Below are 72,089 nucleotides of genomic sequence, written 5' to 3'. Positions count from 1 at the left end.
AGCGAAGAAGGTAACAATAATGGTGATAAACCACCATCTTCTCCACAATCTTCATGCTTTTCTACAACTATTATGCAAGATGCTAGTGTAGAAATTCCTTCAGAGAAGGCAGATGGACAAGTCTGTACCTTTTGTCGACATGATGTGGAAAATGAAGTTCAATCAACACCCAAGTTCGAGGAGCTGAAAGAAGAGAGCCGAAGAGTCTAAGATGACACATCTCAAATTAAAAGGGAATTCAAAAGCATCTTCGTATGCCAATCAAATGATGCAGCAAATGGTAAGAATTTACATGCTTCTTCCTTATGTGAAAGTGTCGATGTAAATTCCTTTGCAGCCTTTGAAAAACACAATAAAGGCATTGGATCCAAACTCTTGTCCAAGATGGGTTACAAGGGAGGAGGCCTTGGAGTAAATCAACAAGGCATTAAAAATCCAATTGCAGCCAAAGAGAGGCATAGATATGAATGCTTAGGTTATGTCTCCAAAGAAGAATGGTCTTCTAGCGATGGTTCATGGGTCACGTGTTCCTATTGCTGTAAGGGAGGACACGAGGAGGCAAGATGTTGGAGCCTGCACCCAGAACTGGTTCCTGCATGGTTCCTCAAGCATAAGGATAATTCGAAGGGGAAAACGTCTCCAAAGAGAGATGACAATGTCGAAGAAGAGGGGTAGCACAATTCTTCCAGCCATGAGAGTTGCTCACGCAGGCATCGTAAACCAAATAACAACAAATAGGGGTATAACAATTTTATTCATTCGAATGCTGATAATTCGAATACCGTTAATTCGAATGCTGTCAAATCAAATGATTTTCATGGTGGAAAACAAAACTCGGATTTGAATAATGTGTTAAGGAAAATGTTTCCATGCACCTTTTGCCTTTCATCTAACCATTGTGTAGATAATTGTGGTAAGAGGAAAGAAATCATCAAGAATATGTCTATGTCTATTGAAATTGAGTTTGAAAGCAGAAAATCTCATCCAAAGATAAAGGCAAGTGACCCGAGAGGAGCTCAAAAGAATTTCTATATTCATTGTAATATTAGTGGGCATTGGGTCGAGAAGTGTTGGAAATTGTTTGCACATCTTCATCATAGTAAGGCCAAGCAGATCATGCAAGCACTAGAAGAGGAAGAGACAACAGAAAAAAGTGGCACAAGATGCGACCATCCCTGAAGCAGCTTCAAAAGAAGAGGAAGTTCAAATAAAGGGTTCATTCAGCTGGTTGGGTAAGAAATGGGCAGACTATTTGTCCAATTGAAGTCTGTAAGTTTCTGTTTTGTACTAGTCTCATATCCCCATGGTTGGGTAATTTGTAAAAGTATTGTTCATAAATAAATCACTTATATGCAACAATGTTTTTCTTTAAGCATTGCAATGCTAGTTTGGCTGTTGATAGTCAATTTGAATGGAGAAATTTGGGATTCAAGTTCATTCCATTTTGTAAAATGCTTTCTTGAACACATTTTGTAAAAATCATTTTAAGATTGTTGTATGAGTAGTTGCAACACATTTAGTATGTTCCAAATATGTGTAACACTCAAGTTATACGAGTATTCACTATGTGAAGCTTGTTTTGGGTTCATTTGACAAAGTCTTTTAGGATCTTATCCTTGATAAGGATTTTACAGATAATCTTATTGGAATTCTTCTTGGAAAGGATGTCGCTGTGGATGGCCATAGTGACATGGACAAGTCGAGAAGAACATAAGATTGAATCTTTTGTCGCATAACAAAACATGTAATTTGCAAGATATTGTACTACAGGTTTGCAGGGGATGCATGTATCAGCTCATTGCTTATGGCTCCGAAGAACAAAGGTGAAGGAGAAGGAAGAATGACATGTAGGATACTTGCGGTGCAGACAAAGTACACACAAAGTACCCATAATAAAGATCATACTTGTCGATGTTCAAATCCCAACAGGAATCCATCATCAGGACACTCACTGAATGATGATAGAAGAAGATCTTAGTGAGAATATAAATAGTATTAAGATAATTCGATTTCCAGGGAGAAGAGGTCGGCTTTTTAATTTTCTTATGTTTTATATTTTTTTTATTTATTCATTTTATCTTTTTCTATAATAATTATTAACCTAGTTTAAAGTTTTATTATAATTTTTATAAATTGTATTTAAATATATTTATTCTTGTAATTAAAATATTAGTTTTTATTTTTATATATAATGTTACTACAATGTACCAAATTTTGTAATGTTTAATTAAATTAATTAGTTAAATAGAATATTTTTAGGATTTTTAATTTATTATTATATCTAAATTCTTACTTAATAAGTTAATTAATTGATTCATAACTGTTATAATAATCAAATTTATATTTAATAATGATAAATATTTTTTATATTATTATAATTAATAAAAGATAAATAATATAACTAATCTTACTAGATTTAATTAATTAATTGGTTACTAGATATTATAATTACTATTGTTAATTATTTTATTTTATTTTTAGTATAGGATGACTGACTAATTTTTAATTCTAAAAGAATTGATTAGTAAGCTAAATTATATTATAATAATTTATTTGTTATTATAAATATTTAATGATACTAATACTAATAATTATTATTATAAATTAATTATTTCCAATCTTTAAATAATTATTATTATTATAAATTAATTATTCCTATTATTCTTATAACCAATCCTTAAATAATAATAATAATTATTACTTAATATATATTAACTAATTAGTTGATTAAATCCAATAAAATTAGTTCTGTTGTTATAACTTAATACATAAACTTATTCTTATAAATGAATTATTCATATTATTATTATAACTAATCTTTATTGTAATTATTATTATAAATACTTAATAATAATTATTAAGAATTTGTTTTTTCTCGGCAAAGACTAAAATCTATTAACTGAAAAGTAAAATAATATTACAAGGAGTTGAGGCCTCAGATAACAGTACCCGAGAGCACTCAACGCAACAAAACTGCCCCAGTATAGAAGGAACCTGGGAAGACCAGTTACAAAAAGCTAGAAGACATATATAGAACCCAGAGATAGACCAGTAGAACATAAGAAGAAACATGAAAGCAAGATAGCCAATTTCCTTGGCAAACCAGACGGTAATTAAACTGCCACTGCCCTGGAGGGAAACAAAATCATCAGGTTGAAGATGCTGAACCATGACTGTAAACAGAATGGCCTGGAAGTAGTCATCTGAGCGTCAGCAAAACCAAAAAGAGAGAAAAAACAGACCCAGGTGGCCTTAAACTTCCACGTCCTCACCAGGAGGCTTCTCCGCTACCGGACACGCGCTGCCAATCCACAAATCTTCACTGCCAGCCTTCTCGTCTACTGGGTTCGCCAAGGGATGATTAGTGGCTCCAAAAATCCCTTCCCCGACCACTGGGATATTGTCTTCAAGAGGCGGAATGACTCTGGGAACTTCATCCTGGCCAAGCTTATCACCCATACGTTTCTCCTGGCTTCCCCCATCCGTTAATTGCTCACTGCTTTGAGAAGGCTCAGGAGCCATGCACGACAGAGGATAAAGCTGGTTTTCTTCTTCCGAGAGGATAATAGTGATATGAGCAGTGATCAAAGGCCTGTTAAGATTGCTTTGGAACTTGAAGTGAGTGGTTTGGAACGCACTATTCGGAGTTGGCTTGCAAACAGGGCTCGGAGGTGGCACATTCACCTGAGAGGAGGGGAGATTGACAGGAGACTATTCAGGATCCACAGAACAGCTAGCCATCGAACGTTTGCCGCTACCACGTCGCCCCCCGGAACGATTCCTCCCACTCTGGCGAACCATATTGAGGAGCGTAGGGGAAGGCACTGAATAACCAGAAACAATGACAGGAGGGCAAAAGGACTGAACCAGAGACCGATACAAGCACACAGAGTAGGCCTGAGAAGGAGATGAGAATCGCCCAATTCTAAATTCTAGAGCATTAGAAAGCTTACCCCTTAATGCAGCATTTATCCTGCCGTAGGGACCCTTAGCATAGTAATACCACCTCCAGGATAACAGAGAACAGGCATGGAGCTTGCCTCTGTTAGCAGAGACCTGCTCGCCACCAAAAACCGCAGCAAACCAAGGCCTGGAGCAAGAGGACTGAACGCTAATTGTGAAGGGAATAAACAAGATCGCCATGATTATAACTACCACAACTTTGCTTCGAACAGAGCAAACCATAAATGCTGAAATCCTACCATATCCGCCCTTATTAAGACTATCCTTCTTGCGCGAAGTGAGATCCTGGGAAGCCACGATGCCCTGCAGCTGGCAATACCTACTCTTACGATCTGTCATGAATAACATTAAATTCATTTGTGTCACCCGCATCTGGGGAATAATAATTATTAAGAATTATAATAGTAACTCCTTCTTTTCTTTTTTTTTTGTTAAATTTCTATTCTTATTCTTATTTTATCTCTAATATGAGATCATAAACTTTTAATAGGAGAGAAGCAGTTACCTGAATACCTAAGATGTACTATTGTTCATAATCCCTTTGATTAAAGGAAGCCAACTTCCACTAATCTCAATACTGTTGTCTCTGTTGAGATTCTGTGGATGTTTTATAATTTCAAGAGCCTCCCTCATCTTCCGTTTGTGATATTGCTCTTCTCTTGCGATAATTGAGGCGCTCTCCAAACACACCTGGTGTTTTATTTTTGAGGAATGCTCTGCAAGGGCTGACGTACGAGACCTTCCATTCTTAATATCCATTCCATGTTCCTTTAGTCTTTTTTGAAATGTCGACAAGTATGACCTTTACTGTGGGTACTCTGATTCAATCAAAAGAAATGAACCACAGATGCCTGAAATCCAAAATTATATCCCTGTACCGAGGGGATACATGGAATGAGACTATTTCACTCGAAAATTTTAGAATAAAGATAGCAAGAAGAGCTGCAGATCTTCAATTTCTTAAAAGTTGCAGAGATAATAACCTAATTCCCTCTTTTGCACAAATTAGTCATAGATTACATAATAAATATAATGACAAAGCATTTTTTAAACTAAGTAAATCTCTAGTGCGTGCATAAATTAAAAAAGTTAGGGCTTCTCTGGATAGTCTTCGATGGTTAGCAATTTCTTCACATCTTAAACTAGCCAGCAGCATTAACAGAGATCTCTGGTCCGTGGTTGATGCCAAAGCAAATCTGAAAGCTTAGAATGAAGGCCACATTGCTCAAACAATACAAGGAGGTTAAGTTTTTAGCTTCCATCCAGATGTGTAGAGGCCTGAGATTTTGGTTGTGGATTCTTGGTCTGGCGCCCATGATTCTATCTGTCCAGATATTGACCTCCTGGCCACTTCCAGGCACTTTGGAAATGTTCTCTCTGAACTGAGGAAGGACTTTTTTAATTAGCTTCCAAACAGGGGTGCAAGATATTTCATCTATTGTTTCGAAAAGAAGATTAAAATTTGGTCCATTCAGATATTTCCTCTTCAATACTTCCACCCACCAAGAGCCTTTGCCGGTGAGGATTCTCCAAATTAGTTTAAAGCCCATAGCCCGGTTGGAGAAGCTCGGAATTTTGATGGCGAGCCCACCTTTTTCATAGGGAAGGATTACTTGTTCCCATTTGACAAGGCTAAATTTCTTGGATTCTTGCTTTCCCCCCTGCCAGAGAAAACTTCTCATTAGTAATTCCATGTGCTTATGTGTGCTGGCGGGAGCCAAAGTGACCGCATATTGGTAGATGGGGAGAGCAGAGAGAACAACCTTTATAAGGGTCGATCTACCAGCCAGGTTTAGCCAAGAAACTCCCCAACTTTGAAGGAGACCTCTCATCTTTTCTATGTGTTTGGCCCATATCTCAGCCTTAACTGTTTCTTTGGCTAAAGGCAGACCAAGATAAGAGAAATAACTCCAGTTCCTCTGCATTGGAATGTCCAGAATCAGAGAGATTCTTTGCCTTATTTGTTCAGGGACATTCCAGGTATAGATCTTGCATTTTTTGTTATTCAGCATCCCTCCAGAGGCAGCTAGGAAGGCGTCCAAGACTTTCTTGAATCTTTTTGCCATTAGGCTTGAGGCTCCCCCAATGAGAAGGGTATCATCCACGAAGAGCGAATGATTAATCTCTTTAGTCCCTCTTTCTATACTCAGAGTTTCCGCCATTATGATGTATAAGAGAGGGGAGAGAGGGCAGCCTTGCCTCAATCCCCTGGTGCTTCTAAAATACCTGCTTGGGTGACCATTAATCAGAGGGGCAGTCTAAGGGTTGGAGATACAACCAGAGATGGTGCTTATGAAGTTGTTTGAAATCCCAAACTTTTTGAGGACTGCAGTTAGGAAGTGGTGGTCGACTCTATCAAAAGCGTTTGCCATATCAAGTTTGATTATCATTCCTCGTTCCTTCCTGCTGATGCTGCTATGAATTGCCTCTTGAATAAGTATGACATTATTTGTGATTTGCCTGTGGGGAACAAATCCCCCTTGATTCTTTGAGATTAAATAGGGAAGGAGCTTTTTGAGCCTATTGGATAGAATTTTGGTTACTATCTTGTAGGAAACATTACAAAGGGAAATTGGCAAGAAGCGGTCGAAAGAACGAGGGTTAACGTCCTTAGGGATGAGAGCTAGATGTGAGGATTTTGTGTTGTCTCCCATCTTGTGATTTTTAAAAACGTTTTTGACCATCCGCACAAAGTCTTTTTTGATTGTGTCCCAATGGTTTCGGTAAAAGGCCACCGTAAAACCATCAGGGCCCAGAGCCTTGTCCTGTTGCATACTGAATGCTGCCTCCCTAATTTCCTCTTCTGTGACCTCCTGATCCAGATCTCTGTTTTGAGGGTCTGAGATTTTGTTTTCTATTGCGCTAAGGAAGTCAGAGCTGTCCGACTGCTGGGGGGCTGCTGCTAGAAGAGATTTAAAGTGGTTGAAAGCTGCCTCCTTAATTTCATCTTAGTCGTTGTACTCATGCCCTTCTGCCTCAATTTTATCTATCTGATTCCCAGCGTGCCTGAGCTTTATGTTGTTGTGGAAGAAGGAGGTATTTTTGTCACCCGCCCTCAGCCATAGGCACCTCGATTTCTACCTTTGTTCCTCTTCCTCAGCTCGATTTTGTATATATAGCTCCCTGTACATTTCTTTTTCATGGATTATATCTTCGTTTGTGGGTTGGCTGTTCTCCTTTTCTTTATTCCACTGCTCCATTTGCGCATGCAGATCCATTTTTTTCCTCTTCTCCATTGCAACGTATTCCTTGGCCCATTGTTTAATGACTACTCTTAGGGATTTTAATTTGGTTTCCTAGACGTAGTAAGGCGATCCCCACACTTCCTTTGCCCACTGATTTTAAATGAGGGAGCGAAAGTCTTCTTTATAATCCCATATTTTGTTGTATTTGAAGGGGAGGGGCCCCAGATTTCTCCCTTTTTCCATGTTCATCACTACAGGTTTGTGATCAGAGGCCGAAGCTTGAATGATTTTGCTCTTGATGGTAGAGAAGCTTGCTGCTATTCTTTCCTGCACGAGAAATCTCTCTAACCTCTCTTTAATATTGTGGCAGCCTGTTCTTTTGTTACTCCATGTATATTTCCCATTGAAGGGAGGTATGTCAATGAGATTATGAGACTGAATTATAGCCTCCAACGCCTCTCTTGAGGGGTCCAAATGAAAGTTTCCTCCTAACTTTTCATCCACATTTCTTATGAGATTCAGATCTCCTCCCAGAATTATGTTACTGTCATGGGAGGACTGTAATTCTAAGGATAGAGAGTCCCAACACATTGATTTGTCCCTGTAATGGTTTGGGGCGTAGATGTTGTATATGCTATAGACTTCTTGAGAGGCTTTGTTTCTGAGTTCTGTTCTTATCCACCAATTGCAAGATTGGAGGTTGATGTGAATCCATTTATTCTTGTTCCAGAGTGTTCCTATACCTCCTGATGCTCCTTCTGATCCTATTGAGTGACCTTCAAAATTTTTGAATCGTTTAACTTGTTTTTGAAAATCTTGGTCTGAGATTTTGGTCTCCTGGATGAGGACAATGTCTGGCTGCTCCTGATTTATTAAGTCACGAACTGCATTTATTTTTAAGGAGGAGCCCATCCCCCTACAGTTCCAAGAGACCAGATTCATCATTTACCAGTTTTTGGGTGAGTCCCGCTTCTCTCCTTGGTTTTTTCCCCACTTCCTTTTTGCCTGTCTAGATAGGAGTCCATTGGTTGCTGTGCTCCAGTAGCCATTTCTTTTGCTGCTGCCTCATCTCTAAGTTCCTTGTTTGACTTTCTACCTGCCTTTCTTGGGGGATCTAAGGGGAGACTGGTTTCTTTCAGTTTATTTCTGGTGAGTATTCTCTCTATTGTTGGAGGAGGGGAGGGTAGAGGGATCGAAGGAGAGGAGATGACAACTAATGAGTTGTTGTGAGGGGAAGGGGGAGGAGAAGAGGGATCTTCAACTTCCAAGGATTCAAAAGGGTTGGAGGTGGAGGGAAAAGAGGGAGCTGAGCTGGGTGGGGGAGGGGAGGGAGGGGGGGGGGGGGTTTTCCAGGGAGGGCTTAGAACTGGGCCCTTGAGAGGAAGAAGATTTTTTCTTTTTTACTTGTTCCCATTGGACATCCAGAGATTCTTCATTTTCAATAGATTCATTTGATTTTGATTTGCTACATCTATTTGCAAAGTGTCCGTATTCGTGACATACCTTGCATTTGAAGGGCAGTTGCTCGTAGTCCAGCTGTTGGATGTGCGTCCATTGGTCGACCTTGATCTTGATGGCTTCCAGCAGGCCTTTCCCAAGATCTACTTCTACACAAATCCTGGCGCATGCATGCATGTTCTCCCTTGGCTCGGATCTGTCGATATATTTGCCGACTGCATTCCCTATTCCCTTTACTGATTCGTCTCCCCAACAGTGGAGCGGTAGGTGTGGGAGGCGGACCCAGACCGGAACTGCGTTTGGGATGTCCATTTCCGGATCAAAGTCTGGAGTCCATATGTTCAGATAGAAGCCTCTTGAGTCCATGAAGTAGGGGCCGTTTCTGAATATGAGATTCCTGTCCTCTTTTGTTTCGAAGATGAATGTATAATATCCCCTTCCACAAAATCTGATGGCTATTTTCCCTTGTGTCATTGCGATCCAGTTGCGCTCCACCCATTTTTGGACTGATCTTGGAGAAGGCCAGAGGCCGGTGAACTGACCTACGAGACCTCTTTCAGCGAGGCTGATTGCAGATTTCCTTGGCAGAGATGGAGGGAGAGATACCTCGGGGATTTCATCTAGTTTCTTAATAAACTTAGAGACAGAGGGAGGAGTTTTTGCAGAGGCAATATCAGGGATCAGGGAAGCGAAGAGCTCTGCATGGTTCTCTGGATCAAGGGGGGGGGGGGCGTTCCCAACCATTCAAGACTGAGAAGCCAGCACAAAAGGCGAGATCAGGGAAAGGGCCCCAGCGTAGGGCCGGGCAGGAGGGCCGAGGAAGAAAGCGCAGCGCGCAGGAGGGAGGAAGGCAGCGACTGGCGGCAGCCTACTAGGCAGAGCCTGGGGAGCAGAACCAGTCAAGCGCGGGAAGTTTGAATCGCCTCCAGCAGCCTCCGTCTCGGTCTCAACTCTCCAGCATATTAAGCATATTAAGCATGCATGGAAACTACCTTGACTATAAGTTAACATGTGTATGGAGTGAGAATTTTTGTAGGAAGTTGTTTCTTTGAAGGAGAAACTAGCCATTCCATTTCAATAGCTTATGTACTCTTCTTTTCTTGATATTGAGCATAATGAGAAGGGGTCATGCGTTTAGAGTTGATCTAAGGAGATGTAGCCTAGGAGGGGTGAACTCCTTTATCAATGGCTGGTGTATTATTATTTGATGCATGCTTCCATTAAGTGTTTTGGTTTCATGTTTTAAGTTTTCTTCATGAAACTCACTTAAGTAAACACACATAAAATTCATGTTTTTACTTGCTATTTTGGAGTCAAACCTCAAGCACATTTTTATATTCTGATGAGGGGAATTAACAAAACATTACTAATTTTCCCCAATTCAAATCAAGTTGGTATCAAAGCTATGGTTTTTTCTTTGTGCAAGGAGGAATTGAATGTTGTTTTCAAGTAAATGTGTTTTGAAGCTCATTGAGGAGAAGGTTTTGGACAAGAGAGCAAGTTTGTTTCAATCTCTACCACCAAGCTCTACCTCAAATTGCAGTGGAAACTCCAACGGTGTACCAAGGATGAGAGCCTGCAAGAATGTCAGAGGATATGAAGGCTTTTAGAAAGGCTTTCTTACACATGGAAGAAATGGTGAAAGTCCTCTATGAAGAGAGGAACACCAATTTGCAAGGTGAAGGATCTAGACCTCCAAGAGGAGAATGTTCTCTAAGCGAAGAAGGTAACAATAATGGTGATAAACCACCATCTTCTCCACAATCTTCATGCTTTTCTACAACTATTATGCAAGATGCTAGTGTAGAAATTCCTTCAGAGAAGGCAGATGGACAAGTCTGTACCTTTTGTCGACATGATGTGGAAAATGAAGTTCAATCAACACCCAAGTTCGAGGAGCTGAAAGAAGAGAGCCGAAGAGTCTAAGATGACACATCTCAAATTAAAAGGGAATTCAAAAGCATCTTCGTATGCCAATCAAATGATGCAGCAAATGGTAAGAATTTACATGCTTCTTCCTTATGTGAAAGTGTCGATGTAAATTCCTTTGCAGCCTTTGAAAAACACAATAAAGGCATTGGATCCAAACTCTTGTCCAAGATGGGTTACAAGGGAGGAGGCCTTGGAGTAAATCAACAAGGCATTAAAAATCCAATTGCAGCCAAAGAGAGGCATAGATATGAATGCTTAGGTTATGTCTCCAAAGAAGAATGGTCTTCTAGCGATGGTTCATGGGTCACGTGTTCCTATTGCTGTAAGGGAGGACACGAGGAGGCAAGATGTTGGAGCCTGCACCCAGAACTGGTTCCTGCATGGTTCCTCAAGCATAAGGATAATTCGAAGGGGAAAACGTCTCCAAAGAGAGATGACAATGTCGAAGAAGAGGGGTAGCACAATTCTTCCAGCCATGAGAGTTGCTCACGCAGGCATCGTAAACCAAATAACAACAAATAGGGGTATAACAATTTTATTCATTCGAATGCTGATAATTCGAATACCGTTAATTCGAATGCTGTCAAATCAAATGATTTTCATGGTGGAAAACAAAACTCGGATTTGAATAATGTGTTAAGGAAAATGTTTCCATGCACCTTTTGCCTTTCATCTAACCATTGTGTAGATAATTGTGGTAAGAGGAAAGAAATCATCAAGAATATGTCTATGTCTATTGAAATTGAGTTTGAAAGCAGAAAATCTCATCCAAAGATAAAGGCAAGTGACCCGAGAGGAGCTCAAAAGAATTTCTATATTCATTGTAATATTAGTGGGCATTGGGTCGAGAAGTGTTGGAAATTGTTTGCACATCTTCATCATAGTAAGGCCAAGCAGATCATGCAAGCACTAGAAGAGGAAGAGACAACAGAAAAAAGTGGCACAAGATGCGACCATCCCTGAAGCAGCTTCAGAAGAAGAGGAAGTTCAAATAAAGGGTTCATTCAGCTGGTTGGGTAAGAAATGGGCAGACTATTTGTCCAATTGAAGTCTGTAAGTTTCTGTTTTGTACTAGTCTCATATCCCCATGGTTGGGTAATTTGTAAAAGTATTGTTCATAAATAAATCACTTATATGCAACAATGTTTTTCTTTAAGCATTACAATGCTAGTTTGGCTGTTGATAGTCAATTTGAATGGAGAAATTTGGGAGTCAAGTTCATTCCATTTTGTAAAATGCTTTCTTGAACACATTTTGTAAAAATCATTTTAAGATTGTTGTATGAGTAGTTGCAACACATTTAGTATGTTCCAAATGTGTGTAACACTCAAGTTATACGAGTATTCACTATGTGAAGCTTGTTTTGGGTTCATTTGACAAAGTCTTTTAGGATCTTATCCTTGATAAGGATTTTACAGATAATCTTATTGGAATTCTTCTTGGAAAGGATGTCGCTGTGGATGGCCATAGTGACATGGACAAGTCGAGAAGAACATAAGATTGAATCTTTTGTCGCATAACGAAACATGTAATTTGCAAGATATTGTACTACAGGTTTGCAGGGGATGCATGTATCAGCTCATTGCTTATGGCTCCGAAGAACAAAGGTGAAGGAGAAGGAAGAATGACATGTAGGATACTTGCGGTGCAGACAAAGTACACACAAAGTACCCATAATAAAGATCATACTTGTCGATGTTTCAAATCCCAACAGGAATCCATCATCAGGACACTTACTGAATGATGATAGAAGAAGAGCTTAGTGAGAATATAAATAGTATTAAGATAATTCGATTTCCAGGGAGAAGAGGTCGGCTTTTTAATTTTCTTATGTTTTATATTTTTTTTATTTATTCATTTTATCTTTTTCTATAATAATTATTAACCTAGTTTAAAGTTTTATTATAATTTTTATAAATTGTATTTAAATATATTTATTCTTGTAATTAAAATATTAGTTTTTATTTTTATATATAATGTTACTACAATGTACCAAATTTTGTAATGTTTAATTAAATTAATTAGTTAAATAGAATATTTTTAGGATTTTTAATTTATTATTATATCTAAATTCTTACTTAATAAGTTAATTAATTGATTCATAACTGTTATAATAATCAAATTTATATTTAATAATGATAAATATTTTTTATATTATTATAATTAATAAAAGATAAATAATATAACTAATCTTACTAGATTTAATTAATTAATTGGTTACTAGATATTATAATTACTATTGTTAATTATTTTATTTTATTTTTAGTATAGGATGACTGACTAATTTTTAATTCTAAAAGAATTGATTAGTAAGCTAAATTATATTATAATAATTTATTTGTTATTATAAATATTTAATGATACTAATACTAATAATTATTATTATAAATTAATTATTTCCAATCTTTAAATAATTATTATTATTATAAATTAATTATTCCTATTATTCTTATAACCAATCCTTAAATAATAATAATAATTATTACTTAATATATATTAACTAATTAGTTGATTAAATCCAATAAAATTAGTTCTGTTGTTATAACTTAATACATAAACTTATTCTTATAAATGAATTATTCATATTATTATTATAACTAATCTTTATTGTAATTATTATTATAAATACTTAATAATAATTATTAAGAATTTGTTTTTTCTCGGCAAAGACTAAAGTCTATTAAGTGAAAAGTAAAATAATATTACAAGGAGTTGAGGCCTCAGATAACAGTACCCAAGAGCACTCAACGCAACAAAACTGCCCTAGTATAGAAGGAACCTGGGAAGACCAGTTACAAAAAGCTAGAAGACATATATAGAACCCAGAGATAGACCAGTAGAACATAAGAAGAAACAAGAAAGCAAGATAACCAATTTCCTTGGCAAACCAGACGGTAATTAAACTGCCACTGCCCTGGAGGGAAACAAAATCATTAGGTTGAAGATGCTGCACCATGACTGTAAACAGAATGGCCTGGAAGTAGTCATCTGAGCGTCAGCATAACCAAAAAGAGAGAAAAAACAGACCCAGGTGGCCTTAAACTTCCACGTCCTCACCAGGAGTCTTCTCCGCTACCGGACACGCGCTTCCAATCCACAAATCTTCACTATGAGCCTTCTCGTCTGTTGGGTTCGCCAAGGGATGATTAGTGGCGCCAAAAATCCCTTCCCCGGCCACTGGGATATTGTCTTCAAGAGGCGGAATAACTCTGGGAACTTCATCCTGGCCAAGCTTATCACCCATACGTTTCTCCTGGCTTCCCCCATCCGTTAATTGCTCACTGCTTTGAGAAGGCTCAGGAGCCATGCACGACAGAGGATAAAGCTGGTTTTCTTCTTCCGAGAGGATAATAGTGATATGAGCAGTGATCAAAGGCCTGTTAAGATTGCTTTGGAACTTGAAGTGAGTGGTTTGGAATGCACTATTCGGAGTTGGCTTGCAAACAGGGCTCGGAGGTGGCACATTCACTTGAGAGGAGGGGAGATTGACAGGAGACTGTTCAGGGTCCACAGAACAGCTAGCCATCGAACGTTTGCCGCTACCACGTCGCCCCCCGGAACGATTCCTCCCACTCTGGCGAACCATATTGAGGAGCGTAGGGGAAGGCACTGAATAACCAGAAACAATGACAGGAGGGCAAAAGGACTGAACCAGAGACCGATACAAGCACACAGAGTAGGCCTGAGAAGGAGATGAGAATCGCCCAATTCTAAATTCTAGAGCATTAGAAAGCTTACCCCTTAATGCAGCGTTTATCTTGCCGTAGGGACCCTTAGCATAGTAATACCACCTCCAGGATAACAGAGAGCAGGCATGGAGCTTGCCTCTGTTAGCAGAGACCTGCTCGCCACCAAAAACCGCAACAAACCAGGGCCCGGAGCAAGAGGACTGAACGTTAATTGTGAAGGGAATAAACAAGATCGCCATGATTATAACTACCACAACTTTGCTTCGAACAGAGAAAACCATAAATGCTGAAATCCTACCCTATCCACCCTTATTAAGACTATCCATCTTGCGCGAAGTGAGATCCTGGGAAGCCACGATGCCCTGCAGCTGGCAATACCTACTCTTACGATCTGTCATGAATAACATTAAATTCATTTGTGTCACCCGCATCTGGGGAATAATAATTATTAAGAATTATAATAGTAACTCCTTCTTTTCTTTTTTTTTTGTTAAATTTCTATTCTTATTCTTATTTTATCTCTAATATGAGATCATAAACTTTTAATAGGAGAGGAGCAGTTACCTGAATACCTAAGATGTACTATTGGTCCTAATCCCTTTGATTAAAGGAAGCCAACTTCCACTAATCTCAATACCGTTGTCTCTGTTGAGATTCTGTGGATGTTTTATAATTTCAAGAGCCTCCCTCATCTTCCGTTTGTGATATTGCTCTTCTCTTGCGATAATTGAGGCGCTCTCCAAACACACCTGGTGTTTTGTTTTTGAGGAATGCTCTGCAAGGGCTGACGTACGAGACCTTCCATTCTTAATATCCACTCCATGTTCCTTTAGTCTTTTTTGAAATGTCGACAAGTATGACCTTTACTGTGGGTACTCTGATTCAATCAAAAGAAATGAACCACAGATGCCTGAAATCCAAAATTATATCCCTGTACCGAGGGGATACATGGAATGAGACTATTTCACTCGAAAATTTTAGAATAAAGATAGCAAGAAGAGCTGCAGATCTTCAATTTCTTAAAAGTTGCAGAGATAATAACCTAATTCCCTCTTTTGCGCAAATTAGTCATAGATTACATAATAAATATAATGACAAAGCATTTTTTAAACTAAGTAAATCTCTAGTGCGTGCATAAATTAAAAAAGTTAGGGCTTCTCTGGATAGTCTTCGATGGTTAGCAATTTCTTCACATCTTAAACTAGCCAGCAGCATTAACAGAGATCTCTGGTCCGTGGTTGATGCCAAAGCAAATCTGAAAGCTTAGAATGAAGGCCACATTGCTCAAACAATACAAGGAGGTTAAGTTTTTAGCTTCCATCCAGATGTGTAGAGGCCTGAGATTTTGGTTGTGGATTCTTGGTCTGGCGCCCATGATTCTATCTGTCCAGATATTGACCTCCTGGCCACTTCCAGGCACTTTGGAAATGTTCTCTCTGAACTGAGGAAGGACTTTTTTAATTAGCTTCCAAACAGGGGTGCAAGATATTTCATCTATTGTTTCGAAAAGAAGATTAAAATTTGGTCCATTCAGATATTTCCTCTTCAATACTTCCACCCACCAAGAGCCTTTGCCGATGAGGATTCTCCAAATTAGTTTAAAGCCCATAGCCCGGTTGGAGAAGCTCGGAATTTTGATGGCGAGCCCACCTTTTTCATAGGGAAGGATTACTTGTTCCCATTTGACAAGGCTAAATTTCTTGGATTCTTGCTTTCCCCCCTGCCAGAGAAAACTTCTCATTAGTAATTCCATGTGCTTATGTGTGCTAGCGGGAGCCAAACTGACCGCATATTGGTAGATGGGGAGAGCAGAGAGAACAACCTTTATAAGGGTCGATCTACCAGCCAGGTTTAGCCAAGAGACTCCCCAACTTTGGAGGAGACCTCTCATCTTTTCTATGTGTTTGGCCCATATCTCAGCCTTAACTGTTTCTTTGGCTAAAGGCAGACCAAGATAAGAGAAATAACTCCAGTTCCTCTGCATTGGAATGTCCAGAATCAGAGAGATTCTTTGCCTTATTTGTTCAGGGACATTCCAGGTATAGATCTTGCATTTTTTGTTATTCAGCATCCCTCCAGAGGCAGCTAGGAAGGCGTCCAAGACTTTCTTGAATCTTTTTGCCATTAGGCTTGAGGCTCCCCCAATGAGAAGGGTATCATCCGCGAAGAGCGAATGATTAATCTCTTTAGTCCCTCTTTCTATACTCAGAGTTTCCGCCATTATGATGTATAAGAGAGGGGAGAGAGGGCAACCTTGCCTCAATCCCCTGGTGCTTCTAAAATACCTGCTTGGGTGACCATTAATCAGAGGGGCAGTCCAAGGGTTGGAGATACAACCAGAGATGGTGCTTATGAAGTTGTTTGAAATCCCAAACTTTTTGAGGACTGTAGTTAGGAAGTGGTGGTCGACTCTATCAAAAGCGTTTGCCATATCAAGTTTGATTATCATTCCTCGTTCCTTCTTGCTGATGCTGCTATGAATTGCCTCTTGAATAAGTATGACATTATCTGTGATTTGCCTGTGGGGAACAAATCCCCCTTGATTCTCTGAGATTAAATAGGGAAGGAGCTTTTTGAGCCTATTGGCTAGAATTTTGGTTACTATCTTGTAGGAAACATTACAAAGGGAAATTGGCCAGAAGCGGTCGAAAGAACGAGGGTTAACGTCCTTAGGGATGAGAGCTAGATGTGAGGATTTTGTGTTGTCTCCCATCTTGTGATTTTTAAAAACGTTTTTGACCATCCGCACAAAGTCTTTTTTGATTGTGTCCCAATGGTTTCGGTAAAAGGCCACCGTAAAACCATCAGGGCCCGGAGCCTTGTCCTGTTGCATACTGAATGCTGCCTCCCTAATTTCCTCTTCTGTGACCTCCTGATCCAGATCTCTGTTTTGAGGGTCTGAGATTTTGTTTTCTACTGCGCTAAGGAAGTCAGAGCTGTCCGACTGCTGGGGGGCTGCTGCTAGAAGAGATTTAAAGTGGTTGAAAGCTGCCTCCTTAATTTCATCTTGGTCGTTGTACTCATGCCCTTCTGCCTCAATTTTATCTATCTGATTCCCAGCGTGCCTGAGCTTTATGTTGTTGTGGAAGAAGGAGGTATTTTTGTCACCCGCCCTCAGCCATAGGCACCTCGATTTCTACCTTTGTTCCTCTTCCTCAGCTCGATTTTGTATATATAGCTCCCTGTACATTTCTTTTTCATGGATTATATCTTCGTTTGTGGGTTGGCTGTTCTCCTTTTCTTTATTCCACTGCTCCATTTGCGCATGCAGATCCATTTTTTTCCTCTTCTCCATTGCAACGTATTCCTTGGCCCATTGTTTAATGACTACTCTTAGGGATTTTAATTTGGTTTCCTAGACGTAGTAAGGCGATCCCCACACTTCCTTTGCCCACTGATTTTAAATGAGGGAGCGAAAGTCTTCTTTATAATCCCATATTTTGTTGTATTTGAAGGGGAGGGGCCCCAGATTTCTCCCTTTTTCCATGTTCATCACTACAGGTTTGTGATCAGAGGCCGAAGCTTGAATGATTTTGCTCTTGATGGTAGAGAAGCTTGCTGCTATTCTTTCCTGCACGAGAAATCTCTCTAACCTCTCTTTAATATTGTGGCAGCCTGTTCTTTTGTTACTCCATGTATATTTCCCGTTGAAGGGAGGTATGTCAATGAGATTATGAGACTGAATTATAGCCTCCAACGCCTCTCTTGAGGGGTCCGAATGAAAGTTTCCTCCTAACTTTTCATCCACATTTCTTATGAGATTCAGATCTCCTCCCAGAATTATGTTACTGTCATGGGAGGACTGTAATTCTAAGGATAGAGAGTCCCAACACATTGATTTGTCCCTGTAATGGTTTGGGGCGTAGATGTTGTATATGCTATAGACTTCTTGAGAGGCTTTGTTTCTGAGTTCTGTTCTTATCCACCAATTGCAAGATTGGAGGTTGATGTGAATCCATTTATTCTTGTTCCAGAGTGTTCCTATACCTCCTGATGCTCCTTCTGATCCTATTGAGTAACCTTCAAAATTTTTGAATCGTTTAACTTGTTTTTGAAAATCTTGGTCTGAGATTTTGGTCTCCTGGATGAGGACAATGTCTGGCTGCTCCTGATTTATTAAGTCACGAACTGCATTTATTTTTAAGGAGGAGCCCATCCCCCTACAGTTCCAAGAGACCAGATTCATCATTTACCAGTTTTTGGGTGAGTCCCGCTTCTCTCCTTGGTTTTTTCCCCACTTCCTTTTTGCCTGTCTAGATAGGAGTCCATTGGTTGCTGTGCTCCAGTAGCCATTTCTTTTGCTGCTGCCTCATCTCTAAGTTCCTTGTTTGACTTTCTACCTGCCTTTCTTGGGGGATCTAAGGGGAGACTGGTTTCTTTCAGTTTATTTCTGGTGAGTATTCTCTCTATTGTTGGAGGAGGGGAGGGTAGAGGGATCGAAGGAGAGGAGATGACAGCTAATGAGTTGTTGCGAGGGGAAGGGGGAGGAGAAGAGGGATCTTCAACTTCCAAGGATTCAAAAGGGTTGGAGGTGGAGGGAAAAGAGGGAGCTGAGCTGGGTGGGGGAGGGGAGGGAGGGGGGGGGGGGTGTTTTCCAGGGAGGGCTTAGAACTGGGCCCTTGAGAGGAAGAAGATTTTTTCTTTTTTACTTGTTCCCATTGGCCATCCAGAGATTCTTCATTTTCAATAGATTCATTTGATTTTGATTTGCTACATCTATTTGCAAAGTGTCCGTATTCGTGACATACCTTGCATTTGAAGGGCAGTTGCTCGTAGTCCAGCTGTTGGATGTGCGTCCATTGGTCGACCTTGATCTTGATGGCTTCCAGCAGGCCTTTCCCAAGATCTACTTCTACACAAATCCTGGCGCACGCATGCATGTTCTCCCTTGGCTCGGATCTGTCGATATATTTGCCGACTGCATTCCCTATTGCCTTTACTGATTCGTCTCCCCAACAGTGGAGCGGTAGGTGTGGGAGGCGGACCCAGACCGGAACTGCGTTTGGGATGTCCATTTCCGGATCAAAGTCTGGAGTCCATCTGTTCAGATAGAGGCCTCTTGAGTCCATGAAGTAGGGGCCGTTTCTGAATATGAGATTCCTGTCCTCTTTTGTTTCGAAGATGAATGTATAATATCCCCTTCCACAAAATCTGATGGCTATTTTCCCTTGTGTCATTGCGATCCAGTTGCGCTCCACCCATTTTTGGACTGATCTTGGAGAAGGCCAGAGGCCGGTGAACTGACCTACGAGACCTCTTTCAGCGAGGCTGATTGCAGATTTCCTTGGCAGAGATGGAGGGAGAGATACCTCGGGGATTTCATCCAGTTTCTTAATAAACTTAGAGACAGAGGGAGGAGTTTTTGCAGAGGCAATATCAGGGATCAGGGAAGCGAAGAGCTCTGCATGGTTCTCTGGATCAAGGGGGGGGGGGGGGCGTTCCCAACCATTCAAGACTGAGAAGCCAGCACAAAAGGCGAGATCAGGGAAAAGGCCCCAGCGTAGGGCCGGGCAGGAGGGCCGAGGAAGAAAGCGCAGCGCGCAGGAGGGAGGAAGGCAGCGACTGGCGGCAGCCTACTAGGTAGAGCCTGGGGAGCAGAACCAGTCAAGCGCGGGAAGTTTGAATCGCCTCCAGCAGCCTCCGTCTCGGTCTCAACTCTCCAGCATATTAAGCATATTAAGCATGCATGGAAACTACCTTGACTATAAGTTAACATGTGTATGGAGTGAGAATTTTTGTAGGAAGTTGTTTCTTTGAAGGAGAAACTAGCCATTCCATTTCAATAGCTTATGTACTCTTCTTTTCTTGATATTGAGCATAATGAGAAGGGGTCATGCGTTTAGAGTTGATCTAAGGAGATGTAGCCTAGGAGGGGTGAACTCCTTTATCAATGGCTGGTGTATTATTATTTGATGCATGCTTCCATTAAGTGTTTTGGTTTCATGTTTTAAGTTTTCTTCATGAAACTCACTTAAGTAAACACACATAAAATTCATGTTTTTACTTGCTATTTTGGAGTCAAACCTCAAGCACATTTTTATATTCTGATGAGGGGAATTAACAAAACATTACTAATTTTCCCCAATTCAAATCAAGTTGGTATCAAAGCTATGGTTTTTTCTTTGTGCAAGGAGGAATTGAATGTTGTTTTCAAGTAAATGTGTTTTGAAGCTCATTGAGGAGAAGGTTTTGGACAAGAGAGCAAGTTTATTTCAATCTCTACCACCAAGCTCTACCTCAAATTGCAGTGGAAACTCCAACGGTGTACCAAGGATGAGAGCCTGCAAGAATGTCAGAGGATATGAAGGCTTTTAGAAAGGCTTTCTTACACATGGAAGAAATGGTGAAAGTCCTCTATGAAGAGAGGAACACCAATTTGCAAGGTGAAGGATCTAGACCTCCAAGAGGAGAATGTTCTCTAAGCGAAGAAGGTAACAATAATGGTGATAAACCACCATCTTCTCCACAATCTTCATGCTTTTCTACAACTATTATGCAAGATGCTAGTGTAGAAATTCCTTCAGAGAAGGCAGATGGACAAGTCTGTACCTTTTGTCGACATGATGTGGAAAATGAAGTTCAATCAACACCCAAGTTCGAGGAGCTGAAAGAAGAGAGCCGAAGAGTCTAAGATGACACATCTCAAATTAAAAGGGAATTCAAAAGCATCTTCGTATGCCAATCAAATGATGCAGCAAATGGTAAGAATTTACATGCTTCTTCCTTATGTGAAAGTGTCGATGTAAATTCCTTTGCAGCCTTTGAAAAACACAATAAAGGCATTGGATCCAAACTCTTGTCCAAGATGGGTTACAAGGGAGGAGGCCTTGGAGTAAATCAACAAGGCATTAAAAATCCAATTGCAGCCAAAGAGAGGCCTAAATATGAAGGCTTAGGTTATGTCTCCAAAGAAGAATGGTCTTCTAGCGATGGTTCATGGGTCACGTGTTCCTATTGCTGTAAGGGAGGACACGAGGAGGCAAGATGTTGGAGCCTGCACCCAGAACTGGTTCCTGCATGGTTCCTCAAGCATAAGGATAATTCGAAGGGGAAAACGTCTCCAAAGAGAGATGACAATGTCGAAGAAGAGGGGTAGCACAATTCTTCCAGCCATGAGAGTTGCTCACGCAGGCATCGTAAACCAAATAACAACAAATAGGGGTATAACAATTTTATTCATTCGAATGCTGATAATTCGAATACCGTTAATTCGAATGCTGTCAAATCAAATGATTTTCATGGTGGAAAACAAAACTCGGATTTGAATAATGTGTTAAGGAAAATGTTTCCATGCACCTTTTGCCTTTCATCTAACCATTGTGTAGATAATTGTGGTAAGAGGAAAGAAATCATCAAGAATATGTCTATGTCTATTGAAATTGAGTTTGAAAGCAGAAAATCTCATCCAAAGATAAAGGCAAGTGACCCGAGAGGAGCTCAAAAGAATTTCTATATTCATTGTAATATTAGTGGGCATTGGGTCGAGAAGTGTTGGAAATTGTTTGCACATCTTCATCATAGTAAGGCCAAGCAGATCATGCAAGCACTAGAAGAGGAAGAGACAACAGAAAAAAGTGGCACAAGATGCGACCATCCCTGAAGCAGCTTCAAAAGAAGAGGAAGTTCAAATAAAGGGTTCATTCAGCTGGTTGGGTAAGAAATGGGCAGACTATTTGTCCAATTGAAGTCTGTAAGTTTCTGTTTTGTACTAGTTTCATATCCCCATGGTTGGGTAATTTGTAAAAGTATTGTTCATAAATAAATCACTTATATGCAACAATGTTTTTCTTTAAGCATTACAATGCTAGTTTGGCGGTTGATAGTCAATTTGAATGGAGAAATTTGGGATTCAAGTTCATTCCATTTTGTAAAATGCTTTCTTGAACACATTTTGTAAAAATCATTTTAAGATTGTTGTATGAGTAGTTGCAACACATTTAGTATGTTCCAAATATGTGTAACACTCAAGTTATACGAGTATTCACTATGTGAAGCTTGTTTTGGGTTCATTTGACAAAGTCTTTTAGGATCTTATCCTTGATAAGGATTTTACAGATAATCTTATTGGAATTCTTCTTGGAAAGGATGTCGCTGTGGATGGCCATAGTGACATGGACAAGTCGAGAAGAACATAAGATTGAATCTTTTGTCGCATAACAAAACATGTAATTTGCAAGATATTGTACTACAGGTTTGCAGGGGATGCATGTATCAGCTCATTGCTTATGGCTCCGAAGAACAAAGGTGAAGGAGAAGGAAGAATGACATGTAGGATACTTGCGGTGCAGACAAAGTACACACAAAGTACCCATAATAAAGATCATACTTGTCGATGTTCAAATCCCAACAGGAATCCATCATCAGGACACTTACTGAATGATGATAGAAGAAGATCTTAGTGAGAATATAAATAGTATTAAGATAATTCGATTTCCAGGGAGAAGAGGTCGGCTTTTTAATTTTCTTATGTTTTATATTTTTTTTATTTATTCATTTTATCTTTTTCTATAATAATTATTAACCTAGTTTAAAGTTTTATTATAATTTTTATAAATTGTATTTAAATATATTTATTCTTGTAATTAAAATATTAGTTTTTATTTTTATATATAATGTTACTACAATGTACCAAATTTTGTAATGTTTAATTAAATTAATTAGTTAAATAGAATATTTTTAGGATTTTTAATTTATTATTATATCTAAATTCTTACTTAATAAGTTAATTAATTGATTCATAACTGTTATAATAATCAAATTTATATTTAATAATGATAAATATTTTTTATATTATTATAATTAATAAAAGATAAATAATATAACTAATCTTACTAGATTTAATTAATTAATTGGTTACTAGATATTATAATTACTATTGTTAATTATTTTATTTTATTTTTAGTATAGGATGACTGACTAATTTTTAATTCTAAAAGAATTGATTAGTAAGCTAAATTATATTATAATAATTTATTTGTTATTATAAATATTTAATGATACTAATACTAATAATTATTATTATAAATTAATTATTTCCAATCTTTAAATAATTATTATTATTATAAATTAATTATTCCTATTATTCTTATAACCAATCCTTAAATAATAATAATAATTATTACTTAATATATATTAACTAATTAGTTGATTAAATCCAATAAAATTAGTTCTGTTGTTATAACTTAATACATAAACTTATTCTTATAAATGAATTATTCATATTATTATTATAACTAATCTTTATTGTAATTATTATTATAAATACTTAATAATAATTATTAAGAATTTGTTTTTTCTCGGCAAAGACTAAAGTCTATTAAGTGAAAAGTAAAATAATATTACAGGGAGTTGAGGCCTCAGATAACAGTACCCAAGAGCACTCAACGCAACAAAACTGCCCCAGTATAGAAGGAACCTGGGAAGACCAGTTACAAAAAGCTAGAAGACATATATAGAACCCAGAGATAGACCAGTAGAACATAAGAAGAAACATGAAAGAAAGATAGCCAATTTCCTTGGCAAACCAGACGGTAATTAAACTGCCACTGCCCTGGAGGGAAACAAAATCATCAGGTTGAAGATACTGCATCATGACTGTAAACAGAATGGCCTGGAAGTAGTCATCTGAGCGTCAGCATAACCAAAAAGAGAGAAAAAACAGACCCCGGTGGCCTTAAACTTCCACGTCCTCACCAGGAGTCTTCTCCGCTACCGGACACGTGCTTCCAATCCACAAATCTTCACTGTGAGCCTTCTCGTCTACTGGGTTCGCCAAGGGATGATTAGTGGCGCCAAAAATCCCTTCCCCGACCACTGGGATATTGTCTTCAAGAGGCGGAATAACTCTGGGAACTTCATCCTGGCCAAGCTTATCACCCATACGTTTCTCCTGGCTTCCCCCATCCGTTAATTGCTCACTGCTTTGAGAAGGCTCAGGAGCCATGCACAACAGGGGATAAAGCTGGTTTTCTTCTTTCGAGAGGATAATAGTGATATGAGCAGTGATCAAAGGCCTGTTAAGATTGCTTTGGAACTTGAAGTGAGTGGTTTGGAATGCACTATTCGGGGTTGGCTTGCAAACAGGGCTCGGAGGTGGCACATTCACTTGAGAGGAGGGGAGATTGACAGGAGACTATTCAGGATCCACATAACAGCTAGCCATCGAATGTTTGCCGCTACCACGTCGCCCCCCGGAACGATTCCTCCCACTCTGGCGAACCATATTGAGGAGCGTAGGGGAAGGCACTGAATAACCAGAAACAATGACAGGAGGGCAAAAGGACTGAACCAGAGACCGATACAAGCACACAGAGTAGGCCTGAGAAGGAGATGAGAATCGCCCAATTCTAAATTCTAGAGCATTAGAAAGCTTACCCCTTAATGCAGCGTTTATCCTGCCGTAGGGACCCTTAGCATAGTAATACCACCTCCAGGATAACAGAGAGCAGGCATGGAGCTTGCCTCTGTTAGCAGAGACCTGCTCGCCACCAAAAACCGCAACAAACCAAGGCCCGGAGCAAGAGGACTGAACGTTAATTGTGAAGGGAATAAACAAGATCGCCATGATTATAACTACCACAACTTTGCTTCGAACAGAGCAAACCATAAATGCTGAAATCCTACCATATCCACCCTTATTAAGACTATCCATCTTGCGCGAGGTGAGATCCTGGGAAGCCACGCTGCCCTGCAGCTGGCAATACCTGCTCTTACGATCTGTCATGAATAACATTAAATTCATTTGTGTCACCCGCATCTGGGGAATAATAATTATTAAGAATTATAGTAGTAACTCCTTCTTTTCTTTTTTTGTTTGTTAAATTTCTATTCTTATTCTTATTTTATCTCTAATATGAGATCATAAACTTTTAATAGGAGAGAAGCAGTTACCTGAATACCTAAGATGTACTATTGTTCATAATCCCTTTGATTAAAGGAAGCCAACTTCCACTAATCTCAATACCGTTGTCTCTGTTGAGATTCTGTGGATGTTTTATAATTTCAAGAGCCTCCCTCATCTTCCGTTTGTGATATTGCTCTTCTCTTGCGATAATTGAGGCGCTCTCCAAACACACCTGGTGTTTTATTTTTGAGGAATGCTCTGCAAGGGCTGACGTACGAGACCTTCCATTCTTAATATCCATTCCATGTTCCTTTAGTCTTTTTTGAAATGTCGACAAGTATGACCTTTACTATGGGTACTCTGATTCAATCAAAAGAAATGAACCACAGATGCCTGAAATCCAAAATTATATCCCTGTACCGAGGGGATACATGGAATGAGACTATTTCACTCGAAAATTTTAGAATAAAGATAGCAAGAAGAGCTGCAGATCTTCAATTTCTTAAAAGTTGCAGAGATAATAACCTAATTCCCTCTTTTGCGCAAATTAGTCATAGATTACATAATAAATATAATGACAAAGCATTTTTTAAACTAAGTAAATCTCTAGTGCGTGCATAAATTAAAAAAGTTAGGGCTTCTCTGGATAGTCTTCGATGGTTAGCAATTTCTTCACATCTTAAACTAGCCAGCAGCATTAACAGAGATCTCTGGTCCGTGGTTGATGCCAAAGCAAATCTGAAAGCTTAGAATGAAGGCCACATTGCTCAAACAATACAACACAAGAAGCTCTCCAAATTATTAAACAGAACGTTGATTAAAAATAATAACGAGATAAGAAGAGGCGACAAATCAATTCTTTTCAACAACGCGGTATCAGGTTCGTTGAGTTCGGGTTCATGGAGATCTGAAGGCTCCATTAAAACCAAAGTAACTAGGTACGATATTGGCAATAAGCCAAGTTTCCAGAACAAAGGAAACTGTTCAATGGTTCCAGGTTGCTTGGAAGGAACCACAAGTTTTCTGAAGAATAAGGAAATCAGCATCAGAGGGATAGGGCTCAGAATGAAAGAAGGGGAAACGATGAATATTTGGGGAGATGTAAAAAACCAGGGTGGCAACAAAACTTATGGGATTAAAGACATAGAAATGACCAATGACATCGACATTTCAGAATTAATAAATAACTCGAACAGAAAATCCAGTTATGAATGGAACGAGGAAATTGTACCCAACGCTGCGAAGTTAAGAATCGTAGTTGGGTTGATTATTTGTGAGATGAGAGCAGAGACTTCTAACAATGGAAATGACTTGGATAGGTTAATCCATTCAATGGTTCCAGGTTGTCCCTCAAACAAAAACAAGAGTTCGGGTTTTGTTGGCATCTTGGAAGGAATCGCAGGTTTTCTGAAGAATAAGAAAGCCAACGTCAGAGGGATAGGGCTCGGATTGAAAGAAAGGGGAGCGATTAATATTCGGGGAGATGAAAACAATGAGGGTAGCAGCAAAGCATACGTGATCAAGGACGTAGAAAGGACCAACGACATCGATATTTTAGAATCAATAAATAGCTCGGACAGGAACTCCAGTTGGAATGAGGAAACTGTACCCAACGCTGCGGAGTTAAGAATCGTGGTTGGGTCGATTATTTGTGAGATGAGGGCAGAGACTTCTAACATTGGTGATGACTAGGGAAAATTTTAAGAACCACCCTAAATGTATATGTATAATAAATGGGCTAATCCCCATGATACATAGGAAAAATGGGAGGCGATTTTATCAATAATATAATATGTATATATAATTTTTTTGGCGAATCTCTCACTAGATTATGTTATCTTGTACAGTGGTGGAGAATCTTTCACTGAATTATAAAATCTTGTAAGATCTTGGCAAATCTTTTACTGAATAATAAAACATTGTGAAGTCCTGGCGAATGTTTTGTTAAAGTATAAAACCATATATGGTAATAGGAAAACATATTCATTAAACTGTAATATACTAACATACATGTTTGGAAAAAAGAAAATCTTCTCTTCCTACAAACAATGTTCCAAGTTTCAGTGGCTGTGTTTGTTAAAGTTCTTACAATACACTCTTTCATATCCTTCTAGTAGTTTTGATAATATTCCACAACAAAGTTCTTGTAGGTGTTGATATTGACAATGAGTTCTATCAAGGTAGGAGAGATTAATCTTTTCTCTACAACTTTTGTCAAGCTACCACTTTTTTCAAGTTATTAAATTTCTTACTTATTCCATAAACTCCAACTGCGAGATAAAAAAAAACACATCAAGTTTGTTTACCCCAACATGCCAACAAGTAGCAAGCCCCAACTATATTATATAAGAAAGTATTAGGTATCCCAAAGGCTTGAAGGGGGATCTAATTGAAAGAAGTGACCATTGTGAGAATCCTTCCAATCAATATATGAATATATAAATGTAGATTTATTATTATTTTAATTGGAGAATCTTCAATTAAATAATAAAATTTAATTATGTCTCTCCCAATCTAAATTGCTTATTAGCATAATTCACTGCCCTCATAGGTCTCACATTTTTTAATAGCGTTGTAACATGTAGATTAATTTCCTTTTTGGTGAACAATCTCCACCTTTTAGGAAAATATGGCACAATGGCTCCAACCCCTACAGATCATTAGGACAAACTAAGAATAGCACAGAAGATGAAAGGTTGTACAAACCAACTTATTTTTCAAACATTCTCAATATGATATCTTCATGAAAAAGTTTAGGTACTCATGTTGGATTTCATGAAAAAGTTTAGGTACTGATGTTGGATTTCATGAAAAAGGAGTACTAGTCTTGTTTTCGTTGATTGCAAGCGTCATTGATTTTTGACACACAAGATTTCTGGTTAAGAATCTTGACTGCTCTGTTTTGGCAGAGTAGGAAGATTGGATTTCAAGCTTTGTGTCCATTTTGCTTTCATGACACTTTTGTTTGCTTAACGAAATCATTTTTGTGACCATTTGCTCCTTCGTTTCGGGAAAGTTGTTTGTTACCATTTTCTTGAAACTTGTCTTTTGATCTTTTGGACTTTCATTGCTGCTTTTGATTGTCAAAAGCGATTTCAAACACATTTTATTTTTGTTGAGTTTTCATCATTTGAAAGGTGTCAATTCACAAAAGTGTTTGGTTGCCTATTTATCAATCATTGGTGTCAGTATTTTTGAGAGCTTTCCTTTGAAAAAGACTTTTTGGTTTGATTGAAAGAAAATCTTTTGAAAGTTTTGAGTTTCGCTTTCTTAAACTTGCTTTTCATTTGATTTCCTTTTTTGCAAAGTGAAAGTGCTTTGTTTTTATCTTAAAACTTGTTTTTATTGTTTGGACGAAATGATTGGTAACACATCATCTTCTATCTAAGCATTTTAGTGGCAAGACAAAATTTGGTAAAGCAGCAACTTTCCTTCTTTGTTTTTAGAAGTAGTCTTTAAATCTTGCATCCACATATAGTTCTTGCATTAGGATAGATTTGCATCTCTTTTTAGGCATATTTAGTATTGTTAGTTTTTGTGAGTGTGGAGTCTGAAAAGAAAAATAAAATTTGTTTATATTAGAAGTACCTCTGAACCTCATAGAAATTGCTCTTCATCGAAAACAAAAAGTGCATGTGCATGTAACTAAGTTTTATTAATTTCTTTTGCGTCCATAAAAACACCACAAGTTTCATCTCCATTACCTTGTGACTTAAAGAACAGCCTAATAAAATCAAGCGATAAATTAAAATCCACTAGAACTTTTTTGTTTTAGTCAGTTACACCAACAAGTTTAGGATTTTAGGGCCTTGGATTAGGCGAGTGGAGAGTTAACTCTCCAAGGCCACATAAAACGTCAAACATAAGAGTCTGATTAACGAGAGTAAATCCAATAGCTTTAGGAAGACCAGGAAAGCTCTGGATCTGGGAGTTAAGCACGAGGGTCTGTGAAGACAGGGAAGAGAGATACCCCCTCTCCTACTTGTCCGAACTTACCTCACGACTGTTCCGCCTGGCTTCTGCGACGAGTTGGTACCCATAGTTGCCTCTCCTAGGGATCTGCATAGGTGGCTGTGGAGGGGAATCCCGTGGCACCTGAGGTCGACGTTGTATCACTCTCGACAGTACTACTGGAGGGCACCCTTGCGAAGCTTGGGGGCTTGCACCGGCGCAGGCTGTTGTTAGGAGGTCAGCGTAACTTCCTCTGATACCTTCGTTGATAGGACTGGGCCCTCATCATCCCAGACTATCTTCGGAAGGTCCCTTGATTCACTTTCTCGTATTTTGGTGTCCGGTCCTAATCACCCGGAGTGGAAATACTTGGAAGTTGTTTGACTGGCTGTATCTTTAGGGACTTTATAGTGTGTGCTCTGTGCTCCTAGTCGGCTTAGCTTTTAATTTTTTGAGTCTTTAGTTAGATCATAACAAAAAATTCAAAGTGGCTGACCGATCTCCAAGACGGTCTCGAAGACTTCGTGGTCTCTCGCCACCAAGTTTAGAGCCTTCTCCTAGAAGGCGCAGAGGCAGTACTACCGGTGGGGTCCGTCCCACGCCGGTTGACGCATCGGGGATTGATCCTCCTCTCGGGGACATTAGCGGCCAAGCAAGGCCTGGTACTTCTGAGCAAGAGAGGGACACTCCAGTCCTTTCTCGAGTTCGCTTTCAAGCGGAGAATAACGTAGAGGTAGAAGAACTTTCAGAATCATTAGTGGTTCCAAATTATCCTCTACCATTTAGTCATCCAGACGTATTGCAATACGTTGGGACTCCGTCACATAGACCGACAAGTCCAGGTTACGCTACGCGCTTACCATTCATGACCACTACTGGAAGCATGGCTTCTACGAGTGCTGTGACTATGCAAACCCCTACATCGGTGCAAGGGGGAGGAACCATTTCCATCCCCTCCACTTCCTTGTTTGGATCTTTTGCGAGCACATCTCTACTTGGGTCTACCTCCATTCCGTCCACGAGTGGAAATGCCCAAACCAATGCTTTTAGTACTGGACTCTTCTCTTTTGGCACCCAATCACAGGGTATTCCATCGGTTCCGTTTAGTGCGGCTACGTCCATGATGGGCGGATCGGCCTCATTCTAGGGTTTTCCTTTCGGAAGTGGTCATATACCACATTCCAACCCGACGGTAGGATCCATGCCTTTTTCTTCTATAGGACAAAGCAGAAATCCTTTCCAAGGTTGGAATAACCCTGGGGTTAGTAGTACAGGAACTGGGAATCCATTTATCAGCCAACAAGGGAATAGGCCGTACACCACGGTTAGTTCGTTTCAAAGTATTCCTCCCCTTGCTTCGGCTTGGAACCCATATCAGGGGTTATCAACTCCTTACCATTCTTTAGGAGGAAACTTTGCGGGCTATGGAAGTTATACGGCAGGAGTTGGTCAAACTCCGAATTTCGCTGGACCACAAGGCTTGCCTTTTGGTTCAGCCGGTTCTACTGGTCACTTCGGGCAGCCTGGTGCCTCCCAAATCCCAGGACAATCTTTTCAGAACTTAGGGAGTTCCGCCCAGTCTGGGTGGAATCCCCTAGGTCCTCCTAGGCTTCCATTTCTGGCAACGTTAAACCTGCCAGATCTCACAAAGTTAACAAACGACCCAATCAGGTATAATCCGGCCTGGCCTCCGGTCCCAACCAAACTCCCTTCGGATATACCAAAATTTGAAGGGAAGAGTGGTGAAGATCCGGGCGATCATGTAACCACATTCCATTTGTGGTGCTCATCCAACTCCCTCATCGAGGATTCGATTAGGTTAAGACTCTTTTAGCGCACCTTGACTGGTAATGCGGCTAAATGGTACATAGAGTTGCCAGGGGGGAGCTTTACATCGTTCGCTGACTTAGCCAATATCTTCTTAAATCACTTCCAGTTGCCTGTCCGCTATGATGCCGGAACTGAACTTCTGGCCACCTTTCGTCAGGATAAGGCAACCCACATTTCTGATCACATTCAGGAATGGAGACGGAGAAAGAGGCTCATCAAAGCCGAAATCCCTCCAGAGTACCGTCTAGAGTGGTTTTTGAAGTCTTTGCAACCTGAGATCTCCAAGGATGTCTCCATGTCTGGGGTCTATTCTGAGGAGCAAGCCATTTTCAGGGCCCAGCAGTTAGAACTGATTTACTCTAAGTCTGGGATCCTCCAAAAGTACTTGCCAGATGCTCCTGGATCTAAGGTTGATTTAGCTAAGCCAAAGCCAGGTCCGCACCCGGATGGTATCGTTGGGTTAGTAGACTCGACTACAGTGAACTTGTTGAATCAATTGCAGCAGTTGTCATTACAAACTGCTTCTAACAACCAAGTCACATTGTCTAATCCTCCCGCTTCCCAAAATTCTTCCATTAATGCCGTCCAATCCGATAACCCCAAAGGAAATCAAAATTCCAATGGGAAAAAGAAAGGACGTGGTAAGAAGAAGAACTCGGATGGGAAGCCCGATGAAAATAAATCCGGCAACAACGCTGGTGGTGGTAAAGGTGAGTCGAGAAAGAAAGTTAAGTTCCCTTGCAAGTTATGCAGCGGGGACCATCTAACTCATCTCTGCCCTAGAATTGAAGACGCTCAGCGCTTGTTAGGACAACAAGGGACTTCTAGTTCGCAAGCTGTGTTAACTAACCCGTTTCCCCAAGGGCAGCAACTTCTTGCTGGCGCGAATTCGAATCCTGGGACCTCCTCAGGGGGCAACCAGGAAGGGGAAAAAGCATCAAATGTTTTTATGATGGGTTCAAATGTCCATGTGACTACTCGGTCACGTGATTATGGTGAAGCCGAAACATCTAAGGATAAAACTGTTCCCGGAGGTAATGACCTTCATATTGAGCGGCCCCCTGTTGAGACTATACCTAGGATACCGAAAGGTTCCGCCAAACGCGCGACGATTAACCCTAACGCTAGGGCCACCCAAAATTACTCCATTGTGGAGGATTTGGCTCAAAGCCCGTGTGCTATGTCCGCTTTGGAGGTTCTCCAGTCGTGTCCGTCTCAGAGAAGTGCTTTACTCTCCGCAATTGGAGCAGTCGATCCAGCTAATTCTTTAATGCTCTCTTTTGACATGTCAAATGTAAAAAAGAGACTCCCTCATCATATGGCTTTTCAGATAAAGTCTACATACCGGAAAATCAATATTTTTCGCACCGTTATAGATGAAGGAGCTTCCACATGTGTCATGTCGATGTCATGTTGGAAGGCTATTGGTTCACCTTTGGCTGTTCCTTCACCAACCGTCTTAACTGCATTTGATGGCCATTCTCACAAGCCGCATGGGATTATCCTGACCTTTCCTATATGTGTTGGAGGGAAGGTCGTTAATATCGAAGTTGAAGTCGTAGATGCTAACCTAGACTGTAATCCCCTGTTAGGAAGGAACTGGGTGTACGAGATGGAAGCCGTCGTGTCGACTCTGTTTCGTGTCATTTGCTTTCCTCACGAGGGGAAAATCGTTAAGGTTGATCAATTGGACTATTCCCCAATTGATCCTCAAGCAAGCTCCGACTCTACTGTTCCTTTGGTGGATAACCCTCGCCCGCCGACTGAGAATTTAGGAGTAGGGATGTATTCCTCATTGATGGGTACGTTTGATCTTCCCTCTCCTTTTGCAAGAATCAATTCTATTTCATCATCCAAGGAGTCTCCTCGAGAAGAGTTCTTCCGAACTCATTATTTTTCTGACCCTTGGACCTTGCCTTCACCTACGACCACATTAGTTGAAGGACAAGTTAATGGAATGGCGTTTCCTATATCTGCAGCTGAGCTTAGATATCAGTCCATCGTAGAACCTGCAGATAACCATTCTACTCCTTTTTCCGAAGAAGAGTTAGATGGTCATGTGGCCCACGCTTGGAGCTTTGATTCTAACTCTGCCTTGGACTGCTTAGATTCGGTTCTACCTTCTGAAGAAGCAATCTTCGAAGTAATTATGGGTATAGATCGACCTTGGGAAGACTTACACCATCGTTCATATTTTCTTCCTCCATTGCAGGAAGTAGAATCTAGATTCTCCGAGCTCGTTGGTAGTGATGTTTGTACAGTGTCGAACCCTTTGGCTCCAACACACGTACGTGCTGAAGGTAATATGTCGCTAATCTCAAAAACGATACCTATAAACATCTCTAAGGATCCTAACATCATCGAGAATATCTTCATCGGAATTGAGTGTTCCCCTGAAGAAATTCAAATTTACACCGACCTATTCAAGGAATATCGCGATGTGTTTGCTTGGTCTTATGAGGAAATGCCCGACATTGATCCTTCTATAGTCCAACATGAGATCAAGACGTACGAAAACGAAAAACTGATTCGTCAAAGGCTTCGGCCGGTTAACCCTAGGAAAGTAGCGGCTATCAAAGCTGAGGTTGAGAAGCTGCTAAGGGCGGGTTTTATCTACCCTGTTCCTCTTACGGACTGGGTTTCTAATCTAGTCCCTGTGGACAAAAAGCAAGGAACAATCCGAGTATGCATTGATTTTAGGGACTTAAACAAGGCTTGTTCGAAAGAAAATTACCCCACGCCATTCATTGATCAGATTATCGACGAGTGTGCGGGTAATGAAAATTTTTCCTTCATGGATGGTTTTTCGGGTTATAATCAAATCTCTATCCATCCTGAAGACCAACATAAGACATCCTTCATATGTCCCTGGGGTACCTTTGCATATCGAAAGATGCCTTTTGGTCTTAAAAATGCTGGAGCCACTTTTCAGCGGGTCATGTCATACGCTTTCCACGACATCAAACATGTCATCGAGGCATACTTAGATGATCTCGCTGCTCCCTCTCGAAAGAGAACTGATCATCCTAGTCATCTTCGATTAGTTTTTGAGCGATGTCGTTTCTATAAAATCCGGTTGAATCCCAATAAATGCGTTTTCGCAGTTACATCCGGTCGGCTGTTAGGGTTTATTGTGTCCAATGAAGGGATTCGGGTTGATCCCTTCAAGGTTGAGGCAATAGTTCAGTTGCCTCCCCGTCCTCAATTCGTCAACTTCAAAGTCTTCAAGGGAAGGCTAATTTCTTAAGACGGTGTATAGAAAACTATGCCGAGATCACTAAAGGGTTCATGCGTTTGCTATGAAAAGGAGTTCCATTTGTGTGGGACGACTTTGCGCAACGGTCGTTTGATGCTTTGAAAAAAGCATTAGTCTCTGCCTCGCTTTTGAGTCCACCGGATTATGGTAGAGACTTCCTTTTATATCTCGCTGCAGCAGAATCTACCATTGGTATGGTTCTAGTTCAGGAAGACGATGCTCTTGTCGAGCACGTGATTTATTATCTGAGCCGAGGCTTAATAGGTCCTGAACTCCGCTATTCTCCGGTTGAGAAATTGGCCTTGGCAGCTGTCCATGCTGTCCAGAGGCTCCGTCATTATATTTTGCTACGCAAAACTTTTGTCTTAGCGGCGGTCAATCCATTTCAATTTGTCCTCAGTAGGCGAGTGATTGGGGGCAAATATAATAGATGGATAGTCATTTTACAAGAATTCGATCTCGAATTCTTGTCCGCCAAGTCTAAGAAATCTATGGTCTTCGCGGAGCTAATTTCTGAGCTTCCTTGTGGAGAGGATATTGTTTATGAGGAAAGTTTACCTGACGAACATATATTCCTCATCTCTTCACAAGACCCTTGGTATGGAGATATCATTGTTTATCTCCAGACTTCGAAGTTTCCCTCTACTTTCTCCAAGGATGAACGACGCAAGTTACGTCACCTGGCTAAAAACTATGTTATCATTGGTGACACATTATACCGTCGAGGGGTTGATTCAATTCTTCGACGTTGTTTAAACTTAGAGGAAGCAGAGTCTGTTCTTAATGATTGCCACAGTGGAGCTTGTGGTGGTCATCTATCAGGGCTTGCTACAGCCCAGCGCATCTTACGTGCTGGCTACTTTTGGCCTTCACTCTTTAAGGACTGTGTGGAAGCAGTCAAACGCTGCCACCCGTGTCAAATTTTTACTCGCAAGATGCGCACGCATCCAGCTCCCCTTTTTCCCGTTGTCACCGTCGGTCCCTTCACTAAGTGGGGTATTGATTTTACGACTTGTAATCCGCCTTCAGCGGCAAATCACAAGTATATTATAGTGGCTGTAGACTACTTCACGAAGTGGGCTGAAGCCATGCCTACTTATAAGAACGACAGTGACACGGCAGCTTTGTTTCTTTTCAATCTGGTTATCTCAAGATTCGGTATCCGAAGGGAGATTGTCACTGACCATGGCAGTCATTTCCAAAATCAGCTAATGTCCGAATTGGCCCTTAAATTAGGATTCCGTCAGGAGAATTCGTCCCCTTATTATCCTCAGGCCAATGGACAGGTCGAGGCGGTCAATAAAACTCTTAAGACGATACTCCAACGGACAATCGATAAAAATCGGTCCAATTGGCACATTATGTTGTATTCGGCGCTTTGGGCATACCGAACCTCCGTCAAAACGGCTACTGGTTTTACTCCTTTTCAGTTGGTTTACGGGATGGAATCTATCTTTCCGGTTGAATGTGAAATTCCATCTTTGAAGTTGGCTGTTGAGCTTCTTCCTGAGACATCAAGTCTCGAGGAGCGCCTTGTTCACTTGGAACATCTCGATGAGCAGCGTCGAGATGCCGCCACGATGAATGAGGCCCATAAGAAAAGGGTCAAAACACAGTATGATAAGTCTGTCCGTCCTCGTGTCTTTTCTGAAGGTGACCTTGTCTTGGTCTATGACCAAGATAAGGATGCCTTGGGGGCAGGCAAATTTAAGCCTATGTGGTACGGTCCTTTCATTATCAAACGAGTTTTAGAAAAAGGATCGTATGAGTTAATTGATTTCGAAGGAAACAAGCTGGCGGAGCCCCGAAATGGGCTCTACCTAAAGAAGTACTTTGCTTAGTTCAGGCTGGGCGATGACTTCTTTGTATTTTATGTATATATTTATGCATATATTGTCGAGCGTTTTCTGATATCAGTGCTTTTTGGTCTGCTGTGGCAGGTGCTGATGGATGATTTGGTCTATTTTGGGTTCGCCGATGGTGCTAGTCGGCACACTCGGAATCTTGCTTCCGCAGCTTGGATACTTTATTACCCAACTGGTCAGTTGATGATATCGAGAGGCGTGTGTATCGGTCCTGCTTCAAACAATATGGCCGAGTATACAGCTGTTATCAATTTATTATCCAAGGCAATCTCTTATGGGATCGACTCGTTGGTAGTATATCTTGATTCTCAATTGATAGTGTCTCAGTTAAATAACATTTATCGGGTTAGAGATCCATTATTATATCGCCAATATTTAAGGGTGAGGTTGTTGCAAAGATCATTTATTTACATTAATTATTTGCACATTCCAAGATCTCAAAATTGGTTAGCTGATTCTATCGCTAATCAAGCATTAGACTGGCATATCAATCATTCATCATCATAAAATCATGCATCAAAAAGTCAAACTGTATATATATATATATATATATATATATATATATATATATATATCGCAAAGCGTCTCGAGTGTACATATGTGTGTCCAAAAATATACAAAATTGGGACTCAAATGCCCATAATCATGTCAGGCATATCTAATGCCTCGGCTCTGGACGAGCAGCTAAATAGGTAACTATAGCATTGGCCACGCGCCGAAAGATGCGAACCCATTCACGTGGCATCCCAACCACATGACGCTGCATATCTGGAGGAAGGTCCTCTATCTCGGCCATCGGTACTTGGCAGCTCAGTCTCACCAAGTGTCGCTGGACGTTGTTTAAGGTCCGTTCCGCATCCGCAGCCGCCTCTTTGGCTCCTCGGCCACGCCGTCCATGCCGCGGGAATCCATCTGGTCGTACGGGCCCAATGTCTGGAACATGATCATCATATTAGTCATTTGAATCTCATCAAAAAATATTTTTCAAAGTTCATCATTATATTTGAAAAATCCAAAAAAAATCATAAAATCATAAAAAATAAAAAATCTTACCAATCTCACCCCATGCTGCATCCGGTGGTAACACTAGATCAGGATCTCCTCGGAAATCCAGTCCGGCATAGGGGTAATCATCCACGGCGATGATTTGCTGCTCCCACCAGGTAAAGAAATCATCGTCGAATGCATTCCTAGGGACTTCCCCACCCCCCAGACGTTTCATCAAGTCAACCCACCAGCCCATGCGTGGATCACGTGGACTACTGATGGAAACTGCTACCCTGGGGCGGAGTGCGGGAACCCTCTCGAAGAAGAAAGTGCACAAGATGGTTCCGAACCCAAAGTTCTTGGTCTGTCCCCTCCTGATAGAAGTGAGTTGTTCCTTCATGTTGGCAAGGAGAGGAGTACACCAGTCAAACACTGTAGTGAGACAGTCCACTGCCACGCTCATGTTTACCCGTGATGCCTGATGTAGTGAGGATGATCCGTTCACTCGACCTATGGTGAACAAGATTATCCTGAGTGACAAACTCCCCACATGTGGGATAGAGATCTGACTCCCGACCTTCCGATGACCCGGGCAATAAATCTGTACATAGTCATCTACACTGAGGCTATTCCGTGTCTTGCCCCGGGAAGGCACTACCTCTCCCCTTCGGGAAAGGCCCGTGATAAAATATATATCTTCCACTACTACCCTGAGTGGCATTTGATCAATGATGAATGCTTCCTCATCGACATCCCAATAATCAATGAGTTTCTCGAGCAAACGCGTGTTGGCTTTCATATTTGGCAATTTTAAGAACTTTAGCAACCCGCATCCCTGTAGGGCATCTAATGCCTCATCATTGTTCATAACTTCATTATCCACAACTGAGTGCTCTCTTTCACGCCATGTGAGAGTCATCCTGGAAGAAAAAATCATTTTCATTCGTTAGTTTTGTGTATAAAATTAGTTTGCTGCGCACACGCGGGTTCCTTTGTATACAGTCGCGTGTAGGGCCGTCGTATACGCGAGTTCTATATAGCCAACCCGCGTGTACGCCGCAAAGGAATTTTTTGCAAAAATCCAACGGTAAAACATCAATTAAACTTCCTAAAAACTATCACAGTTAATTGCAAGACAAGTTTAGTGCTTACGTGGAAGTTTTCGGCAAGTTTGAACGGTTGAATAAGTCACAGGGAAGTTTGCTCCTTTTGCTCCACAATTTTTGCTCTCCAAGTCAAACGGTGAAAATGGTAAGTTCAAAACTTCTTTTTATAAGTTTTGAAAATGCAAAATTTTTTCAAAATTTTATTTTGTTTGGTTTCATGTCACTTTTAACTTGGGAGCTTGGAATGTCGAGATTGGGTTGTTTTTCAGGACATTTTGGACATTTTTCGACGGTTCGAGACGGTTCCATGACTGCTGACCCGTCATGGCAGGTATCGTGTTCTCACTGGCATATAGGTTAGGGACACCATTTTTCCATTGCATTATGCATACTAGCCTCCATTTGACCGATACATCTGCCATAGGGTTGACCCCATCGTGTTATGGTTCGTTAGCCATTTTCACTCGCCGATTCTTTAAATCATGACACGATGGTAGAGCCATCCTTTACATGGGCATCCTAGTTAGCACCTCACTGACATTTGTTGCCCATGCTGCTTCGTTTTGAGTAGGCTCGGGAGTCCTCTGTAGTCCCGCCATGACTTATGCGTTGAAGACTCATTCCTCTTTGCTTCTTCGCTTCGTTCTGGCCTTATACCCTAGAGGCTCCTATGAATGTCAAGTGGTACTTTTGCATTGCATGTTGACCATTTGCACCTTTTGGCCTAGAGCCGGCTTCACTTGGACTCGTGTTTAAGCCAACTTTTGACCATGACGTCTGCAAAATCAACCTTGCATACCTTTGACTTCTGCAGCTTGACATACCCAGATCCGTGGAAGGAACATACCTCTGAGTGTCACTGACCAGTTTTCACCTCCCTACATTGAGCATAGGAACGTTCCTTTCCCAGGAACTAGATCATCTGTTTCACCGACACTCGTTCTTTCCACTGTACCATAGCATTCTTTTATTCTTTTTCCGGCTTATCAGAAAAAGACAAAAAAAATTAAATATTCCAAAAAAAAGCGGGACCAGGGACATTATTTCCATTTATTGTTGGCAGCTAGAGTCAGTCGTGTCGCCCTTGAACAAAGCACTCAAAACAAAGTCTCCTCCGCATGGGTGGGATTTAGTTTGACTTAGGTATGCCATAACCTTGTTATCGAGTCAGTTCTCCCCCGATTGGTTATCTCTTCCAATCATATGGAGGGTTCGTTCGTGCCTCCTGCATGACGAACTTATACAGATTCATCATATGCTGCCACATAGTCACATTGAGTCGTGCTTTTGTTCAAGGGAAGTTAGCCTGAGTCGGCCTTTCTGCGGTGTCTCTTGACTCATTTTTCAGTCGGCCATCCCTAGTTGTCAGTATCATGTCTATCATCACATCAGTTATATTGGTCCTTTACTCGTGCCGGTTTGAGAAGGTCCCCATCGACTTCTTGCTGGCGGGTCTTATCCTTATCGACGACGACACATTGCTCTGAGGACAGGCCTAGAGCCGCACCCTGGCCCTATTTTCATTATTGATAGGTCACCTTGTGCTCAGCATCGATCAGTATCATGGGTCTTTGACTGAGTGGTTTCCCTTGTGTTCGACGTCAGCATACATTATCACACATTTGGATTCGTGCAGTACCTTGGTTTCCATTTGACCCTATTGGTGGATACCTCGCCTCTATGTCAGCGTTCATTATTGGTTGGTTCAGAGGGTTTCTGCCGTGCGCTAGCCACATCTTGTGCACGCCGGAAACGTACTTCGGTTGGGTTACTACATCTTTTTCGTCCGATTCCTTCCACATTATTGGCCTACGGGTTACACTCGCACTAGATTGATGGAGGATGCCTTAATGCCTTCCTTCTAGCAGATCTTTCCCTATCGACTCCGTCTCATTGCTCTGGGGCAAAGATCTAGAGTCCATTTGGCAGTACCTTGGGGTTTGCAGTCATTAGTGGCAGATCCTTCGCTATCGACAGTGGGGAACCATCATTGTCTCCTGATCGATAGATTCTTACAGGTGTTCGACTTCAGCTCATCTATTCACACTTGTTAGATTGTATTGGGTACCTTGACGCTCATTATCATTATCGGTGAGTAGTCTCGTGTTTGTTAACGGTATACATCAATGACCGGTAATCAAACGATTTCTCACATGGTCGACTTCAGATCATTTATTCCCATGGTGTAGAAATGTACCACAGCGGTCGGTGAAGACCTCAGGTTGTATCAGCATTCATTGGTTCACTTGACAGTTGCTCCTGTTGCTACTAGTTGATACCACTCCACCTTATATGTTGCAGTCAGTCATGGCGACATTCTATATGCTGGCACCTGAGTTTGCAGTGTAGTACCATCCTATTCCATCATGTCCAGTTGGTACCTTTTGGGATCAGTCTTTGATATCAGTGATCCGTTGCATCTTTCATCATCATTGACAGTTTTATATGTGATATTCAGACATGTACTTACTCATTATGATTAGATGATCCATTATGTATCTTCCAGTCATTTATACTTGTATACTTAGTGGATCCGCTTGTACTTGATATGCGGACATGCTTTACTTTTTCTGAGCATGGGTATGCCCGCCTCAGACAATGTTTCTTTCTGATCTCCTTTCGGTGGCTTGGCAGGCTGAATTCTGGTGCAGTCCTCCTCGGTTTTTCGACAGAGTTCCTTTCCATGTACTTACATAATATATTTCGGCCATCATGTTCCCCTTCTAACCTCATACATTAGGGGGCATCTGCTATAGCTCCAAATCTCACTCTTATGGTTTGTGATGCTGCACTCATGGCCTAGGGCAACCCCTCCTTCCAGACCTGGTCCAAAAATTTAAAAAACAGTGTTTTATTCCCTATACGCGACATTGCCCTGAGTTAAACGCGTGTACACGCGGGTCTGTGTATACCCAACTCGCGTGTATGTATTAAAACACTTAAAAAAATATATAATTCCTTATTTTCGGGCGGAGATCGCGGGTTTTACCTGCTGATCACCTGTTAGTGCCCGTGGCCCAACTGTTCCCAACCAACTCCTAACTAAAAAACTACTTTGGAGATGGTATAAAAAGACATCAAAGGGAAGGCCTAAGGGGGAGAGAAAAGAAGAGCAAGATTATTATGCTGAGATTTTCCCCATAGACCAGGTCTGAAGTCCTTGGTGCTTTCTGCACTTCCCCCATTTTGCATAGGAAACCCTTGTTTCCATGTGTATTGGTGATCATTCATCCTTGATATCATCATTGAGTAAGACTTGGAAGGAGCTCTTGTTGGAGGCTTGAGGCTGGAACGAATCCGGGAGGAAGCTTTGCTTGGAGCCTGCTGAAAGTGTTCAGGTGATATCTTTCTGTTATATGTACTTTATTTGCCTTTATATATAAAGAAACACGTCTTTGTTCCCGAAACAATCTTTCTTTATGCTTATGAGATTCTTGTTTTGAATTCTTATGCAAGTGGTTACTTAAAGATTTTTATAACTAACTTTATAGCATAAAGATGGTTTATACATAAGTATTTGTACATGTACTGTTGTGTTCTTTGATTTGTTTGTCTTACAGGTCAAAGGAAGAAGAAGGGAACTCCAAGAAGGGTTTGGACCCTAAAGGCCTTCTCGAACGTAGGACCTTAGGTACGTACCCTTAACATTAGAATTTGCTTAAAAGTAAAGATGATGAAGTTCAAATCTCATTGAGTACATTTAGCAGCCTGCTGTGGTGGCGGCTAGAGGGGCGGATTCCCCTTTCCCGTTGAGTCTGCTCTTGCCAAAATCATAGGAACTTAGTATAACTGATTTGCAGGTGATTGGTTATGCTCTTGGTGTTATAGTGGCAGCGTTCAGGTTTGATCCTGGGTCTCTCCTAGATTAGGCTAGACAGTTACCGATTCACCATGTGGTATAAAAAAAAGATGATGGCTGTGTGTGTGTTTCTTTGAATAAGCAATTTTCAGTCTGGTAGAGTCTTAGCCCAAGGGACCCTAGGGGTACTTTCCCTTCAACCAATAATGAGAAAGGCTAAAGTTCCCAAGAGTAATTTAAGCAAGGAGGAACAAAGTGCCTTTTGGTCCCTTCAGAATAATGACAGGATTGTAGTTCTTAAAGCAGATAAGGGGGGGGGGGGGGCAGCCATGATCCTTGATAAAGAAGACTACATTCGTAAGATGAACGAACACCTCAATTGTGGTAGCTATAAGAAACGTAAAACTAACCCCATTCCCAAGATTATGAGAGAAGTCAAGAAGGAAATCTTAGATTCTAAACTTGATGAAAAATTAAAAAAGGGATTAACTCCTTCCTGTGAAAACTTCCCAAGAATCTATGGGTTGCCAAAAATCCACAAGGAAGGGGTTCCTCTTATACATATAGTTAACACCATTGGTTCCCTAACCTATGATCTCGCTAAGTATGTTGCAAAGATCTTTAGGCCTCTCGTGGGGAATACTGATTCTTATATCAAGGGCTCCCATGAATTTGTGAAGCTTATCAGGATTGAAAGGGTAGACAAGGATGATATCTTGGTAAGCTTTGACGTGGTCTCGTTATTCACCAAGATCCCCTTAGATGAAGCCATTTAGGTCATAAATGAAGTTACTGACCTGGAAACTGCAAAACTTGCTGAGATTTGTTTACGGTCAACAATTTTCACATTTCAAGAAGGTTATTATGAGCAGACTACTGGGGTGGCAATGAGATCACCCCTATCGCCAATTGTGGCACATTTATACATGGAATAATTTAAAAAGAAAGCCCTTGCAACGTACCCTTTGAAGCCAACTTGGTAGAAACGGTTCGTTGATGATACTAACCTCAAACGGACTCATGGTAGAATAGAACTTGATAAGTTCTTTATGCACCTTAGCTAACTTTCTCTCCGGAAATAAAATTTACTATGGAGGTGGAGGAAGGCAATAGTATCCCTTTCTTAGATGTCCTTATCATCAGAAAAGAGGATGGCTCTTTGGGACATAGAGTTTTTAGGAAATCAACTCACACAGAAGGCTGCCTCCATGTTGAATCATACCATCACCCGTCCCAAAGGCTTGGTGTCCTTAACACTCTTGCCATTAGAGCCTTTCAAATTTCCAACTCTGAACATCTTGAAGAAGAGAAAAAAACATTTGTCTTTAGTATTTAAAGGTATAGGATTTAAGGAAAAAGATATTAGGAGAGCTATAAAAAGAGCAGAAAGGAGAGTGTTTTCACAAGAACCTAAAGCCCAAAACCTACCTCAGGGTGGTAGGGTTTTCCTACCATATATTCAAGGGGTGACAGATAAGATGGCCAAAATCTTGAAAAAGAAGGACATAGTCACTCAGTTCTGAGCACCTGGAACAATTAAACAAGGTATGAGGTCTGTCAAGGATGATATTGATAGACAACAACTCAAAGGAGTATATAAAATTGATTGTTCTTGTGGAAAAAGTTACATTGGTGAAACATGGCGCTCTCTACAGAAAAGACTAAAGGAACATGGAGCAGATATTAAGAATGGAAGGTCTTGTACGTCGGCCCTTGCAGAGCATTCCTCAAAAACAAAACACCAGGTGTGTTTAGAGAGTGCCTCAATTATTGCAAGAGAAGAGCAATATCACAGACGGAAGATCAGGGAGGCTCTTGAAATTATAAAACATCCACAGAATCTCAACAAAGACAACGATATTGAGATTAGTGGAAGTTGGCTTCCTTTAATCAAAGGGATTAGGACCAATAGTACATCTTAAAAGTTTATGATCTCATAAAAAAATAAAAATAAAAAAGAAGACGAAGTTACTATTATAGTTGTTAATAATTATTATTAAGTATTTATAATAATAATTATAATAAAGATTAGTTAAAATAATAATATGAATAATTTAGTTATAAGAATAAGTTTATTTATTAAGTTATAACAATAGAACTAATTTTATTAGATTTAATCAATTAATTAGTTAATATATATTAAGTAATAATCATAATAATTATTTAAAGATTGGGAATAATTAATTTATAATAATAATTATTATTATGAGTATCATTAAATATTTATAATAACAAATAAATTATTATATTATCATTTAGCTTACTAATAAATTATTTTAGAATTAAAAATTAGTCAGTCATCCTATACTAAAAATAAAATAATTAACAATAGTAATTATAATATCTAGTAACCAATTAATTAATTAAATCTAGTAAGATTAATTATATTACTTATCTTTTATTAATTATAATAATATAAAAATTATGTATCATTATTAAATATAAATTTGATTATTAAAACATTTATGAATCAATTAATTAACTTATTAAGTAAGAATTTAGATATAATAATAAATTAAAAATCCTTCAAAAATATATTTAACTAATTAAACTAATTAAAAATTACAAAATTTGGCACATTATAGTAACATTATATATAAAAATAAAAACTAATCTTTTAATTACAAGAATAAATATATTTAAATACAATTTATAAAAATTATAATAAAACTTTAAACTAGGTTAATGATTATTATAGAAAAAGATAAAATGAATAAATAATAAAAATATAAAACATAAGAAAATTAAAAATCCGACCTCATCTCCTTGGAAATCAAATTATCTTAATACTATTTATATTCTCACTAATCTCTTCTTCTATCATCATTCAGTAAGTGCCCTGATGATGGATCCCTATTGGGATTTGAAACGTCGACAAGTATGATCTTTACTGTGGGTACTCCGATTCAATCAAAAGAAATGAACCACAGATGCCTCAAATCCAAAAGTACAGAGCAGTTGCAGATTATTTAATTCTTTTGGAGACCAAAATATTTTTAGTGGGGAAGAGTGATCAGGAGCTCAAAATTTGTCAAAATTTCAAAGTGTCATAATTTTGATAAGTCCAGCTTCAGACTGAAGAGCTCATCATTTTGAATCCAATGGTATGAACGCCACTCAAATCCAAGTTCGTATGCGGAAGAATAGAGTCGGTCAAAGTTCAAGGTTCATTTGATGACATGACAGGATTGGGATGATGTGGCAAAGGTCTTAGCCAATTGGGAGGCCCCAAGTGGCAGCTCGCCATTGGCCCTCACAAATCGCAAATCGCAACGGTAGACAGGTTAGTTTAAAGAATCGGCCACCGACATAATGCAGGTTACGATGCGATGAAATCGCAGGTTAATGGTAGTCGGCCCCCGGTTCAAGCATGGAATGCGATGTGATATTGGCTGAAGTTGTGATGCGGTCTAATTGCAATCGCATATCGGAAAAAGGGAAAAGAACAGGTATCAACAAAGAAAGGTTTGCGATGTGATGCAATCGTATATCACAATCGCATCGACGACAAGAATCGGCCTCGGTCTTGATAGGGTATGAAGTTGCGATGCGAAGCGATCGCATATCACAATCGCATCGGCCACAGGTTATCAACCCCGTTCCAGGCGTGGATTAAGTCTCGAAGCAATAACGCCGATTGCGATGAGCGGGATGCTACGAACGTGATATTTGTCCAGACCTGCAGTTAATAATCCTAGCAGGTCCATTATATTGCTAGTTCACATGTGTTTCATGTGTTAAGGATTACTCCTAGCAAAGACCGATTACAATGATCGACAAACAGCGGAACCGTAGCCTTAACCACCGTACCATCCACTCCGCATGTGATCACTCAGCCTTAACCATGACATTGATGAGATTGATGGCTGAACCACCGATTTCGGTGGAACTACTAGTTTTGACTACGATTATTGAATTTAACTGGCAGTGAGCTAGATTTGGAGGAGAAAATTGTGGAAAGACTGAAAAAGGTCATAACTAAGGAAATTTCGACCAAATGGGATGCAAAAAGAGGCTAGATAGCCATTTTGGGGCATTCTAGACTCATTGGAATAGGTTTTAGAGTCAAAGGAGCACTTCTAGATAGGATTTTTGCAAAGTAAAGCCTATGGGTGCCATGGTCAACCAAAGTGTTGATTCAGTTTATGGAGAAGTTCCAAGGTGGAGATGCCTTGCAGGGGTGTTCCAACCTCCATATGTTTTCTACAACAACGATTAGAACATTGTTGTAGCAGTATTTCTTCTTTGCTCTATATGTGTATGGAGAAAGCGACTTGTTTAAGTGCTTCAAGTGGATTTTTGTACTTGTTTATGTTCTTGGAGGTTGGAGTACGGGGTCTTGCTATAAGATGCCTATGTTTGTTGAAGATTTACATGTTTAACTATAGGTTAACATGTGTATGGAGTGAGAACTTTTGTAGGAAGTTGTTTCTTTGAAGGAGAAACTAGCCATTCCATTTCAGCAGCTTATCTACTCTTCTTTTCTTGATATTGAGCATAATGAGAAGGGGCTATGCCTTTAGAGATGATCCAAGGAGATGTAGCCTAGGAGGGGTGAACTCCTTTATCAATGGTTGGTGTATTATCATGCACCCCACACCACTTGTATAATCATGCACCCCACACCATATGTACATAGCACCACATGTACAACATGCACACAACACCACATGTACATAGCACTGCGTATCCAACATGTACATAACATCATCTGTACATAGCACCACATATCCAACATGCGCAGAGCACCATATGCACACAACTCTGCATATCCATCACGCACACAATACAATATGTAGACAACACCGTATATCCAACATGTACATAGCACCATGTATACGCAACACTAAATATGCAACATTCATACAACATTATTTGTTCTAGCACCTTGTACATAATATTGCATAAACAACATGTACACACACTACATATGCACAATACTACATGCACACCATCATCACGGATGCGACATGTACAACATGTATGACACATGCACCAGAATAATACCACACATCTGAAACTACACTACCTCTACCAAGCAACCTTGCTTCTAGTGTCTTATCCATGCTTGTCCCAACATGCTGCAGAACACACTGCTTTCATTTCGTTGATGTATCCCTCGGTATAACCTTTCCATAACATAGACATAATATAATAAGATAATATCAACTCATAACCACATGATATCTACCTCATATATTTGTCATCACTACTCTTCCACTTGTTTCCCATGCGACCAAGAACCTCGTCACGCCATTCGCCTGCTTAAGCAATAATTCCTCCACAAGAACGGTTCCTGATGATCCTGTCAGACAATGACATAGATATAAGGACACATACATACATATACATAAACATTAGAATAAAACAATCATGGTCCTTTTAGAAATGACATACACACACACACACACACATATATATACATGACATACATATACCTACATGTATACATATATAAACATCAACATAATCCTAATCATAACATAATTACCAGATATCAAGGTCAAGGTTAAGGATACTTTCTTTATTCATGCACGACATGCACGACATTGACAACAACAGTTCCCAACATATCCAAGGCATATGGCAACTCAGATCCATTTACTTTACCTTTTTTGGTTACCTTTCTCATGTTTGTACAACCACCGTCCATTTACCACAATGGACCCAACCAGTCCAACCGACTGTCAGAGTCTTACCTTCCGCTGCACTTTACTCCTGCACAAAGCTTCATCTGAGTCTTACATTACTTGTTGGGTACCACACAGCTCTCCCTGAGCTCCATAAAATTTCCTCTTTCCCAACCAATTCCAAAGACTCAAAATATAAAAGGAAATGCCAAGAAACAAACAAGAATCAAGACCGCGAAAACCAATAACAACACTACACCACAACAAAGTGGTATGTCCATACATTAGACATAAACAACCCGCAAATCAAGTTCAAAAAATCACAAAAGACCAAAATCACAAGACTAGCAACAAACACCATGAATCAATCCCCATGGTTCCTAGGGAAAGCTCGACCTGATCCTTCTTCGAGATTTCATGGCAACCTCTCTTGCCACGCAACTCCCTGCATTATGTTGCCATCAATGCATAACTTCCAGTGCATAAATAAACATAACCACACACTGGTTACCTTACCTTGTTGTGTCAAGCATGTTGCTTGCAACTGAATACATCCACGCCATCTCTCAAGGGACTCTAGTCCTTTGATAGATCCACTTGTAATTAAATACTAGCTAATATACCTGTCAAGTACATGTTCATGAATATAACATATATCCACATAATGTAAAAAAAAATCAAGTTTAATAAGACTCCCTATAGGTAAATCACTCATTCATTTGGAATTATGGTTTCCAAACATAGCCAAAGGAATTCTTGCCCAATTCCTTTCTTTGACCTTTTCCTTATTGCAATTGAGTGTTACTATGCATTGTCACATCACCCAACTATTAGTGATATAAACACATCAAATATTACCTTGTTAGGCTAATACCAACATGCTTCCTACAAGTGCTCACACATGTCAACCACATGTTCCAAATATCAAGACAATAATATCTATCAATTTGAAATAAACCTTTACCAATACTATAATCCTGTCATAATCCATAGTCAACTCATAGCCATTAGCCATAATGCTACAATTATCACCTACTATACTCAAGTACATATCAATTATCTCAACACATATGTATTAGTACAATCATATTAAAGCAAGATCATTTCTTCATGCAACCCTATAGACTCATACTCATATCATGCAATTAATTAAACATTCAAGCAAGCTATGAAATCACCATGTCAGATCAATCAACTAGATGACATAATCAACAACGAAGCACCCAATATACTACATAAGAAAATCATACCTTAGTGTATTTCAGGAAAGGGTATATTATCTGCACAATCAATATAGGTTAGCATAATACAACTTCACAACATATCAACTCAAACATAAATCATGATATCCATAAAAATAACTAACTAACATGTTCACATCATAAGCTCATAAGCATTTGTTGTTCATGCATAACAATAACATATGTATGATCATTCTAGATTAGTATGACACCATATCACAAATACATCGGCTCATACCTAAATATCACAACCATAACCATCTTCATAGGTCAAACCAGGTTAACACAATACATATAACCAAACAAACACTTTAGACAACTTGCCCCTGGGTCCTAATGAAATTTTCGCCAACCTATGCCAGAGTAACGCTCCTGGACACAACCTAGGCAAGTTATAACGCTCCCCAGACACTAACCAGCTGAGTTATGACGCTTCCCAGACACTGCCCAGGGTAGTTAATCTCTAGGCTAACACTACGTTTTGCTAGCATTTCGGGATTTGAGCCACCTTTTTCAGCCTAGAGCCCGAGACACTGCCCCAAAATCGAATGCTCACTTAAAATTGGTAAGAATACGAGGAAACAAGGATGCAAAATCAATAAGATGAGCAAGACCATAACCAGACCCCTACTAGCCATGATAGACATTTCATCAAACATATCATCAACATGTAACATATAGGTGTAAACAACAGAATTAAGTGTAGGGATCTCATACTTATTTGAGAATTGCTGTTTGGTCAATTTAGTGTGTCCTAAATTGCTACATTAATTATCAATTCGGGAGTCGTAAACTGATGAAGTGTGGTGCACTATATGTGCAAGATAGCCTCTTTCCTATACTTTTGTCGTTTTTCAATTTTTATTTTGTTTTGGGAGTTTTTATCTTCGTTTATCTCCTAATGTGAATGGCTATTCCTGGGTCTTTAGAAAGCAAGCGTGGATATGGATTTTAGGAAATTATGTCCTCTATAATAGTTTCCAACACTTAACACTTCAGAAGATCTTAGAATGTACTAGTGATGATAGTAATGCTTGAACAAGAATGAAAGATGTGCTGCTATCTAAAACAAATAAGTAATGAACTACTGATCATGAAACTATCATCTCTGCTGCTGTCTAAATACAAAAAAATGATTTAAGCTACTGCACTCAACGAAATAAACAATTGCAAGGAAAGTAAAACTAAAATCAAATTACATCATTCATAGTTCGTTCTCTCGCCAGTTAGTCTAGCTATGGATTTCGGAGATAATCGTCAATAACATGAGCAATTTGATATCTAATTGCAAAAAAGTAAAACTAAAATCAAATCACAACATTCATAATCTGATCCCTCGCCAGTTAGTCTAGCTATGGCTTTTGGAGGTAACCGTCAATGATATGAGCAATTTAATATCTAATTGCAGAAAAGTAAAACTAAAATCAAATCACACATTCATAATTCGATCCCTCGCCAATTAGTCTAGCTATGGCTTTCAGAGGTAACCATCAATGATATGAGCAATTTAATATCTAATTGCAGAAAAGTAAAATTAAAATCAAATCACACATTCATAATTTGATCCCTCGCCAGTTAGTCTAGCTATGGCTTTCGGAGGTAACCGTCAATGATATGAGCAATTTGATTTTAGTTTTACTTTTTTGCAATTAGATATTAAATTGCTCATATCATTGATGGTTACCTCCGAAAGCCATAGCTAGACTAACTGGCGAGGGATCAAATTACGAATGTGTGATTTGATTTTAGTTTTACTTTTATGCAATTAGATATTAAATTGCTCATATCATTGATGGTTACCTCCGAAAGCCATAACTGGACTAACTGGCGAGGGATCAAATTATGAATGTTGTGATTTGATTTTAGTTTTACTTTTCTGCAATTAGATATCGGATTGCTCATGTTATTAATGATTATCTCTGAAAGCCATAGCTAGACTAACTGGTGAGAGATCGAACTATGAATGATGTAATTTGATTTTAGTTTTACTTTCCTTGCAATTTTTGATTTCTTTGAGTGCAGTAGCTTAAATCATTTTTCTGTATTTAGACAATAGCAGAGATGATAGTTTCATGATCAGTAGTTTATTACTTATTTGTTTTAAATAGCAGCACATCTTTCATTCTTGTTCAAGCATTACTGTCATCACTAGTACATTCTAAGATCTTCTGAAGTGTTAAGTGCTGGAAACCATTATAGAGGACATAATTGCCTAAAATCCATATCCATGCTTGCCTTCTAAAGACCCAGGAATAGCCATTCACATTAGGAGATAAACGAAGATAAAAACCCCCAAAACAAAATAAAAATTGAAAAAAGAAAAATATAGGAAAGAGGCTATCTTGCACATATAGTGTGCCACACTTCATCAGTTTACGACTCCTGGATTGATAATTAATGTAGCAATTTAGGACACACTAAATTGACCAAACATTTTGGCGCCGTTGCCGGGGAAGTGTAACTAGGTAGCCAATCTCTTAAAAAAAAGAAGAAGGGAAAAATTGATAACTTCTTGAAGTATGCTCTCCTCTTGCACCTAGTGTGATTTGGAGGATCAGAAAAGAGAGTTGTTAGTTTAATAATTTCTTGATTATGCTCTCTTCTTGCACCTAGTGTGACCTAGAAGATCAGAAAGAGAATTATTAGCCCAACTTGAAAAAAAAAAATGACATGCATAGAGCAAGAGATTCTAGGGGAGGGTTTATAGATAGGGCCAAAAGTTTGATTTTCACAACTCCAGCTACTTCAAGGCATAGACAAGATACACCTCCATCATCTCCGACTCACACTCCCAGCCTTAGGATTCCTGGAATTCAAGGGGCAGCAGTTGAATTAGGAGACTCTCCCACACTATCCATCAAATCTTACCTAGGAGAAGAACCTTTCTTCACTTCTACAGGGGAACACATTGTAATTAAAGAAGTAGAATCACCTGAAGAAGAGGAGGGAGAAATTCTTCCTCATTCGCCATTAATAGAAGAACTAGAGGACTCTGAGAACTCTGAGGAAACTATCATGACAGAGGAAGTAGTGAATGGATTTGGAGGATGGGGTAGAGGTAGAGGTAGAGGAGGAGGAAACAATGGAGGAGGTAGAGTAACAATGGGGGAAATAGGGATGGAGATAACTCATTTGGATTCCCTATAGCTGATGAGGAGACCCATATAACAATGAAAAACATTTCACCATCTGTCCTCCCAAACTTTTATGGGTTGCGAAGTGAGGATCCTGAAACATTTCTATTTGAGTTTGAAGTCTTGTGCCGAACCTATGACTATATGGAAGACTCTCAAAAACTCAAACTGTTTCCTTCAACATTGAAAGGAGCTTCTTTGAAATGGTTCATGGGATTAGTCACTCAATCTATTAGGACTTGGAATGATATGAAACAAACATTTTTGGATAGATACTTGGATTATTGTACGCCCACCAATCATAAGGATGAGGTATTCAAGATGATGCAAAAAGAAGATGAAAACTTGGAGGATTTACTTGAAAGATTTCAATACAACTTAAAGAGAGCAAAAATGAGTAATTTAGATGAGGAAACCTTGAAAGCCCTTCTATTGAAAGCCATTAGAGATGAATGGATAGATATTTTAAACATGATGGGGAAGGGAGATATTTCTCAACTTCCACTCCATGACATAGCAGAACTATGTGTCCATCTCTCAAGGGGAAAATCTAAAACTGGAAAAGGGCCTAGAGATCCTTCTCTTATTAGAGCAAACAAATTTGCAACTGGATCAGTAAGTAGGGCAGATATTTGCAATATGCTTGATGAGTTCAAAACTAATATTCTAGGGAGCCTTAGTGAACAACTAGCCACCCTTAAAATACAAAACAAGTAGAAAGCAGAAGCCGAAGCCTTAGCCATCTTTTGTCCAAAATGTAGAAAGAAACATGCATCCAAGGGAGTTGGTCTAGCTATGGCTTTCGAAGGTAACCATCAATGATATGAGCAATTTAATATCTAATTGCAGAAAATTAAAACTCAAATCAAATCACACATTCATAATTCGATCCCTCGCCAATTAGTCTAGCTATGGCTTTCGGAGGTAACCATCAATGGTATGAGCAATTTAATATGTAAGCTAACTAACAAAGCAAGTAAACAAAACTGAAATCAACAAAACAGAACTGGAATTAAAAACTAGGAAAAACAAAGTCAACAGAGAATTAATCCCATGTCTTTAGTAATTGTGAAAATTATATGCAGATGCCTGGGCTGCCTACTCTATCCTGAAACATACATGCAGTGATTAGTGTTATATAAAGCTATAAAATCATGAACATAAGTGGAATGTTAATACCATGACAATTGAAATATACACAGGTGGAATATATGCAATGGAAATAAGGGAACAATGCATGAAACTTTACAGAACAATGAAAACAAAACCTCAGCGTACAGGGGCCCTTTGCACAGCCTCGGTCAACAGGCTATCAATCCAAGATTATGTTCACGCAATCATGTAGAAACAGAGTCTTCTCATATATTTCAAAACACAGTTACAACAATAAAACTAGTGTCACGGCACAGTGAACTTGAACAACAAAATTACATTAACAAAAGACTAAGACTATGCGTTATAGAAACGCGTTATTTATAACAAAGTTTACATAACTGTTTTCTTGTAGAACTACGTGAACAGGAGACACGTAAAAGACAACGTCCATGGATTTAGCGTACTGGTTGCCGAGAATATTAAATCTATCAACTGTGGCTGTTAGATTCGCGTCATGGGTCAGTCTACAGGTGGCAACAGACCCCAGAGATTTAGGAACAACCATGCATCCTTCAGAATCCTTCACGTGTTGGAAAACAGAGTCTGGCTGCCATAGGACTCTTACGTTGGACCACCGTTTGACCACCATTGACCACAACTTCCCTTGATGAATTCGGCTGAACCAATAGGACCTGATCCATGTCCACGTCATTTCTAACTTGCCCATGTGGCTTGTTTTCCCTGGTGACACATGCAACATAGAGTTTAACAAAAACAGCCGCGGAAAGTTGAATCAGTTGAGGAAAGTGACTGGATTCCGCAGCTAATGAGAAAAATCTAGTTCAAACAAAAAACACAAAAACATAGTCAGAAAACCACTTAAATGCTCTTTTAAAATCAATATGCAATGATATCTGATAGCTTATGGAGTGCTGGTGAGGAGAAAAAGTCTGGGAAAATGTGTAGTAGAGGTGTAATTTCAAAGTTCTACAATCGCCATGAACCATTGTTTCCCCATGTCATTCGCTGCCTTATCATTTGTTAGGACATAGATACATTATCTATTCATGAACAAGTAAAAACATCCTGAGAGCCATACAAAGCTGTTGCCACAATAGATACATATAACCAACATAATAGGAACATAAATACCATAACCATATCAACCATCAAAATCCATATATACATTAGTACATTTGCACATGAAAATCAAGGGGATGAATTTCTCATTAATAAATGCAATGAACCAACTAGAGATGGGACTACCACGTCCACCTGAACGTAGAATGGCTGAGCCAAATCTCTCTTCAGCCATTCACCCCCATGCCATATTCTAAGCATGAATGTGGGATCTCATAGAGCACATCAATAAAAAATCATTCGAGGCTTCCCAAGGCCATCCACCTCAACCCATAAAACAATGATTCCACCTCGCAGTTTGAAATCACAAAACCATCATCAGATTGGTCTCTATCCCAGCCATCCAGGGCTCCAAAGCGTTTGTCCAACCAAGGTTTGAGGACTAGTAATTCAACCCACAACTTTTACTGGGCGCTAAAGCGTTTGTCCAACCAAGGCTCCAGAACTAGTAACTCAACCCACCAAGGGCTCTAGAGCGTTTTTCCAACTAAGGCTACGTGACTAGTAACTCAACCCAAGATGATACACGACTACAGAGCGTTTATCTAACCAACGCTCCAGGACTAGTAATTCAACCCAAGATAAGGAAACATCAAAACCAACCAAAAAATAAAACAATGAAAGTAACCCACAATCACCATGGCTATCTAGGAAATGGGAAGGCTAGGAAATCCATTATCAATCCATGCAATCCTCCATGCAAATGACATATCACAACCAACAATCCACATTTATATGCCATGCATGCAAAAACTAGTGAAGAAATCATACATGTAACTCGGTACCTGCAAACAAATCTGATGTAGCTGTTGATCTAGATGCCTTCTTATGCTTTCCTGCTCTTCCTTTGCCTTCTTGCTTTAAGAATTCAAGTATGCCACACCCTCCAAGAGTGTTCCAAGAAAACTCTAAGTATCCAAGAGTATGAGAGAGAGAGAATAATGAGAGAGATCTCCAACACTAAACTGACCAAGCCCTGCCAATTGATCCTCAAAAGCCTTTTTATGAATGAGGCCTGCATTTTCTTCATTTTCCATTATTTTTCTTCAATTTCCTCCTTACATGCAACCTGTGATCTTTCACCTTCCTTTTCTTCTAATTTCCATTATTTTCATTAATAAATGCCAATAAATGCCTCATGCCTCTTTAATGCCTTAGCCATTGCCTTTGCCAATTTCCTTAGCCATAATAAACCGAATCAATGCCCATTAGGATGTCTTGCCCAACATCCAGTTGGAATAAGTGTCCCATCATCCGTGGTTATTATTTTTCCTTTATTTACTTTTATTACATGGAATTTTTACCGGGGTTGTTACAGAACCCTCCCCCTTGGGGGAACACTGTCCTCGGTGTTCAATGACACCTATAATCGACAAGACTGCTAAAAACAAAACACACTGCCCATGGAGATTTATAACACATCTCATTGCAGTATTTAAAACGACCATTTGCTAAAACATGACAATCACACCGTTTACTGGAGCTTTATAACACATCTCATTATGATATTTACAATGATAACCACATATACACATACACATTTGTTTCAACCAGCAAATAAAAAGATACGATACCTGCATTCACAACAAGGGAACCCAGAGGCTCACACCTCTACCCTCAAATTAGTACCGGGAATTCCACAATCCACTGCAAAGTCAAATCTGCATCCATTGTCCTCCGTTATAATCTTGTGCCACTTGTCCTCTCAGTGAATAGTTATTGGCTCATTGTTCTAGGGCACACCCCCATTGTGCATCTGAATCCATCTGGAAATGCTAATTACCAAAACAAATCCATATGTGACCTTCCCTTCTCTGCTACACAGTCCCTCAGGAATTCGGTCACCCCTTCCGTGACCTTCCAAGTTCTGTTGGCACCCCCATCTCGGGCATTCCATCCCTTAGCAAGGCTTCCTCGCATCGGAATATAAAAAAAAACAAGGCATATACCTGCCTCAAACCATCATACTGATCATAACATGCTCATGGAAATCAATGGACACTATTGGGTACCAATGTCCCATAATGGCCTTGCTCCTAAAGTGTTGTACCAACATACTACTCCCTATTTCAATTCCTTTCCTGTTGCTACTAATTCTTACAGTCGATTTCAACCACCCAATGGGGCATGTTCATGCATTCCTGTTCCAAGCACATAACTTCCATTAGATTAAAATAAATTGAAATAGCCTCAAATCACACCTCATTGGTAGCTTTTCAATAAGGTACAATTGCAATCATGTTCGCTTTCTGTCATAACAAATCAATTAGCATATTTGACTAAATCAACATGTATAAAATATCAGATCAGGTTAGCTCGAAACATAACCATCAAAATCATAAATTGCATGTGACCATCATAAACCAAAACCATAGATCACATGTAATCATCATAGACCCGAATCATAAATCACATATAATCATCATATACCATAATCATAAATCACATGCATAATAAAACTGAAATAAAATACAGATACTTATCCTTTCATCAATCCTTAGATTCCACTTTTGTCCTTATTCCATATGCACCTCGGATCAGTTTCCACACCCGACAAACACCCAATGCCTTCTCCTCAACTGTGTGCACACACACATAGTGTACATCCCACACATACAACCACACACGACATACCACACCATGAAATACACACATTCACACCTGGCATACAACACATACACCTACACCCAGTGCACAACACAACACAATACATACATACACCCACATCTGATGTACAATACATACTCCTATGTACATTGTACGACACAACACCACACATGTACGTATGCAATGTACATCACAAGACCAAGGTTAGTAAAAAAAAACCAATATTAAACACTTCAGAGATAAGGAACAATGTTGGCAATCCTTGGGCGATTACTTAAATTCAGAAATCAACAAAAAAATTATTGTTGGAGGAGATCTAAATCTGATCCTGAACGTAGATGAAAAACAAGGAGGCATTTTTCAGGCAAACCCTTTTAGAGACATGCTTGAGAACATCATAGAAGCTCACAATTTAGTGGACATTGCTCCAAAAAAAGGCAAATTCACTTGGAACAATAAAAGATTAGGCTCGGGAAATATCAAATAAAGGGTAGATAGATTTTTAATCCAAGACAACCTTATTTCAGACTATAACTCGGTGATCTAAAAAATTATTCCCTCAACAACCTCAAATCAGAATTCGATTGCCATAAAATTTGGGGAAGGTGCAAATCGGGGTCCTCTTCCTTTTTCAATACAATCTCCTCTGGGCTAACTTCGAAGAAGTGAGAACATTGGTCTCTTTAGTTTGGAATCAAAGTATAAATAGTTCCCCAAGCTTCATCTCGGAATCAAAGTTAAATAATTTCACTAATAAACTAAAGGAATGGGTAAGAATACACTACAAAGAACCGCATCAAAAGAAAATCAAGTTATAAACAGAGTTAGAACATGTCCATAGGAGTATGGAAGAAGGAGAAGTCACAAAAGAGAAGCAAATGAAAGAAAAAAAAAACTTATTGGGAAATATACAAGAATAATAGAAATGAGGAAGAATCCTGGAAGTTAAAGTCTAGGACCCTATGGATATAGGCTAGTGATAAGAACACAACCTTCTTCCACAACACCACCAAAATGAGAATGATAAAAAATCACATAGAGTCACTCAAAGGAGAAGGGGATGTTGAAATAAAGGGACAAGAAGAAATAAAAAAGGAAGCATATCAACATTTTAAAAGTTTTCTTTCTGTTGATTTTGGGAATTCAAACCATGAAGACTTCATTAGACACATTCTCAAATTAGTTTATGAGGAAGCAAATTCAACTCTATCCAAACAAGTGGAAGAATGTGAATTACAGTCTACCATTTGGAATCTTCACCCTGATAAAGCACCAAGGCCAGTTGGTTTCTCCATTGCATTCTTTTGCTCGCTCATTAAAAAGGATCTTCTAAAAATGATTTGATGGGTCTTTAGAAAAAATAAAATAGGAGGCAATACCAACTCCACCTTCTGGGCCGTCATCCCAAAATAATCCAGATCTTCCTCCTTTATTTGCTTTTTAACCTATATCCCTATGCAATTCTTCCTATAAAATTATCTCAAAGATTCCAATAAATAGGCTTAAGCCTCTCCTTCCCATCCTGATTTCTGAAAATCAAGGAGGTTTTATTCCAAATAGACAATTCTTGACAACATTATGCTTTTCCAAGAAGCTATTCACTCTAGCTTATCTAGAAAAGGATAAGGCTTCATATTGAAACTTGATATGACTAATGCATTTGATAGAGTTAATCATTCCTTTCTATTTTTTGTTCTTCAAAAGTTTGGCTTCGCCTAAGATTTCATTGATCTTATAAGAGCCTGCATTCAGCCCTTGGATTTCCCCCCTTATCAATGGAAGACCAGGAAGCTTCTTTCAAAGTTCAAGAGGATTAAGGACAGGTTGCCCACTTTCTCCTTTCCTATACATCATGATGGTAAAATCTCTTAATAGGAATTTAGAGCATAGTAAACAGAGTGGTTCCATCACTGGCATTCACTTCAGTAGAGGAGTCAAGAGCATAAACCATTCCCAATTTTCCGATGACACTCTTTTCATGGGAGGAGCTTCGTGTATTGTTTCAAAAAGATTTAAAACCATCTTGGAAATTTTTTTTGAGGCCTCTCGTTGCCTGCTAAATAATGCAAAAAACAACATTTATGGACGGAACACCCATGCTAGAACTCCACAATGTATTTCTGAAATATTCGAAATTCCTTTCAAAGCAAATTGGTCGCACTTCAAATACTTATCTTTGCCTATTTGAAAAGATGTCTCGAAGTCAGAGATTTGGCATTCTTCCATAGACAAAATGAAAAATAAAATTCTAAACTGGGGTATGACCTGACTTAATTTAGCATGGAGAATTACATTGATTAAATCTATTTTGTCATCCCTTCCTCTTTACCAATTTGTTGTCATTCAAGCTCCGGTGGGAATACAAAATCAGATAGAACTAATTATAAGATACTTCTTATGGCAAGGGGGAAATGAGAGACAAACAAATTTAACTTGGTAAATTGGAAACAAGTCACTACCCCTTATGAGAAGGGAGGCACCTCTATCTGACTCTTGGGTCTAATGAATATCGCCTTTGGAGCAAAGATCATATGGAGATTCATATAAGGTGAACCCACTTGGTGGAAATAGGTCCTTGAGAAAAAGTATTTGAACTCCTCTCGACAACATTTTCTCACAACTAAAATGCCCATTAGACCTTGCACACAAATCTTGATACTTCTAAAAAAATATCTGCCTCTAGTTAAAGGAAACACTTCCAAAACTCCAGGTGGTGGACATGATATAAATATTTGGAGAGACAACATCATGGGAAAATCCCCCTTCTCCGACCTTCAAGGCATACTTCCTCTCAAGACATGGATGATAAGAAGAGGTATCTACATCGATCAAATTTCAAATTGGAATCATCAAGATAAATCTTGGGAAGGTTGGATCCCCCCAACCCTTCCTCCTGATCTCAAAAATCAATGGAATTTGCTTCTCACTCATCTCAAAGGAGAAACACCAATTAGTCTTGGTTAGCAAGATGATTTCAAATGGAACCCAATAAGTGGGGATTTCTCAGTAAAATTAGGTTATGGAAAGCTTCAAGAATATTATTTCCAACCTAAATGGCCTCTACGGAAATCATTTTGGAAGATAGAGAGCCTTCCTAAAATAAAAATTTTCATTTGGACTTTGCTAAAAGGAAAAATACTAACAATAGAAAATCTAAAAAAAAAGGTATTCAGGGACCCTAAGGATTCCCTCTGTGTCAAATATCCAAAGAAACCATCCAACATTTATTCATCAGCTGAAAATTCGTTGAAGAATGTTGGCCTATGTTGGTAAACCCTCTTGAGGTCATTATCAACTCAAATCTCATCCTTTCAGATTTTTATGCTAACTGGAAAACAATTTACCCATACCCTTTAAAAAATAAGAATTTTATAAAGAGATTTTGGAAAAGTCTTCCATCATTCCTATGTTGGCAGATATGGATTTATGGAAATAAATAAATATTTCAAAATATAAAGACGAAACTTCAAAAAAATTGGCCAAAACTTGGAGTTTGGCAACTGAATTCGTATTAGAAAAAGGGGCAAAGAATTTGGATGATAGTCCTCTCCAACATGAAGAGAAAATTTGGTGTAGATTTGTATTAGACCAATCTCACTCCACTATCAACCTTCCCAGAAACACTCCCCTCAAATCCAATGATCGGAAAATTCGTTTGGAAGAAAGGGAATTGTCAACTTGGTTAAAATCCCTTAAGAGACCATGTCTCTTTTTCGATGGAGCATCAAAGTCTAATCCAGGTAATGCAGGAGCAAGAGGTTATATCACATATTAGTTGAGTGTAAACACTATCTCCTTCGAGTGGAGCTTCAGTATAGATACAAATAACAAAGCAGAAGTATACGGGTTTCTATTGTGCTCCCAAATCCTCTGCAACAAAAATTATGTGAATCCAATCATCATTGGGGACTCTGCAATCCTTATCCAACAAATGGTAAAGAATTTGAAGCCTAAAAATACTGATCTTGGTCAAATCACCTCCAGAATCCGACACCATCTCAAAAATTTAGGGAATGTTTCTTATTATCATGTTCTAAGAGAGAATAATAAGATCGTCGATGAGCATGTAAACAATGCCTATGTCATACCTCAAGAAGAAGTAAGGATTAATAATGATATATATTCCAAATTCATCCCATAATACCTCCCCACCCATTACCCAACTCTTGCATATCTCGTTATCAGAAAACCTCGACCTCATCTCTCGTCCTTTCTATCAAAGGCCAATGTTAATATCTCTTTGAATCCCTCAACAATTAAAGCTCCACCCTCAATGTTGATTTGCAACCTTTCTCAATCTTGTCTCTCTGTCATTTGTGCTTCTTAAAACCAGTGGAATAATGACCCCAAAGACTTTCGGGCTCCCCATTTTACCCCTCTCTCCTTTATATTTCCCTCATCCCATTTCCTACCTCATGCAACTCTCTTTCTCTCCAACTCCCGATATTCTATTTTCTTATGTCAGATTCCTCCCCTCGACTTTATGTTCGCTTCCCTTCTTCATCGACTGCCTCTCAGCTGCACCACCTTCCCTTGTCCTGGATCCCCTATTCCATATTTTCCCCAGCTATCCTCAACATGGATTTGCCCCAATCATAGTCCTGCCCACATTGCAAAGCCCACAAAGTTGTTTGAAGCATATTCGTTCTATGCACAAGCAATGGAAAGAAAGATGCAAATATGAGATGGGTTATCTGCCTCACCAACTCAATGAACATAAGAAATCTATTTAACAACTAAACAACCAGAGTGCACACCTCGAGAATGCACTCAATACTATATAAGAAATGGAGGCAAAAAAACCAAGAGAAAACTCCAACTTGAAGGACTTGGCAACAAATATCAGCAATACGAGGAAAATTCTATTAACAAAGAATAGGAGGAACATACAACTTCATGAATCCAAGGACCTGCTTCTCTTTCCAACAGAAAGTAATCTATGTATCGACACCATACTCTTTCTCTAATACATATATGTTAAGAAATTATAGTCTGCTTCTACATCAGTTTGTAAGCATCTTTAAGCTAAATGTAGTTGGCAAATTAGGTATATATTATCAATATGTAGAAGTCGGAAAAGAAGGATCACAGAATTTTTCCTCTCTTCTCTCCCCGATCTGTTCAACCTCAATGTACACGGGAGTTCTCCGCCCGCTTTTTTTGGAATTTATATAACATACCTGAACTTGTTAAAAAAAACCAAGAGTAAAGGAGGGGATTTCTTTCTTTCATAAAGATAATACTTCATATTGGTATTTTTTTTATGGACCATATAGCGTAAAATGTAAACAATTTCCAAATATTTATTTGCTAGGATGAGATTATATTTCTCATTCCTACTCCAATAACTACAACCCCATATTATCAATATTCATAATGCTACTATATTACTATTAATGTCATTCAATAATTATAATAAACTAGAAAATAAATTAAATATAATGTGACTTGAGTATTCAAAAGGGCTATATTAGGGTTTGTGTTTGAGAGTGAATATGTATCTTTCAACCATTTACCGTGTCCTTGTCACGTTTACTATCTATATAATTTCATTCATTTGCTTGATCTTTAATTGATTAACCTATTAGCATTGTCGCAATTTTTGAGATGTATTTAAAGGTAAAAGTGTGGTTCTAGCATTGTATTTATTTATCAATATTCTAGTGCATTTTGGTAATAAAACCATTATATATTATTGGTGGAAAATTATAGTAGTGTTGTATAATTTACCAGATCTAAGGGATGTGACTTAGCCACGTACAACACATGAAGTGAAACATGAAAACCAATTTCGAAAAGAGATTTTCACTACATTAAACCCTAATCTATCCATATAAAAAAGAACACAAAATAAAAAAAATACAACCATAAGAATGAATAAAATAGTTTAAATAATGTAAATAATTACTTCATTTCCAATGGAAACCATACAAAATTTCACATATGGAGAAAAATTTATTTAAGGAGTGTCTTCCTAATTTATTCCTTGGGAGGCTCCTTTGCTTCCCAAGTGTATGTTAATCCTCTCATTAGTTTCAAAAAACATGAAGATCCAAAAATAATATCAAGAGGTAGGAGTCCCCAAAATTTACAGTATAATTCTGGTAGCAAGTACTTATAATATTAATTAGGGTTTAGGAATGTCCAATTATAACTACTTTACTTTCTAGAAAATTCTAGTTGAAAACAATCAACATTGAGGTTTTTATGGTGTGTATAGTTTTTTGGGTTATCATCAATAGTGAACACCGTTGAAGGTGCACAATCAAGAATCACTTTATTAGTGATGGTCCTACCATGACCATCACTATAAGTCACCTTATATATTATCTCTAATGAGTCAAAATTTAAGTTTTCCTCTAAATTTTTTAGAGGTCTAGTGGAGGTAGACAATGCAATGAAATGGGTGGAAAACATGTTATTCGATGGTGCACTTTGGAAAACTTGTATATATGTCACAAGTGCAATAACATGTATGATAAAATCTAGCATGATAATTACACCCAATCTCCCTTAGAAGTTTCTCCCCAAGATTTATTGTGAGGCAATTTTGAAACAAGGGTTTTTATCAATAAGAGATGATGCAATTTTTGTACCAAGGGGCCAATTTTTAAAAAATTAGAATCTAGAGATTGTAGATAACATGTTCACATCATACTTTCCCAAACATAAGTATAGGAGATGACTCTCAATTATGTTTCTTTGGTATATGCCCCAGACATAGATTTTCCATGTGTCCCTTAATTACTTATGAAAGTGAGTTGCAACACATCATGAAATGATAACCAAGATTAGAATCAACAAATTTTCAACGCCATTGGACTTGTGACATTGGATTATAGCTAGGATTTCCCTCTCATGTTAGTTTATAGCCTAAATTTTTCTTTAATTCAACAATCTCTAAAACTAGGTTTTTCTCAGTAAAATACAATGCAACTTTTTTGCATTAAAAGGTAAAATTTTAAAAACACTACCCCAAGAGCATGTGGAAATAATGCTCATTTCAAGCTTGCCTAAATGCATTTATAATGCTCAATTTGGTTTTTATGCCTTCAACACAATTTTGCCATGTGTCCCTTAATGGCTTCAAAAAATCAATTTCAACTTGGCATAGAACATTAACCACAACTTATATCAATGAACCATGAGTTTTGTTGGGCTTGTAACATCGAATTCCAGCTATTTGTACCCCTATCATGGGAATGAATTGCCAAGATATTGTTTAAGTTAACTATTTATTGAACTAGGTTTTGCTTGATAAGATACAATGAAATTTTTCTTCAAAGGGTCAAAATTAAAAAAACTATGCCATAGGAGTGTGTGTGAAGCATGATCATGTTAGGATTGACAGATACACTTGTAGGAGTTGACAACAACAATTTTATTGCTTGGTTTGGTTTTTATGTGCTCCTAATTACTTGTGGTAGTTGCCCTTGTGATGTCTTCTTAATTGCAATCTTATTAAACTACAATGACATATCCCTTGTCGAGGGTTGCATTTCACATTAGTATGATTTTAATTTCTTGTGTAAAAAAATCAAATAAAAATTAAAAAAGAAGAGTGTAAATAATAAACCCACATTGACAACAATTCTACAAAACAAGTGGTTTATCACATACTACATGTGCCAAATCATGTACCCGAGTTGGTGTGATGGCATCCTCCCTCATTACCAAACTGACATAAGGAAAAGGTGCATGTATGCTTTATCAGTCCCCATTGATCATGGTGGTTGTCGTTATAATTCCTCTTTTTCAATCCCACTAAAGCGCTTGGATGCCCATCATTCAAGAACCCATTGCACATTAATATTAACACTCTCTATTGTGTAAAAATAAGCAATGTAGAAAAAAAAGTGGGATTCCATGTAATAATAATGCATTGAGATCGATTGTGATACACAGGTGGTTTATGAAGCATTATGTTGATGTGATAATTTTTTATGCTTCTCACAAAAATACCTTTGAATCTTGTCATGATTAGCGAGATGGTCACGATTATTACCCCAAGTTTATAACCCTATAATTATACAGCTAGATTTCAAGAAATAAATCTTTGAAATATGAAATCTCCTTTTGCTTTATAATTTTTTTATAACTTAACCATTATACTAGGTAATAAAAAATAAAGAATGAAAGAACATTTTATGAACTCATAAATAAGAAAAGATTAAATAAAATATGGTTGAAATGATTTGAAAAGAACAACATCACAACAAGATAATCCAGTGCTTCAATAGACCATAATATAAGAAAGTAATCAACAAAGAATTGTATTAAAAACCAATTTGAGTTACAATACAAATCTCTCTCTATAGATCCTTGTGAGGATCATGATCATATAAGATCCCTAAAATCCAATGATGTAAACAAAATCTACAATGGAAACTAAGTGTCGAAAGAAAGAGAGAGAATTACAAAATATGCACTAGATCACTTCAAGAAACACAAAACATCATCAAATAATGAAAAAATCACACTGATCAACAATAAACTAAATTAAAACTTCTGAAAATTATCTAGATTGGATCACTATATTGTTGTTTATCCATCTTAATTCTTTTAGAGTGGAAAAAGTGGATGAATCATCTCTCAAGACCATTTTTACTAGTGGGACCCAATTTTGCAAAATGGGGTATGAAACTTTCCAAAAGCGTTTTGAGGCATCAAACAACATTTTTTTGGGGTAAAACTTAGTTTCTTTACTGCAACACCTTTTCTTCCTATTCTACACAGAGAGACCTTTCCAACAACGTAAGAATCGTGTCAATCAGAGTCTGTATGCGAAAGTTATGCCACTCATAAGTTAACTTTCCCTTTTTCACCACCATAATTCAAGAGGATGCTACGTCAACCACCATTATTCATGAAAAAGGGGCTAGCCACTTGATTATGATGTAGAAGACTCTATAAGCGTCTATATTGTAACTTTGGTTAAGAGTTGAGGTAGTCAAACCTAACCACTAGTAGGCTATTGGGCTATATTATAACTGAGCCACTAAGAGGAAAACGGGTTCCATTCTTTCAAGTGCATTCATTCCATAGTTGAGAAAAAAATTGTTGAGAGGGATAGGAGGTAGACCACACAGAAAGGATTTATGCACTGTAGTAGCCCCACATGCCATACTTCTTTGTATTTGAAAACATTTTCTTTCTGGAGAAAGAGCATAACAACCTCACCTTCTAGTTGGATTTTTATCCCAAAAGGTTTTCCTGGGTCATATCACGTGTCAAATGTGTGTGCGAGATTTAATTTCATTATTCTCTATTTTCTACATAATTTTCAATTCGTATGCATGCCTTATTAATAATATTCTACATATCTTGAAATATAGAAAGAAACAAAATTGTAATAGTGTAGAATTTAAGAATTTAAATATAATTTTATTAGATTTGTTGTGATGGACTGTCCAATGGAGTATCCATGACAATTTACAAATCGTATTGGTATCAGAGTATGTTTCTTTGGGTATATTGTGGAGATTTACATGGGATCTAGATTGGCTAGGCAAAAAATTGTAAAACCTTAATCATGGAAGACAAATCTATGAATAAGCTTCGTGACCTTGCAGATGAGAGGTTCTCGTGGTTGGAACAACAAGTCTCAAATATAAATCGTAATGTAAATCTCCTAATGTTGGCCCTGAGTAATAAGCTCAAAATATTTAGAGAAGATGGGGGTTCTAATAAAGAGGATAAATTCGAAGGGGGATTAGGAGTCAGGAAGAAATAGAGAACCAACCGAAGCAAGAACCCAAAAAAGATCAACCCAGTTCTAGTGTCATGATCAATCATAGTCCTTGTTTAAAATGGAAGCGAAGGTCGATATCAAACCATACCATGGCGAGATTGACGCTATGAAGCTAAATCGATGGTTGTAGCAATTGGAAGTGTATTTAAATGTCCATCACATTGAGGAAGAACAAATTATTTTATTTATGCAGATGAAATTAGACGACCATGACTAGACTTAGTGGGAAAGCCACATAGAGACCCTGAGGTTGGAGGGAGAGCCTCCACTCACTATGTGCGAGGAATTCAAAACCCTCATTAAGTCATAATCATACCTTATTAGGTATGTATAGGACCAACGGATGCGACAACACCACTTTAGGAGCAATATGGGGCAAAGCATGTAGGAGTACACCAGAGAGTTAAGAAACATGGCCATAATGATGTGTATCTACCCAAAGAATCCAGATGTACTCCTCAAGTATTTGGGGGGTTTACACTACCATCTATGGGAGCAAGTGATGTTGTTAAATCCTAAATTGGTGGATGAGGCCTATGTACAAGAACATTCCTTGGAGAAAATAGGCTTGATTAAATTGCAATGAAGTGGAACAAAGCAAGAGAAACACGATGCTTCAAAAAATGGTGAGAAGAAGAAGAAAGGGGGGAAATATAAAAAGATGGAAACTGTGGAACATTAGTGCAAAGATCCTAACAACCACTACAACCAGTGCAACATTTATGGCCATACAAAGTAGGAGTGTTGGAAGTTGCATACAGAGCTTAACTTGAAGAACAAAATGAAAAATAATAAGAAGAAGAATCTCATGGCCACTGATTCGAGCAACCAAGTTGAAAGCAACTCAGATGTGGATGAGAAGATCACATGTACATCAATGTAGAAGGAGGTGAATCTGAGTAGCCTTCAACAACATGAAGAGAAAGAAATGACCAAACTCTTCCATATAAAGACATAGGTCAAGAAGACAAAGATTGATGCTATGTTTCACTTAGGATCATAAGAAATCTCATTGCAGTAGAGCTAGTCAAGAATTTGGGGTTGGAAGTTCATGATCATCCAATCCCATATCCATTGGGATGGGTAAAGAAGGATGCAAATTTGAAGGTAACAAAATAATGAAAAATTAGATTTTCCATTAGTGTTGATTTTATTGATGAAGTAGAACTAGAAGTGGTTCCCCTTGATGTATGTGGAGTCATTATTGGGAGTACCTACATGTACATGCAAGATGCAATATTCATGCGGAGAGCCAACTAGAATTAGCTTGTCAAGGATAGAAAATCATTCACCATCAACGCGTGCAAAGGAAAGTAAAACATTTCGTTGGTAAGTGCTAACCAAACCAAAAAATTGATCAATTCCAACACGAAGTATGATTTATTGGTTTTAATATAAATTTAGTCAATAGAAGAGTCAATAAGAGGCAAGGCATCCTTGGAGGGGTGTAATAAGAAATAGAAACAACTGGAAGAGTTGCTACATGCATACAATCATGTGTTCTAGGAGCCTAAAGGGTTACCACCTAAGAGGGAAGTGGAGCATGAGATCCAAATATTGACATAATCGCCATTGCCAAACATTGGGTTGTACAAGAAATATGTTATAGAAGCAAGTGAGGTGAAGAAACTAATGCAACAACTGCTGGAATAGGGTATTCTTTGACCGAGTAAATCACCATGTGGGTCAGCCATCATCATTGTGACAAATAAGAATGGAACTTGGAGGATGTGTATAGATTACAAGACATTGAACAAAATCATGCTCAAGAATAGGTACCCCTTACCTAGGACAGATGATCCGTTCAATCAATTACAACAAGAAAAATACTTCACCAAGTTGGAGTTAAAGTCTGGTATCACCAGGTTTGAGTCAGAGAAGAAGATAGCTAAAAGAGCACCTTCAAAACTAGGTAAGGTTTGTATGAGTGGTTAGTCATGCCATTTGGCCTGTAATGCACCAACTATGTTTATAAGGTTAATGAATGATGTACTACACCCTTTATATATTCATTTGTTATTGTCTCTTTGGATGATATACTAGTATTCAATGCTACCTAGGAGGAGCAGATCTCATATTTGACATAGGTGCTGTAGACATTAAAGAAGCACCAACTAATAGAAAACCTCAAGAAGTGTGAGTTTTCACAACAATATTTGGTGTATCTAGGGTATGTTATAGGTGGAGGAGAGCTGAAGAGAGATCCTACCAATATGGAGGCCATCACGAAATCGACGGTGCCTAGTAATGTCTATAAGGCTAGGAGTTTCATTGGGGCAACACAGTACCTTAGGAAATTCATAACCTCGTTTTTAGTGGTAGCAACACCGCTCCATGCCATAATAAGTGGTAAGAGTTTTAAGTGGGGAAAGGGCCAGTAGATGGATTTTGAGGAGTTAATGAAGAAGGTCAATCAAGCACCAATTCTAGCATTACCAAACTTGCATCATCCCTTTAAAGTGGAGACAAATGTGAGTGAGTATGTTATGGAAGAAATCTTGATGCAGGGAGGAAGGCCTATATGCTACCATTCTACATTATTCATGGGACAATTCTTAACTATCCTACCTACGACATGGAGCTCTATGCCCTGGTGCAAGCTACGAAGAAGTGGAACCACTACTTGATGGGAAAGGAGACTATCATCCACATAGATCACTAACCACTACAATACCTGCAGGATCGAAGTAAGATAAAATAGATCAAGCATTACAAGTGGATGGGGTTTCTACAATAGTTTCATTTAGTGATTAAATACAAGAAGGAAAACACCAATAGGTTGGCTAATATGCTTTCAAGGACACCCACACCAAAGATCGCAACTTTGGGAACTTTGATGCACATGGAGACACTCACCCATGATGCATACATAGAAGCATATTCAAAGGATGAGGACTTCAAGGAGGTGTATCGGTAGTTTTAGAGTCAGACTCATGTGCATGATGGCGACATCATTGTTGACTACCATCTCCAGGATGGTTTACTCTATAGGATGGATAACCTTTGTGTTACTAAAGGTGAGTGATTGTAGATGGTTAGAGCGACTCACATCTCCAAGGTTGTTCTTTGGTGTAGTGAAGACCGTGGCCAACTTGCACATCTCCAAGGTTGTTCTTTGGTGTAGTGAAGACCGTGGCCAACTTGCAAAGCTATGTTTATTGGCCCGAGATGCAAGAACGAGTAGCTAGTTTCATAAAAGGATGCATGCTTTCTTGTACCAACAAGCATAGCAACAAGAAACATGGTCTATATCATCCTTTATCTATACCCACTCATCCTTGGGAAAGAATTTTCATGGACTTTGTGGGAGGTTTACCAACAACCAAGAAGGGAAATGACTACCTGTTCGTGGTAGTTGACAGGTTCAATAAGATGTGTGTTCTAATGCCAAGTAAAAAGAGCATCAATGGGAAAGAAGTGACAAAATTATTTCTTTGATATGTCTAGGTACACTTTGGGATACGAAGGAACATCATTTCAAACAATGAAATAAGATTTCTTGGTGGATTCTGGACTACATTGTGGGAGAATATGGACACAAAGTTGAAGAGATATACAACATTCAATCCATAGGCAGATGGGAAGACATAAGTAGTCAAAAAGACTTTGGTGTAACTTTTGAGGGGATAACCATAAGCATCCGAAGAATTGGGATGGAAATATGGTATATATACAACATTCTTATAATAGAGTAGTCCACACCTCTACAAGAAACTTCATATTTGAAACTTGTTTTGGATATTTTCCACCTTCACATTTGGACATGGCATAGGGGCAATAAGGAGGAGTGAGGGAAGATCTTATAGGAGATGCCTTGAGGGCTGAAATTTTTATAGAGAAGATCAAGCAAATCCATATATAGGTTCAACAAACACTATCGAAGTCATAGGAGAAGTATAAGGCCATACATGATCAAAGTAGAACAAATAATTCATTCAAGGTAGGAGACAAAGTATGGCTATCATTTAACAAACAGAGGCTACAATGGCCTGGTAATAAAATCAAGGCTCTAAGGTATCGTCCCTTTGAGATATTGGAAAAGGTGGCTGATAATTCCTATTGACCCAATTTACCACCATATATGCACATTTACTCAGTTGTGAATGTAGAAACTAAAACTCTATGAGCCTTCCATGCTAGATGAGGAAGTGGAACAAGTCCCACCTTCTGCAAAGGATTTGGTGCCATATGTTCACGCAAAATTGATAGAAGATACAATTTTTCTGAAGAGTTACATAACTATGAGAGAGGGGTAGCATGACCTTTGGTAGATTGGGTTGAAATGATAACTTCTAGGTAAAGCTAAATGGTACACCAGAGAGAAGGCGGAGGAAACATTTCCTCACCTCATTCAGTAGAATATTTTTGGGACCAAAAGCCTCCAAAAATGGGGAGGTGTGATATGACCTGGATCATTATATTTCTTGTCACCCATATTAATGCTTTCAGAGTGGAAAAAGTAGAGGAATCAATTCTTAGGACCATTTTTATTGGCAGGACCTAGTTTGGAAAAATGGGGTCTAAAACCTTCTCAAAGAATTATGAGGCATCAATATCTGTTTTAGGGGTATGTTGTAGTAGCTACAACCACCATCCAAAATTTTACCTTAGCTTCATTTAGGAGCCTCACTACCAACCATCTGTAGTAGCATGTCTTGCACTGTCAAGCACACAAGCTTCAATGAGTTTCAGTGGCCTTGCGGCTTGTGCATGTCAGCATGTTTGTCTCCCTCCCGCAAGCCGACATTCCAGACTTAGACTATTTGCTGGCTAAGAGACTCCCCCAGAAAATTGCGCAATTCTTGAGGGGAACCAACCTTCCATCCAGAAATTGCGCAAATCAGTTGGGTAGCATGCTGGGCTCCAGAATTGCGCAGAACAGTCAAGCAGTCCTCCTTCAGAAAACTGCGCAATTTGACCCGACACTAGGCCTCAGCATAGAAATTGTGAAATTTTGCAAGGTAGTGACCTTCTTAGCCCAGAAATTGTGCAATTCCTGACAAAGAGCCAGCTTTGCTCAACCTAGAAACTGCGCAAATTTTCATCCCAGGCTCGCAGACTAATGCATGTGCCTTCAGGTTGACCTCTTCCCTTCAGGGCTGAGCAAAACTGATTTGCATGCATGAGTTGCTTTTCCCGAAATAGAAAAAGGCAACATGCAAGAGGCATCCATAGATTTTAGGGATGTATTTTTAGTAGCTGGAGGTTTCATGCATAGATCATTTTAGAAACCTCTCGCCAAGTGTCACTTTTTCCAATATTTGTGGCATGTACGTCATAACCTTGATCTTATCAAAACTTATGAACGAGACATTGCAGAGCTCATTCCTCACATCGACCTTGCAGCTCTAACATCCCACATTACATCCAGGAGTCTTCGGCACTTTCAGCTTAGCTGTTTCAGGGTGAGTCTTCTTCTCATGTCTTATGTTGCGTTTCTATCGCTTTTTATGTTTCACTTTGCGTAAGTGTTGTCTTCTTGATTTCAATGATTACTTGCTGTCGTTTTGATGTATGTTAGCTTGTAGAAGCACCGTTTCGGTTTTCGTTTGCATCTCATTGTTGTTGCATGCACGAAACTGTTTTTGCACCAACGGTCGCCGTTGCAGCGACCCGCTTCACACACA

The sequence above is a fragment of the Pinus tabuliformis genome, chromosome 3_2 (genome assembly GCF_031772625.1).
Source record: "Pinus tabuliformis cultivar Carrire ecotype Pingquan chromosome 3_2, CPIR1, whole genome shotgun sequence".
In the NCBI taxonomy this organism is placed as follows: domain Eukaryota; kingdom Viridiplantae; phylum Streptophyta; class Pinopsida; order Pinales; family Pinaceae; genus Pinus; species Pinus tabuliformis.
This window is presented reverse-complemented; position numbering follows the sequence as displayed.